This window comes from Hesperophylax consimilis, unplaced genomic scaffold, assembly GCF_061612785.1.
Source record: "Hesperophylax consimilis isolate HC1 unplaced genomic scaffold, BYU_Hcon_1.0 scaffold_45, whole genome shotgun sequence".
Classification (NCBI taxonomy): domain Eukaryota; kingdom Metazoa; phylum Arthropoda; class Insecta; order Trichoptera; family Limnephilidae; genus Hesperophylax; species Hesperophylax consimilis.
Genome location: NW_028301275.1, coordinates 151,343 through 223,431, shown reverse-complemented (window position 1 = coordinate 223,431; position 72,089 = coordinate 151,343). Strand labels below are relative to the sequence as shown.

General features: G+C 35.4%; 3 protein-coding genes across 7 annotated transcripts; all 3 read right to left on the bottom strand.

The window, feature by feature from the left end:
• Positions 1 to 10,881: 10,881 nt before the first annotated feature.
• LOC149408896 (secretory phospholipase A2 receptor-like) lies at positions 10,882 to 23,985 on the bottom strand. 4 transcript variants are annotated; one of them, XM_089650320.1, is made up of 9 exons: positions 23,872 to 23,985; positions 23,251 to 23,514; positions 22,426 to 22,611; positions 17,314 to 17,571; positions 15,965 to 16,174; positions 15,293 to 15,550; positions 13,640 to 13,861; positions 12,387 to 12,641; positions 10,882 to 11,086 (listed from the first exon to the last, which is right to left on the bottom strand). In XM_089650320.1, exons 1-7 carry the CDS (start codon positions 23,924 to 23,926, stop codon positions 13,686 to 13,688), a joined length of 1,407 nt encoding a protein of 468 aa, XP_089506446.1. In that variant the 5' UTR covers positions 23,927 to 23,985; the 3' UTR covers positions 10,882 to 11,086; positions 12,387 to 12,641; positions 13,640 to 13,685. The 4 variants fall into 4 exon arrangements, with proteins under 4 accessions (XP_089506446.1, XP_089506448.1, XP_089506450.1 ...); XM_089650322.1 differs by having other exon boundaries at positions 15,293 to 15,496; XM_089650324.1 differs by having other exon boundaries at positions 23,251 to 23,497; positions 23,872 to 23,984.
• Positions 23,986 to 51,680: 27,695 nt separating this feature from the next.
• On the bottom strand, positions 51,681 to 53,587 carry LOC149408895 (hemolymph lipopolysaccharide-binding protein-like). Its single transcript, XM_089650327.1, has 3 exons — positions 53,527 to 53,587; positions 53,176 to 53,430; positions 51,681 to 51,868 (listed from the first exon to the last, which is right to left on the bottom strand). Exons 1-3 carry the CDS (start codon positions 53,585 to 53,587, stop codon positions 51,681 to 51,683), a joined length of 504 nt encoding a protein of 167 aa, XP_089506453.1.
• LOC149408894 (macrophage mannose receptor 1-like) lies at positions 51,701 to 60,505 on the bottom strand. 2 transcript variants are annotated; one of them, XR_016305351.1, is made up of 9 exons: positions 60,387 to 60,505; positions 59,758 to 60,021; positions 59,442 to 59,627; positions 56,647 to 56,904; positions 55,597 to 55,806; positions 54,955 to 55,212; positions 54,404 to 54,625; positions 53,176 to 53,430; positions 51,701 to 51,868 (listed from the first exon to the last, which is right to left on the bottom strand). XR_016305351.1 is itself a non-coding variant. In XM_089650325.1 (8 exons), exons 1-7 carry the CDS (start codon positions 60,439 to 60,441, stop codon positions 54,450 to 54,452), a joined length of 1,407 nt encoding a protein of 468 aa, XP_089506451.1. In that variant the 5' UTR covers positions 60,442 to 60,505; the 3' UTR covers positions 52,514 to 53,430; positions 54,404 to 54,449. The 2 variants fall into 2 exon arrangements, 1 of the variants encoding a protein (XP_089506451.1); XM_089650325.1 differs by lacking the exon at positions 51,701 to 51,868 and having other exon boundaries at positions 52,514 to 53,430.
• Between the last annotated feature and the right edge of the window lie 11,584 nt (positions 60,506 to 72,089).

Genomic DNA, 72,089 nt, shown 5'->3' with positions numbered 1-72,089 from the left:
AACAAAAAGAAATTCATTTTTTAAATATTTGTTCATTTTAGTTGTAGGTATATATGTCACAGCCAAAGTAATAAATCCGGATATTATATATACTATCCAGCCATTATTAATAATGTCTACCCAATTTAGACAAAGTGATAATTTTATATAATATCTTCGAAGACTTGGATAAAGTAATAAAACAAGTAGGAATAGGTAAAGATTATAAAATTGTATTTGAATTTGCCTTTAATTTATAAGGTTGGGTTATTATAGGTTAGGTTATGTTGGGTTGGGTTATTATAGGTTAGGTTGGGTTTTTATAGGTTAGGTTTTATAGGTTAGATTAGGTTGGATTAGGTAAGGATGGGTTGGTTTTTTTTAGATTAGGTTAATTTAGGTTGGGTTATTATAGGTTAGGTTAGGTTGGGTTATTATAAGTTAGGTTGGGTTGGGTTCGGATGGGTTGGGTTATTTTTGATTAGGATAGCTTAGGTTGGGTTATTATAGGTTAGGTTATGTTAGGTTGGGTTTTTAAAGGTAAGGTACTTTGGCTAACTTTGACCCGATATTATGAATAATACCCGGATAAAGCGATTAATTTATCACATTGACTAAACAATTTTGTTATTATATATAATGAGCAGTCATTATGTATAATATCTATTTAATCACTATGACTGTAACATATACATATATTAAAGCCCAGCTACACTACTCGCGAAGTTGATCGAAGTTGACCGAATACGATAGTGTGGGCACGAACTTCACTTCGCTTCGGGCAACTTCGCTTCGCTTCGCCCGACTTCCGAATGTTGTCGGTAAATGCGCCCGAGTCAAAGGACTCGAAGCGTCCCGAAGTTCGAACACATAAATAAACCAATCACGACTGAGTTGGACTGAGTTACTCGCGAAGTTGTACGAGTGTGTGGGCACGCACTTCGAACTTCGGCTAACTTCGTCGAGGACTTCGTCGAAGCGTCGAAGCGAGTAGTGTAGCGGCCGCTTTAGAGATTCTCGGTGTTGTCAGTGACGATAAAATGGATATATTGGCCAGTGTTGCCAACGGGTCTTGGTAGGCCAAGACCAAGAAAAATGTCGCCGTTTTTCAAACATTTAGTAACCTAATATAGCCGAATTTCTATAAAATAAAATCTTCCCACATATTCCCCACAAATATTGTACGTGAGCTTGATTCCCCCTTTTATTATTCGAAATCCATGTGGGGGGGGGGGGGGGGGATTGAAAGGTAGCCTAATCGGCGACCAGTCGCCTTTTAGATTTTTTCGTCGCCGATCCTCGTTCTGAGTAGCCTAAATGGCGATAAATCGCCTTCGTTGGCAACACTAATTTTGGCATTTATGTTATTTTTATTTTATTTAATATTTACAATTTTGTATTTTTTGCCTACGGGTACTGAACCCTTAGTTTGTTGTTATAATTTTTTGTTTCAAGTGAAAACCTGTCATTAGATTTTATTTGTATTGCTTAAAAAATTCTTATTTATAGCTATAAATAATCTGTTGGTTTTCCTAAATAAATAAATGCGATTTCGATTTGCAAAAAAAACAATAAAAACCGAAATATCGAAATTTGGTGAAAATGTGACAGCATTATCATTGATAAAATGTGACAGCATTATCATTGATAAAATGTGACAGCATTATCATTGATAAAATTTGTAAAACGCATAGCCACCTCCTTATTAGGGCCCGTTCCCACTTCCGTTTTCAAATCGGAGGCGGGTCCCGTTTTAAAAACGGATGGCCAATGGCCCTGTTCACACTTCCGTTTTAAAAACGGACCATACTCTACGAAAAAAAATAATTGTCGATTCAACAAAAACATGTTATTTACTCATTCTTCAGTAATGGTACGCAATGGACGACGATGAAGCTCTTATTGTCATGTGGTACTTATTAAAAAGAAGGAAAAAAGTAAAAAGACAATTTTGGGTACACCCAATCATAGCCGAATGATTTTCTGTAGGAATGTTCCAAGTGTTAATTGGTGAGTTGAGAAGTGATGAACTAAATTTCTTTAATTATTTTATAATAATAATGATTGGATTATTTATATAGCGCCGTTTTCACCGTGAGAAAATCACCTCAAGGGCGCTTAATGGCTTAAGAGAATGTCTATCACTTCCTTTAACCATCTACTGGAATGAGTTTCAGAGAGCTTAACATATCAAAATACAAAAATGAGAGAGTGCATTTGTCCTGAAGAAAGGCTATCGATATTTTAAAGTAAGAAAACAATAACAACTCAAATATTTTTTATTATGTGTTTATTAAACTAATACGCTCTTCCGTGCATCGTGCACCTCATTAAAGCTTTAAAATTTAAAAAAAAGTAAACTTTAAAAAATTAAAATATGAATTTTGATATACAAAAGTTGTGTACACCAAGTGTTTTGTTTTTATTTAGTTAAAAATAAAATATTACCATACTCTTTCTTCGACCAGTGGTATTAAATTTTCGGGATTTATTTCCTTACCCATTATTGTAGTTTTGATTTATTTACTTAACAAAATAACCAAATACAAGCACGCAGCGTGCCTGCTTCCTTGCAACTGGGAGCGGGCGAGGAGGGGTCGGGGTGTGGCGGGGACTCTGCCGGAACGACTAGGCGACATGTGTGAACAGCTCCATACATCCACTACAGCCACTAGGGCATCCGTTTTTAAAACGGGACCCGCCTCCGTTTTTAAAACGGAAGTGGGAACGGGCCCTTAGGGTGATGCTTCTCAATGTACGATGCAACAGTTTTTCATCTTATCAGTTTTCTCTTATTGCGCCAGAAGATTGTTGCTCTGCTACTTCCTCCTCCTCCACTAACAAACTCTACATAACTTCTTACTGTGAAACACAATGAAACTCCAGAAGCTCTTCGGTGGTCAGATCTTGACTGTGCTCTTCCACAAGTAACGATGTGAAAGTGATCTTTCCAAAACTTTCTGAGAGTGAAACTTGTCCATCCAGTTACCTCAAAACAACGCCCGAAGAGTGTTTTAGTCGAGAGTTTCTCAAAGTTAGAAATAACCTGCTGGTCCATGTGCTGGAGTTAAAGAGTGGTGTTGCATCTTTCATAGCATCTATCTTCTTAATTTTGTCGTTGTTCTTAAGAATATTGCCTACACCCATTGCATGTGCTCGCTAGATCAGTCACGCTCACACCTCCTTTTCGCTTTTCAATGATTTTACGTTTTATTTCTACAGTTACTTTCATTCTCTTTTGGCTGTCTTTTTTGATATTTTCTTCAGGGATATTTTTGCAAGGGTTATTAAACTTTACACAAAAAAATTACAAATAATGTCTGAACACCAGTTTAGAAAAATGTGTGATCACATGCGACACAAACGTGCTAGCGGAACGAGTGCTAACCAGAGACCATACATAAACCACTCACCCAGAGACTGACGCACTGGCGCGAAAGTCCCTACTCACAAGTGAGTGATGTGAAGATGAGACTTGCCCTTTCTGCGTCACTCGTTATACGAAATGTCGCCCATTAAGGGAGCATTTTTTTCATCATCTGTTTTTCTCGTTATAGGAGGTGCTCGTTATGAGAGGTTTCACTGTAATCTAGAAATTTAATTAAAATGAAATACATTTTGACAAAAGCAGATAATTTAGATAATCGAAATATTTTCTTAAGTGCTCGAAACATAAGAAGAATAATGGGGAGTGGGGGGGGGGTTCAAATCCCCCCCCCCCCATCGGCCACTGTATTACCAAATACCCTATAATTATAATTAGTATTAGATAGAAACAAAATATTTCGTGATTTACATGTTTATATAAACATGGACTTATGAAGTATTACTTGCTAGCATTCTGACCAGCTTCGGCAGTGTTGTGATGAGGAAATTACCCTAGATCTAGGTGAGAAAAATTGTTTTTAGGGAAAAAGGTAAAAGCACAAAAATCAAGGGAAAATTACACTAATTTGCGTCGACGAAATTATGCTAAATTTTTAATATTCTATGGAAATTTTGAGAATTTTTTGATCCGAAACGCATCAGAGGACACGTAAAAAATAATAGGAATTATTTCTTTCGAAATTCCCTAGCTACCCCCCTCCACCCCCCTCACAATGGATTTTAAAATATTGTGGGAAATTCCTGAAATTCTTAATCCACTCACTCCACTAATCAATCCCATTCAGAAAAAATCGGAATTCCATTTAGAAAATTTTGGGGGGAAATATTCTCTAGCACCCCCCCCCCCCCATGGATTTGAAAACATAATGTGGGGAATCCAGTATTGTGTGAGCAAAACCCCGCACAAATCTAGGCAAATTTTGGAGTGAAATTTAGTGAAACAAAAATTTTGGGCATACCATCACTGAGCTTCAGCTAGTTTTTGTATTTATTTGTGGCAATTGCACGTACCTATTAAATTGTGTCCCAAAATTAGAGCTGATAAAATCTATCGACACCACAGCAATGGAACACGGTACAGCAGGTGATTGGTGTCTCGGTTTTTTAATAAATTAGCAATATTGTCAGTAAGTTTTCTCCGTGTCGATATACCAGTATTGTCGCGTTCACCATCTCCAGAAAGCACCCAGGAATCAACATCCAACAGCCAATTTGGGAGGCGGTTTGACCCAGGATCCATTTATAGGATAACCAACACCTCTGCCATAGGTCACTCCAAGTGGTTCTCTAAGTTTGGTGATTTAGCAGGGGTGCCCAGGTTCATCGGGTAAGGTGTGATCAGGATGCGCCTGCCCACCAGATGCGAGGCGTGCCAGATTTGGGGAGACCGTTTGACCTCTCCAACTGGTCTCTCTGGGCCCATCGCCTTGCGCCACAGCGGAAGGGGTAGATCCATACGTCCGTCAATCCTGTTTCTATAATGAAATTAGTGGGATTCGATCCGTGCGTCCGGTAGATAGCAATAATAGTGGGATTCGATCCGTGCGTCCGGTAGATAGCAATAATATGGTACATAATTTCGTTCACTTTTACGCCCAGTTTTAAACAGTTTGCTAATTGCATTTTAATTTCTGGGACAGTGACATTGTTATATTTATTTAGAATGAACACCGCGATACCACTGGTTTTATTATTCTTAAAAGTACTCCTAATTTTGTATCGTCTTTCTGAAAGACTGTATTCCAAACGATATGTAATTTATTAATAAATGATATTTTGACAAAATAAACCTAATACAATTGTGATAAAAGTGGATATTACAATACGCCAAATCGACAGAAAAGTGTATTTATATAAGGCTAGTATAGCTAGTACATTTGCATTTAAGATTTTTTGTAATGTAATAGGTATACTCGTACGATTAAATCTTAAAATAAAACCGATTTTTGTTTCACCCCTAGAATTAAGCAAAACTATTTTTATTTTTCTTAAAATAGTTTCAATTCATGTGGTCTAATATAAACATACATTTTTATGACAGCCGACTGATCTTATATCATATCTGCAAATCTAAATACTATATCTACCCAAGATCTACATCTAAACCAGAGATTCCCAAAGTGGTCTATATAGACCCCCAAGGGTCGATATCGGCTTGCTGGGGGTCTATGAGAGCGAGAAAAAAAATTGGGGGTCCACGAGATTCAAATGGGTGTAGATACGAGCGGACCCCCATTTACCTTAAGTCAACATTTAGGAGTTCCGCGAATTTTCCTAGATTCCCAACTTGTTTTTGAAAAACGTCCAGGGTAATAATGACGTTCAAAATTTAAATGTACTTCACACAGACTTCAAAACTAAGTTTGAGGACATTTTGACTGTGGAAGTGGAGATATCATATGACAAGAAGAACCAACCGGAATAAGCCCTAACAAAGAACTTAAGGGGCAGTTCTGTTGTAGGGCCAGCTACAGAAAGAAATTCCCGTTGCTTATCCTGCTCTATTTTCATTTGGTATAATACCTCACAAGGGCGCCCCTGTCTGTATGACGTAAAGACATAGGAACTATACCGCCACCCGGTTGTTGGACAGGCAAGGGAAGGGAATCTTATTACGAAAAAGAGAAATGATTATCATATGGGACGTTAATAGTTTTAGGAAAATTCAATATTCGGCAGGCAGGGGGTCTACGGAAAAAAATATATTTGGCAAGTGGTCTACGGGGCAAAAAAGTTTGGGAACCTCTGATCTAAACGTAGGTAGGTACGTAGAAAACGATAATAATAATTATAATCATCTTATTGTTTTTAATGCATATTTTTCGCTTCGCACTTCTCGTTGTAGTTCAGGTTTGAAGTCTGTACCAAGCACCAAATGAAATCGCGGGGGAGCGAAGGGACTGCCGATCGGATTCGCGGCGGGCATTGAGAAATGAATTACTAACTTTTGACTAGTGTTTAGTGTTTTGCCATGCAGTGACTTGACTAACTCTTATTAGGTGTTGAGAATTCACTATATTCAGAGTCACTAACATACTTCTTCTAACACAGCAAACTTATTTTGTGGCACCATTTTAATTGAAATTAATAAAATACTTAGTTTGTACCACTTTTATTGTTTATAAATACCAACATGTTTCATGAGCAACGCTCACTTCTTCAGGGTTTTAATAATACCACAGACATAGGAATTAATAGACGAGAAGATAATGGCGAGGGGTAAAATCAACTGTTGAAGAACGAAGGGGGTGAAGCTGACTGTGATTCGTCAATAAATCAATCTGACAGTAAATAGGCATCTCGCATTATAATATCACCATTTACTTCTTAAAAGTAAAATCTGCTTTTGAATGAATAGACATTTTTACATGGGAGCGCAAATTACTCGCCACGTTATGAACAAATTTGCGAAGTCCAAATTCCGCAATAAAATTCGGTTCTATTTTCAGAGTCGAATATTTCGTTTAAGTATTTAGTTAAGACACTTTTATAAATGTTCATAATTTACTTCCCAGCAACCAACCAGCTTTGTGTTTCGCGTCCAGGACATGTTTCTACAACTGATCCATATTATACGATGTGAATATGCTTAAAATAAAGTAAAATAATGCTTATATATGGAATGTAATACGACAATTGGGTTTATTCTCTTTTTCACATCTATTTTTACAAGTTTTCATAGCACCAGTCAACATTTTGCCGTATTATTTCGTAAAATGAACCGACGATGCCTCGACCATAGTTCGCACAAGAATGATGACGTCACGTTTTCAAATTTCACTTGAGGCCATACGCGAGCACAGCCGGCTCCAATGGAACCGGTATGGGGAGTGGGGATAATACGCTTTTAATCACTTAGGGCAGGTCTACTAATATTCATATGTCTATGAATAATACTGACTTAAATTTAAATCAATTAATATAACTTCTCGGGTTGTTTTTATTGAGGTAACTAATTATCCATGCTAAGACTTTTCCATTTATTCCACTGGATTTTAATTTACATATATTAGTTTTTTATGTGATATACTGTCGAACACCTTTATCAAATCTGTAAATATTCCTAGACATTTTTCGTTAGAATCTAGTGCGGTAAATACGTAATTCGTTAATTTAGCAATAGCGTCTTGAGTGCTTGTATTTTTTTAAGTCAAATTGATTAGAATTTATCATGTTATTTTTTTTCTAAAAATGCCCAGATCTGTTTTTTTAACTCTTAGTACCTACTTACTTAAATACCTACTCTTTAATATTTCTTCCCATTTTTCAGTTGTTGGTGAAATGAATAGCTTAATTTAGGTATTAGTTTTTCATTTGTCTCATGTAATATTGACACGCATGGTGTTCAGTTAAATTTGTTTTCCACACAGAAGATTTTATGTATTTTTATGACGTTTAGATGTAGATGTACTAGTACATTGCAGCAGATCCAAATGATGGTGTTTGGTTGTGTATTTCTCGAGTATATTAATACAGGATTTAAGCGTGTGTCATCATGTTAACAAAATAGTTTTTTTCTATTGAATTGTGATTTGTTGAGATATTGATGTTAAAATTACCACAGACAATTAATATTTTTTTCTCATTCATATCTTATGTTTCCGTAAGTGACAATTTCTTCTTCAAATATAACATAATAAAATGTCATTATTAGGTACTATTTACACTATATTAGATACGTTTTAGCTACCTACATTTAATATATTTACATAGCTATCACATCTAACAAACATGCAATAAATTTACATAGCTATCAAATTCAAGAAACACGCAATATTTTTTTTTTACTTTCTCACCGCAATGCACTTAATACATCTCAAAATACATGTAGCTTCCATATTATTAATAACTCAAAAATAACTGCAATAATGTACTGTACACTTCTCTTCCACAACACAATGTAAATACTATTTTATATGTACTTATCTAATTTCTATATATTTAAAAAAATAACTCACTTTTGATAACTTTGTATATACAGGTTGTAACAGCACGTACCCAATGGATTTTAATCAATATTTTCTGAGCATATTTGAAGTAAATATGTAAATGTCATTTTGATATCTGCTGATATTTTTTTCAATTAAATACAAAAAAAAACATTTTTCCATCACACGTCGCAACAACATAGTAGGTTGGTACAGCCTAGCGGGTCATAGATAAAATACGTGCTGTTACACCCTGCATAAAATATTATTTCCACATCTATCTACATCAATAAAAATGTAAGTGTTCGTTTTTATATACCTATATTATATAGATGTCACCCATGATGTGATAAAAATGTTTTTTGTTTGTTTTTTAACAGCGCCATCTCTTGGATATAAAAGCAACACACACTATTGTTTTTCTATCTAATAAATATTATTTATTAATAGCAGTTAACAGCAATACGACGGGTTGTTTCGGAAAATTTGAACAATTCTTCAAATTTCAAAGTTAATTTTCAGGTTCTGTGATAGATTTCAAGTTCTGTTTTCATTTCAGTTCTGTCAAGCAACTACCCTATGCTGATATAATAACAGAACTTGAATAGGACTTTCACAGAACCCGGAAAACAACATTGAAATTTGGTGAATTGTTCAAATCCTCCGAAACAACCCGTCCTTACTGTTAGTTATTATTATGCTTTCTATTTTTTTAAAATTTATATTGTCCTGATGATGAAAATGAAAACTAGCCACGAAACTAGGCGGTAAAATACAATTTTAATATTCGATAGTATGTATTTATTATTGTTGAAAATTGCTCCGAGTTTCAAACCAATTATAATTTAAAAGAGTTACTGATTTAGAATATAGATGTCGCTAGTTTGCACCTTCTTTAACTCTTAAACCCTACCTGGGGTACTGGAGTACCCCTCTGGTGTTTAAAATATCAACAATTTTAACAATATCGCACTGTTGCAAAAATCGCTCTAGCTAATCTACTCTCGATAATTGGCGCGTAAGTGCGTCTGAAAGCCGTGACCGCCCGGCAAGTGCAGTCGCGTCCACAGGTGTTCCGGGGTACCCCAGTACCCCGTGGTAGGAATAGTGTTACTTCTTCCTTCCAGTTATACTTGAATTACTGAAGTTGTTTTTTGACATCTCTCTGGTAAGTTTACACATTATTTATGATTTACTTTATTTTCTGATAATGGTTAGAGTACAGTGTTGATAGGGAGGGCCTGCGCCCAATAACGAGACATTCATGGACTAATAATGTGTTATGAATGTAATGACAGTGTATGCAGTGTAATGAGATATGACAATTAACAATTGGTTCACGTCTATACCCACAGCCAAGAAATTACTGGAAAAAGGGATAACATTAGTTGGAACTGTAATGAAAAATAAACCAGAAATTCCTCCGGTTTTCATGGACACTAAAAATCGAGAGAGATGCACATAAATGTTTGCCTACGACGGACCTCTCACACTTTTGTCGTATTGTCCTCTGAAGTCAACTAATAAGAAAGTTGTAATCATGCTGTCCACCATGCATGACAGCCCTGACAAGGATAATGAAGTGTACCTTCCAGAAATAATACATTTCTATAATTCAACCAAATTCGGAGTGGATGTGTTCAACCAACTTTGTAAGAAGTACTCGACGTCCAGGAAGACCAAAAGGTGGCCCATGTGTCTCTTCTACGGGTTGCTAAATGCTGTTGATGTCAACTCTTGGGTCTTATTCAAGCTGTCAACTAACATTGATAAAAAGAAAATCAATAAGCGGCGTGAATTTCTAAGAGTTTGACAATGGCACTCATAATGCCTCATATGAGAGCAAAATTACAAAGGCCAAGTTTACCCCGGGATTTCAGAGAAACTATACGTGCAGTCTTGAATATTTATATTGAAGATGATAGGCCGGTCCCTGATAATCCCAAACCTGGTCGCTGCTGCTTTTGTTGGCGCACAAAGGACATAAAATCTTGATCTGTCTGTAACACTTGTCGCCGCCATATTTGTGCTGACCATCTTTACAAAATCAGTCCTTCATGTAAAGGCAAATATGTCTATTAGTTTTTATTAATAAATTTTATTGTCTTTTCATATTACTTTGCCATAATAAAAATAATATTTAAAGAAATATCAAAAACTTCTATTTTATTAATTTTTTTTGCGCGGGGTACTTCAGTACCCCGTGGTAGGAATTATTACATTCCCAGAGTGGTAGGGTTTAAGAGTTAAAGGCAGCGAAACTAGGGTATTAAAGTTCCAATTTTGATTATGGAACTCACTTCTCTTCGATAGTTTCTAGCTAAAGGAACCCAAAGTGACAATGATATTTCGCTCTCCGTTGGTGGAGTGATCTCCACAGAGTGTCGGTAGCAATATAAACTTTGGAAAAAACAACAATAAATTCGGTGTAATTTCAACTTCCACAAAGTGTTTTATAAGAGGAATCTACCCTTTTGTTCTTAAGCCTAATTTAAACAATTATTATATATACTAAGCGAGGAAAATTGGTCAAATGTGAAATTGCAAGCTGGTATCGAAATAAGAAAATAGTATTATAGTTGATTTATTTATTTGCTTGCAACATTATCGATAACTTTGGGTAGAATTTTTCTCGCAGATGAATAAAATTACGTATTCACATGTAAAACTATATAGCTGGAAGAGTCCGCGCTTGGCGCCAGATTTTTGTCGGAGGGCCCCGCAGGGATAACCCGTAGGGGAGGGTTCATTGGGGAGCCAGTCGCTGTAGCCCGCCTCAGAGAGAGTTTTACCTGCAAAAAACAATCATAAAAATCTTACAGAAAATACTACGAGATGCGAATAAGGCATGTCCTTTAAAAAAGTGCTTTCATGGTAATCCAACTTTAACAATAATATAACTCTATACGCATCATGAATTGGTCTATTTCAACATATCGCACGCCATACACTGCCATTAGTAATGTATGGCGAGCGATACGCTGAAACAGGCCAAGCCTGGTCTGTCACATGCTTAATCCTGTTGCGAGATATGTAGGTTTTAGGCTAAATACGGAGGCAGCGCAACATGGCATAGTACCCCCAAAATAAATCATGATTATGTTTATGTGGTTATTATTATTTGTAAGTTTTGTAACCAGTGTTGCCAACTCGATTTTTAAACTAGATGTCACCCGAGCTACTACGATTCTTTAAAAAGAAAATGTTATTATTTCAGAGCAATGGAACCGGTAGGTACATATTTTTAATGGTTATTATTTATTTGAACAATTTAAAAAAAAACCTAAAATCCTCAAAAGGGAGCTAAGAATCTAAAATATATATTACAAAGCTAGATTTGGAGCTGAGTTGGCAACACTGGTGGTAATTGACTATTAATTTACCGATACATTGCATAAAACCATTCAACATAACCTCTACTCTATAACATTTATTTATTGATGCGTTATTTGTAACTGTTAAAGATTTGTATTTGTAAAAGAAATAAACCTATGTTAATTGGCTCCTTTGAAACACTCCCCGGTTACCAAAGCAGGCCCATTACTTCATCTATATTCGTCTAATGTCCACGTTTACTACAAGTTTTCTAGAATCATTAACAATAATGATGAACGTTTGTTCCGGAATCTATCAATAGGTGTTTTTCTCCAGCATTATTGACAATAATTATGAACGTTTGTTTGGCATAATACAGGGTGTTCGGGAGTATACGGGGATGTACTTTGGGATGTGATTCTGCATGATAGTAGAAGTAAAAAAGACACTTAACTTTTTTCGAAATTACAACGTTTTAAGGTTGGAAAGGTGAAAAATTTGAATTTTTTTACGGAAAAATAAGTGTTCTTCTACGGAAAAAAACATTAGAATTTTAAAAAAGTTATTTATCTTTTTTACTTACATCATCATCTAGAATCATCTCATGAAGTTAGCGCACTTTACCCCCGGACACCCTGTACATCTGGAGATATTTATTTTTTCCAAAAACCATCAAACGAATATAATTAAAGTACCTATTGTAAGGTATTAAAACACATAAGAAAGTAAATACTTTCACAATGAGTACATATAGAGATATTACACTGTTGTTATTACCATCGATTGTTCTAAATTCTCCTTTAGTCACTAAGTTAGTAACGCCCACATGGAAATAGTTCTTATTAATGCTGTCTGTCGTTGTATTAGCATGCTCTAGGAATATATCCGCGGAGAGTTGGACTTCTTCAACACTGTTCAGAACAATGAGGTGAGCTTGTTCAGCTTCACACACTTTCAACGCGTTGTTCCAGTTGGAGCTGTTGGTGTGCAGTTTATAACAACTCTCTGGCATCGATGAATAGTGTTTATATCCTGTAACAGATAATAGACATCTGCAAATTAAACTTCAAATTTTGAACTGACCGATGGTGATGGGAAATTAGGAGTTAGTTGGACTTAACAAGGAACCTGCCTCCGTTGGAGATACTTGCAGCTGTTGGGAGCAAATGGCTTCTTGGAGGACCTCCATGGCCGAGGGGTAAGGCACTTGAATAGCAATTCGAAAGTCGCGGGTTCCAATCCCTGCGTGCGCAAGTAAGTTTTGTCTTATTTGATGAATTTGTGTTATTTGATGAATTTGTGTTATTTCACAATTTATTCATTAAAAATAATATACAGTATACGTGCGGCACGTTCCAGAGTGAAAGGTACTCTCAGTATCGCCCTGGTGTAAGAACACCATTCAGAATTGAAACGTTACTTGAAATGGCTTTAGCCGCGTTAGGTGACCATATCTGAATAGCCAGGTACTCCCCCACCTTCCTCTTCCCCATCTCCTTCCCATCCGTACTTCCTTCAACCTCACAACATACCCCAGTCGGGGATGTCATAGTCTCACTGGGAGCATAGCAGGAGCGTCACCACTTTCCCAACGACGGTATAAGGTAACTGAGTGTTTACCTCCTACGTCTTCGTTTAATAAGATTTTTTCTAATGGAACGAAGTTACATTAAATTATAATGAGTGACTCTAGACCCTACAGTGTCCCTGGAAACAGTACACATATATTTACACTTAGTAACAAATATACAGTTTGGACCATTTAAAATTAAAAAGTGGATAGCTGTTTGGATGTGAAGAGTGCGAAGAAATGCCGAATGGTCTTTGGTGTGAATATTCCGATTAGTCTGTATCTGAGGTACCACGTTGTGGAACCAGGAGACGTCAACAAACACCCTATTACAACGTAGTTTAAGTTCGGTAAAGCGACAGAGCTAGAGTATAAAGAACAAGGTGAAACATGGGAGGTTACGTAATGGGACATGATAAATGATGTGCTTTGATAATATCAAATGGAAGTTTATTCATACCATTGCCTGAACATGATTTGATAGCGCAGAAGTCCTCCTTCGGATTTCATATGTACTGCTCGCAAATGAAAAATAGTTCCAATGACACACATGGTACAACGTTCAACTGGAAGGACCCGCGCGAGGTGTCATTGTGCTGCAAGAGCGCCCCGCATTGATGCGATCCGTTGGAGGGACTCCCGGGGGCCCAGTGGTTGTAGCCTGCATCCAGGAGAGTCCTTCCTGAAAAATACAGATGTCAACACTTTTAAAATCTAAAAAAAACAATGGTTTGGCCGATGATTAAACCTTCCTCCCCGGGGACTGGAGTCAAAAACGCTCACTCCAAATTTTAATTTTAATAATAATAATAATAATATTAATAATCCTGAAAGTACCCATAAGGACTCCATCAAAATAAATTTAAAAAAAAATAAGTGGTCAGCATTATAAAACTGTACTCAAAAATGCACTACTCAATTTTAAAGAAAAATATGAATACCTTGCTGAACAACACACCTACAAGGACGAAATCCTCAAATCTACTAAACATTCCAAAATTAAATACATCTTTCGGCCAGAAAAACCACTATTTCCATGCTATTAAATTATATAATGTCCTTCCTATTGAAATTAAAAACACCATGGATATAGAAAATTTTAAAAAAGACAAATTATGGCTAACTAAACATGAAGATGAGGAAATCATTAAATTTATGAAGTAACCCCAACGCAACCTACAAACAACAAACATAACTACTTTTTGCTTAATTTATTTTATATTTTGTGGGAATCAACAAATTAGAAGATGAGGAAATCATGATCAACACAAATACAACAACATACAGTCCGCCTCGGAACAGGAATACCTAGTGAGGAGGACTGAGAACAAACTACATCACTTTATATCTTTATTTTACTTAATATTGTTTCTTTTTTACTTTACTTTATATTGCCGTTAAATAAAAAAAAAATAGTACCTACATTTATTTCATATAATAACTGCAGTTAATTTCATTTATTACTTATTCAATAATTGCGTCATTACTTTGTAACATCATTTTAATTTAAATTAAATAAATAACTTTGTATACACCATTTAATCATAAAGTATTGACGTCTTTCGAAAGCGAGTTTCTCTGTCAGAATTTTTTTAAAATATAATGTCATAAATTTTAGAGAAATAAAAGATTGAAACGCTTAGGGGGGTGATTACTAGTAGGTAAGGTAAAAATTCCAGAGTAACCGATTATTAAAGACAAAACAGTTCAATTATAATTATTGAATGGGTTATATTCGATTTAATCACAGTGTAGTGGTTGCAGGTGGGTAGTGTAAACAACGAGATTTATGGTCTGAACAAATTCTGAATACACTATCTAACGAAATTAGTTTTCACTGTGGAGAATACCAAGTAAACCTTTATGTGTCTAAAATATATATCTGCTTTCCATTTTGGATATTGTGTAGTATCAAGTCTATTTTTAATGAAGTAAAATATCAAGTATCAAAGATGTGTCTAAAATTAAAAAAAAAATATATGATTTTTTTTAAATATTATTTTTATTCAGGGGGGGGGGGGGGGGGGTTCATCACTACACAAGCAAGGGTTTCTTTAAAATGGTTTACCTGTACATTCACTTATAAAATACCAAAGAATAGTGTTGCCCTCACCATCGATTGTCCTGTATTCCTTTGTTAACCAATTATTGACGGCCACCATAAAACCGTTTGTATAAAAGACACACATCTGTGCTTTAGCACGGGTATATTTCATAAATATGTCTACGCCAAGTTTGGCTTTCTCAGCGCTGTCCAGTATTATAAGGTGGGCTTGTTCAGCTGCACACACTCTAAATGCGTTGATCCAGGATTTAGCTGTGGAATGAAGTTTAAAGCAGATGTTTGGCATCGCTGGATAATTTTTATATCCTGCAAAGAAAAGTAAAAATAAACGGAAGTGTAACAACGCAGACAACTGTTGCAATAAGTAAATTTTATCAATTATCGTTAAAAAAACTTAATAATAAAATATTTAATTGGTCTAAATTACACAATGAACACAATGTGAGAATAAAAGCAATCATTTTCACACTCAACCATATTGTCTTCTTTGGAGAGGAAGGAAAATCCTTGAAATCATTAAATAAAACATTGTTGTATTCACTATGTCTATGGTTGTATTATATTTTAAATGAATAGATTGCTTGAGTTTTAGTGACATGTTATAAAGTAAGTATTACTTAGGATACAAGTTTGCTTCTTTAGAAAGTTGTATTTAAAATGTAACTGCATTTTTTTGCAATTAATCTTGAAATTGAGTTGGTTCTATAATGTTATGCTTACCTGAAGGACAACTATAAACTGGATTGATGAGACCTTTCTTATCGTGTGAAATGTTCCTCTCGCACATGAACAGGAGCCGTGTCTCACAGGATTTTTCGTTCAGCTTTCTACCCAAGCCTACCATCAGAGTGCCACAGTGTTCTTCGTTATTGATGTTGTCGGGCTGCCCGTCCTGCCATTCGCTGTAGCCCGCTTTCTCTAGCTTCTGTCCTACAATATGAACAAGATACTTGAAACACAAACAGAGGTTAAATAACTGTCATTTCAATTCATAGTTGCTTCCCTGTGGATTTCAATTGCATGGAGTTCTGAATGGATTCCAAGAATCCGTAGTCCGGAATCAATTAAATGGGTACAGCCAATCTTCGGAAGGGGCAAAAACTGCCGCAATTTAGTTCCAATTCCTCAATAATCTTGAAGCCTGTCGATCTATGAAATCCCCAACTGAAGTAAGTGACGAGTGGGAATGGAGTGGAAAGCTAGTTATAACTGCCAGAAAGACACACAAAAGCGTCGCAGGTACAAATGTTTCTTGAAGGGATGGAATATTAATTAACACGTTCACAAAGACGGTTCGGAAAGTCAGTTTTCCAACAATATATAGACGGAAACCCTTTATCATTTTCTTAAATGGAAATTTTTTAAATATTTTGTAAAACGGAAACCTTTAAAACATGTCGGCTTAGCCCGGTAGTGGCCGAGTGGGCAGATTCGTTGGGCTCCCACACAGGCGTCGCGTGTTCAATCAAATGCTAGCTAACTTCTTCATTATGTCGCAAGCAATATTTTCTATTTACATAAAAACTTGATTTTTTTTTAATTCCCGTGTCCTCAATGTGTATCATTTTTGGCACCTAGCCGGGGCCCCCTCCAAGGTTGGGGCCCCTCCAAGGTTGGGGCCCTACAGAACCATTGATACATTATTTCCCGAGTACCGTGTCTTCATAGCATCCCCAAAGATATTACACCTATTTGCTGTACGGGCCTCCTACATTGAGTATTTATTTATATCTTAAGGGCTATATATTGGGTAAATACTGCGATTGCTCGGGCCCTGGACGGCTTGTACCGGGCTGATTTTCCGGAAAGAACTGGCGCCTTCGAATGGATGAGCATCATAGACATTCAAATTATTTATATCTACGGGGAGCTTGTAAAAATGTAATTTAACGTGATTTAATGCTGAATTAGCAACACTGTAAATAAAATAAAAACGCCCACAACCAGAAGGCTCAAGAAATAATGAGGATTAATCACGACAGATAATAACCGATAATAATAAACGAAATAATGTAAGCAAGGGCTGGAAAAAAAATAATAAGGTTTAATAAGTAAACCTCGAAACATACCGTGGATGGTTTCATATTGTCCTGGAAGAATCAAGTCATGAAACCCGAGCCAAATATGACTCCTGTCAAAGTTGGTATCCAGTGAGCTTCCGGCATATTCATTAAACGCGTCCAAGCAGTGTTGAGCCTCCTCCGCACTGTTGAGGACCACGAGATGACCTTGTTCGGCCGAACAGACTTCAAAGGCATCGTACCACGACTTTGGCGTACGATGGAATTTGAAACAACGATCGTCCATTGCAGGAAATTTTTTATATTCTGGAAAAAAATTTAAACATCGTGTTAGTTATATTGAATAGATTATGTTATTCATGAAAAGTTCTTACATAATATTAAATTCCCGTGGAATACAAGGAAAACAAATTGTTCTGTTGAGTCGATGGTTCTAATCGGGGCAAATTTTACATCTCTCTATCGTTGTGCTTTAGTCACTGAAGAGATAAACCAAAAGTTGTAGTGATTGTGTCCGTGTATCCAATTAAGGCGAAGCTTAATGCTAAATCACTATTTTGATTAATCTTTAAAACGAATTGGTGAATATTATAAATACCAAAAAATATGCTTTAGATAAATTGAAGGTTTTCCTATCGTTTCGCTTGAGTAGAATACAAATAAAATAGTAAATTACCCAATAAAAAATATAAATGTAAACTACTAAAAGTTTTTTTTTCAATAGAAATGTATGAACGCGTAAAGGAAATAACTTTTAAAAAATACAGTATTATAGCTAAGAGTATCTGTGACAGTTTCACTTTGTGATGAATCAGGGTCTCTCCCGAGGTAAATGATATAAACCATCATAGTAGAGCCACCTATCGGCACAGTCGCATATGAATTACAGGGAACTGCATACAAAGGTGGGGGAGTTTCCTTTAGGGTTGCGACGGAATGATTGGATCGGCCAATCATGGTCAGATAGAGAAGGAGGGGGCGCGACTTTCTGACAGAACAAAGGGAATTACGTGAAAAGGGGTGTGTTTAGGCTTTGATTTATATAGCATCGACCTTGGAAATATTCCCACAAAATGAATAGGTGAACGAACGGGGCTAGAGTCAAGGTTGAATCACTTGACATCTTAGGGGTTCAAAACCTTTTTTTTTGGCATAACATCACTCGGACGAAGCGAGATTTGGTGGCAACAGTTCTGTTACTCGAGCTTAAAAGAACTAAAGGGGTTGTCGATTTCAGACACTTGAAAAGTGTTGATTTTGGGAAAAATTCGAACATGGTTTTGCGTCATCTAGTCGGTAATAACCGTTATCGAAAGTACTTAATTTTATACGTGGCTTATGGAAGACGAAAATACATTAAAATTAATGTATAAACGTTTGGCAGAGGAATTACGACCGAGTACATACGAGTTTGTTATGACGGGTACTTGAAACCTCTGATTAATGTGAGGTGAGAGGAGAGACAAAGACAAAAGATAGGCGTGTGACAGGATCATTAGGGCCAACACCCATAATTGCAGAGAGGAATCGTGAAAATCCAGTAATAATTCTTGGAATAAAAATGGCCGGAGAGATAAGCAGGCTATCAAACCGATGCGGTCTCGGACAGAAGGCAAGGGGTAAGCGACATGATGTGTACTGGGACATTTCAACTAGAACAAGTACCGAAAAGACCTTAGGAGGTTGGAATAATCAGTGAAAAGTGTGATTGTTATACTAAACTACGAAAAGGGAAGGTGAATAAATGTGCAATGTAAGAGACGACCTTACGCAAGGGATTTATCATACGGAGGAATGGGAATGTTTATCAGAAGTGATCGATTCGGGAGGTAAAGGGAGGGACGGATGTGTACACCATTTAATTCGACAAAAGGCGAATTGCGAGTTCTATTTTCACACGGAAGAAAGAAGACTGAAAGTAGGCTGTAAAAAAATATCCACGAAAACGGAAAGTTAAGAGGAAAATTTTGACTAGTTACGCGTAAGAGGATGTCTTAGCGCACTAAAGGAAAGGTCATCAGAACACACATCACGGACCAAATAGGAACGCGAAAAAATTTAAATTAGAAAAACAGGTCAATTTTGACGGATTCGAAGACACCTGCCAGATGAGGCAAACTTCAGAATTTCACCAGTACGGGCCTGTGTTGTGAGACAGCAAATGCCCATTTTTTTTTGAGAAACGCAGAAGTATAGACCCGGTAAGTTTTAAGTGACACAGGGGATATTGGGCAAAGAAGATAGGGCCGTAACGCTTCGATAAAGGCTGGATTGAAATGACAAGCGTAGTTAATTACTATTATAAAACATCGAGCGCGGGGACAAATCGGGGAGTTCGTCACAAGTCGCCGAGGACCTTTAAGGAAGTATACGCGCCGCGTTACGAGGAATTATCACTTTGGTAAATAATTCTGGACTTCAGAGATTTTCTGGTCAAAAACATACAGTTCAATTCAGTGTTTAAAGAAATTAGACTCAGTGTCCTTGACGTAATAATAAATTCAGGTTGAAAAGTTTGATTGGTCTAAATGAATCGTAACTAAAACTAATAAACGCTAAAATTTCCTTCTCGAGTAAAGAAGAGCGCGAGTTTTATGTTTCAAATAAAGTCACGGATTATAAACGAGTTTTAATTAAAATTAATAAACGCTAAAAATTCCTTCTCGAATAAAGTTGAACGCGATTTTATGTTTTAAATAAAGTCACGGATTATAAACGAGTTTTAATTAAAATTAATAAACGCTAAAAATTCCTTCTCGAATAAAGTTGAACGCGATTTTATGTTTTAAATAAAGTCACGGATTATAAATGAGTTGTAATTAAAATTAATAAACGCTAAATTTCTTCTCGAATAAAATAGAACGCCAGAGTTAAAATCTCTCGATTCACTTTGATGAAGCCTCGGACTAAAAGTTAAATTTATAATTGGAAATCTATATACCTAAGTATCTTGCTATTCGCGCGATGGTCTCGATCAAAGCCGTGTTACAACGAAATTTTTCAATAACTACTAGGTTAGGGAGGGGATATCGAAGCACATTCATTACGGCCGGTAGAGAGGGTAACACAAGCAAAATTAGGAAGATAAGGTTGAGGATGTATCAGGTAGAGGTAAAAATATTATGTACAAGCTCAGGGAAAATCTAGTGATATTCGCGAACACCCCCCCCAAAATGGCAACGGTTGTGTAAAACCCGACCTGGATGTTGTTATTTAGCGGACAGGGGCTGGGTAAGTGTTTTTATTTCCAATTCAATTCAACCAAATTCCCAGATGGACTTGGAACGCGTGATGCTGATATTTGCCGACTGACAGTTACTACTAATCCACTTTAATATGTACATAAAACCAACATGTCAATTTTCAGGATTCCCCGACAATATCAATATAATTACCCTCAAGCCTTACCCCATCCCCAAATTTACCCCTCGACTAAACTTCATAGTTGGGTAATGTCTGATAGTGTCGCTGCAAATCCGTATCACACAAATACGGACTAGACAGAAGGATTTTTTTTCTCACGCTATCACGTGAGAGGGGTTGCCAGCGTGGGCGGATCGGGCCAACGGAGCGCTGGGGGACTACACCCTCTGACGGAGCCGTGTGGAGTTATTGGGCACGAAAGTGGAATGGAAATAGTGATGCCAATTGGTAATGAACGGGAACATGGCCTGCAGTTGGGGCGTGTAGTCTGAAGGCACTTTGGACGTCTGTGAAAATCCACGTGGGAGGGCGACGTCGTGAGATACGTGGGGATAAGTCCGCAGCGCTATCACATTATCCAATGGTGTCGACCGAGAGGCTGATGTAAGCCAACTGGAACGCTCCCTTGGCGGAATTAAAGCAGCTTCTTTGAGGTGAACTGTAGGTCTGACGGCACGTGGGAGATTGAGCTTCATCAGGCAAAACCTACACGACACACTTTTCGCGTTAGTATCATGATATGGGATGCAATTACCTTCCCCATCTAGACTCAGTAAAGTAGTTCGTCCGGAGGAATGGGCGTTGGAGCGATTTCGGAAGTGGCGTGATGACTTAATTCGCTTTCTCTTGGACGTGAATGGATCCGATAGGTCAGGGTACCTTTATGAAGTGGGTCGCCAGCTATGGGGTATAGTCTAGCCACGTCGGAGTCAGCGTTTGATTTCTGATCACCATCCACCGTTCTCGTATTTGGTCAGCGGAGGAGCCAACGTAATTTGCAAAAAAAAACATTTCGATCATATAGTTTACCCTTCCTCTCCCCCCCCCCCTCTCGTCCCTTCCCTATAAAAGATTAAGTGTCGAAAAACAAAATTAATATATGTAAAACAGAATGAAGGCGACCCCGGAGCTGAGATGACGAAAACCGTCGCACTATGCATGTCAATACCATACTATACTAATTTATGCAATAACGAAACTATTTCATGTCCTCGGATTTATTAAAAGGTAGGAAAGAGCTTAAAAGGAAAGGTTTACAAGCGATTACCACTGTATAAGAGTTAGGCGTACTGCAGGTGACAGGAGTAGGCTAAACACGCGGTCTTATAAGAAAGTTTAAAAAAATTTCAATGATAACGGGATCATTCACTCTAATTTAAACGAACCAGGATTACCACAAATATATGCATTAATAGCCCGTTCATATCTCATATGAATTTCAAAACCAAAAAAGAAACACAACGCTGAAAAAGGGGCATTATTGCGAATTAAATCTTAAGATCTTCTGCCGTATGTTCCATACGGGGGTCGAAAGACTTAGCTAGGGCTTCTTCTTAAGGTAGTCCTTTAAGGGCGCCACCAACAGCTTAGGAAAATCGAAGGGCAATGACCAGGATGTTACAACATTTTGCAGATCAGACAGGAGAAATAACCATTATTTCAATATAGGTATAAATGTAGAAGGATGGAACCATTACAACTTCATTAATTTTTTTGCTTTCTTATAAAATTATTTACAAAATAAATAAAAACCAGATTTATGCTTGAAATCGAACGTTTCTAGACTCCGTTTGTCAAGCGATTTTAATGCCTATTACCTACAAAATAAGGTATACCAAGAATATACACAGTTTTGGCTTGTAGCTTCTTCTTAAAACTAGAAGTTGTGTTCTCGTACCGGAATTAATCATTTAAGTGTTCACTAACAAATTACATTAATGGAGTTGTTTTCCATACCCGTATCGTAGGTTCCACAATCCACATTAGCTGTCAGAGTGCTGAGGGATTTCTTACAGATAAAGAGGCTGGCCGCCTCACAGGGCCCGTCGGCGTATTGTCCGTTTCGCAGCATTCGCACACAGTCGCGTCCATCGCCCGGGTTGGGCTCTGGATGGTTCAAGTATAACTCTGATGTTGGAATGCCTACAAAGAGTTGAGAACGAAAATAGTCAGTAATTAAATGTCTTCTACTATTTTATTTGGATGGGTGAAATCAATTATTTTTACAAAAAAAAATATATTTTACATTTTTCCGATATTTAAAAACCTTTTTAAAAGTTAGAATTTGCGTGCTCTGGGAAATATTTTTTTCAGAATTTCTATGTTTTACATTCACCCGCTTTTGTTTAAATACGTACGCATTTTATAATTATTTTCAATTCTTTAAGTTTTAAAGTCTAAATACTTATAGAAAAAAAAATTACGATGGAATGATAAAAAAAATAATTGAAAAATATTTACTTTTCATGGTTTTATTTAAAAAAAAAAGCAAATATTCTTAACGTAATACGCCAAATACTTTCTACACTACCCGTGTGTGTCATCATCAAGACAGGCAATATAAATAAATAATAATAAAAAACAGTATTTTGAAACATTTCTAAAAGAATAAAATGAACTGGCGTGTTTAGTACTGATGAAAATAACAATATTAGACGTGTGCCAACCTCCATGTTGCTGATCTAAGATATCCAACTTGAGAAGAAGATATTTTAGAGGAACTCAATATAAGTGGCTACATGTATATGCTAAACTTTACACATTTAAAACATGGTTACATACCATTGATTGCCACGTAGTTCTGTTGTTGGAATAAGTCATGTACCCCAATCCACACATTGGTGGTGGTGCTGGCCATGTAGATTAGCAGGGCGCCAATCTCGTCCTCAGATGTTGGCACCACGAGCTCAGCGCTTTCCAAGGAACACATGGACACCGCCTCTCTCCAGCCCAGCGCCGCTTTGTGTTCTTTGTAGAACGATTTAAATTCGGTGGAGTAGAAATAGTCATCTCTGAAAAATGGTTCAGCCTGCTCCGCTGATGCGACTTTAATAAAACACGATGTTGAAAATATCTTTTGGATACAGTGAAATTGTATGAGGTTTGTTTTAAACTGTCAATTTTGCACTTGGAATTAATGGCAGATGGCAGAAGTGGGTGCTCCGGTTGAAGTGATTAGCGGCAAATGGTATAAAAGGTAGGAAAACTGCGTGGAAGTCGATTGAAGCAAGAGTAGAAGGTTTTTGAATTGAAAAATAATGATTAGAGACCCCTGGTCAGTTAAGAATATTTGCGGAGGAGGCAAAACGCTATCCTGAAAAGTAGCGCTGTGATGAAGTGTAAAATTATTTAATTATGCTTCTCGTATGACAAGATTCTAGAAATCCTTATGTGGCTACTTACCATCTATACAAGATATGCATAGAAATCCCAGTACGAACAATGCACTGCGACACATTTTATAGTTCGCTTGTATTTCACTGACAAGGAGAAGTCAGTGACACGACGAGTTGATGGTGCAAATGAAAGTGAATTACTGGAAAGTCAACCAATTATTTATACAGCGATTTTTTTTACATTATGTGATAAACTTTAACCCGGCATTAGAGATGTGGGGTGTTATAAACCCAGACCATATGTTATTGCAAAAATCTTCCGCGATGGCGATGGTTTGAATATAATGACAAATTTTTCGATAGTGGTAATGTGATAGAAACATCTAACTTGTTTCATTGTTGAACTGTAATTAGCTGCAGTTGTGACATGTCAAAGTTAGTTCAATGGGGAAACATGTAACTTGTTTTTCTGTAGAACTTTAAATAGCTGCAGTTGTACAGAAAAATATTAAGTTCACACAGGAGATGCTGTGTGGAGGGTCTTTTGAGGAGCGGAAAGAGTGAACATAGATCTTGAAATGACACATGTTGTAGGAGGGAGTAAACACAGAGACCGGAAAATTGTTCCACATCCGAGCTATTCAACTCAAGAATGAGTCGTAGAAGAGACCCGTTCTCATGAGACAAATGTCAATCGTGTATGTTAGGCGCGCGTTTTGCGTATTTCCCGACTATGCACCGGTACCGAAGGTTTGTTATACGAGTAGTTAAGCGCACTTGAAGTGAAATGACACTAAATTGCGCTATATAAATGCCACGTCAACTCACCAGAGATCAAATGGGAAAATAATTCACCGACTCCAGATATTTTCATATCAGAGGGTTCGGCTCGGTAGAACTTCTAACAGGGCCTATAAATTCTACTGATCCCTCAACATAAATATTTAAAAAATCTTTTGTTATCCTACATGTATTCAAAATGACCGACTTTTGCATCTTTATATATAATTTTTTTGATAGATCTAATACGACTAAATTTTTAATTAGAGAGCTAGGTATAATGCCAGTAGCCGAAATAACGAATGGTAATATTTTTATAGTCTGAGAATGCCAAATTCTTTTTATTTCATTTCCTAAGTCTGTGTATTTTCTTATTTTTTCACTAACAGATTTTTCAATATTACAGGAATTTGGAATAGCGACATCAATGATAAAAGTTATTTTTTTAATTTTGTCATGTAAAACTATATCGGGTCTATTATGACTAATCGTTCGGTCTGTTAGTATAGTTTTATCATAATATATTTTATAAAATTCGTTTTCTAAAAATGAATTTGGTTCGTATTCATAATATGGTACTACATTACGGCAGTCAATCAAGTTATGTTTAATTACCAAATTTTGGTGAATTATTTTTAAAACTTGATTGTGCCTAAATGTATACTCGGACGGTGCTAATATAGAACATCCCGATATAATATGTTCTATAGTTTCCGGAAAAGCCAAACATTTTCTACACAAATCATCAATTTGATTTGTATCTTTGATTATATGCTTTCTATAATTTTTAGTATTAATGACTCTATCCTGAATTGCAAGCATAAATCCTTCTATTTCTGCGCTCAACTCTCCAATACTCAACCATTTGTTTGACGAAATTTTGTCAACATACGTTTGGTTGAGATAATTGAAGTGTTTTGCGTGTAAAATTTTATTTGACCAGGAATCTAATAATTCCTGGTTGGGATTTATAAAAATGTTGGCATTCTCATCGTATAAATTTAAAGGTGTAATATTTCTATCTGCCTTGCAAATTATTTTGTGCATTTCTGAGCTATGAGCTTTCCTATGGAAAAAAATTCTTAGCATTTCTACCTGATTATGTTTCAAAGAAGTTATTTTGACTATACCTCTACCTCCTAAATTTCTAGGTAAATTAACTCGTTCTATAGCTGAATTTGGATGATGGCAATTAAACTTTGTTAGCGTAGTTCTAATTAATCTTTCTAAGTTATCTAAATCTGTATTAGACCATTTAATTATGCCAAATGAGTACGTTAATAGAGGTATTGCCCAAGTATTTATTGCTTTTACTAAATTTTTAGCAGATAGATTGCATTTTAAAATTTTCCTGATCCTAGTTTGAAATTTAATCCTAATATCATTTTTAATACTAGTATGGTCTAATCTATTTGATTGTGGGTATCCTAAATACTTATAAACCTCATCCCTTTTCATACTAGTAATTTGGAAATTTCTAAATATACTCTCGTCCCCATCTACAATTTTGCCTTTCTCTATATGGATCGTTCTACATTTATCTAAACCAAAAGTCATTTTGATATCATCTGAAAAGTTTTTAACTACCTCGATCATTTTCTCTAAATTTTGTTCAGAATTCGAAAATAATTTTATGTCATCCATATATAATAAATGTGAAATTGTACTACTCTCCCTTGTATTACCCTTAACTTTTATTCCAAACTTGCTTTTAATTAACATTTTAGATAGAGGATTCAATGCTAAACAAAACCAAAGAGGACTCAATGAGTCTCCTTGAAAAATTCCTCTTTTAATTGAAATGCCCGGTATTACTATTTTCTTACCTTTTAAATTAATAAGTAAATTGGTATTCCAAAAGGACATAATATTTTCCAAAAAGCTAATAATAATGGGGTTAATTTTATATATATTTAATACTTTGATCAGCCACGAGTGCGGGACACTATCGAAAGCCTTTTGGTAGTCTATATAGCAAGTATGTAAATTACGTTTTCGAGTTTGAATCTGTTTTAGAATTACAGAATCAATAACTAATTGTTCTTTACATCCCATATGTTTTCTGCGACAACCTTTTTGTTGTTCAGATAAAATATTTTTTTCATCTAAATGAGTATATATTAAATCTGTCAAGCAAGAGGTTAATATTTTGTATATTGTCGGTAAACATGTAATGGGTCTGTATTGAGAGGGATTATTAATATTTTCGCTTTTGGGCAACATATAAGTAATGCCCTTAGTTAGAAAATTTGGAAAATTTTGTGGTTGACTGACGAATTTTGAAAGATTTTTTGCCAAAAGAGGATGTAAAGTAGTTAGACGTTTGTACCAAAAATTATGTATCCAATCGCAACCCGTGGCTTTCCAATTATGAGTATTTTTAATAATTTTGGTTAAAAATTCAACCGGTATATTAGAAAAACTCATTTGTTCAATGCCTGAAAAATTGAGTTCTTCATTTTCTATCCAGGGACTTGACTCGTTATGTTTTATATCTTTACTCCAAATTTTAGTCCAAAAATCGCGCATATCTGATTCAGATGGCAACGGAATATTACTATTCGAAATAATATTTTGTTTATCGTCAAGTTTGGAATAAAATATTTTTTCATTTTTATGGAATAATCTGTTATTATTTTTTTTATTATACGTATAATTATATCTTTTTAATCTACTAGCTTTTACGCCTAATTTTTGTTTTAATAAATCCAATAAATCATTGATTATATTTTCATTATTATGACTATCTATATTATAACCAAATTTTCTCCCAATTTCATCTACATGTCTCAAAATTTTCCTACTTCTATTCCCATTTTTATATTCTATTACTCTAGCTATGTTACTTCTTAAAAATACTACATCATTTTCTAATCTGATCTGCCATTCTGGTTTACTATGACTATATGATCTATCATCAGAGGATGATAATTTGATTCTTAACTTATTACAAACAGTAATAGCAGTAGCATATACTATTGTATGAAGATCTAAAAAACTAATTTCGTCAAATATGATTTTTGGTAAAATCATGTTATTTAATTCAAAAATTAATTTAGATAATTTCTTTGACGTATTTAATTTTGGTAATTTTGGTCTAACTGTTGGCTCTACATCTATATATCTGTTTATATTATTATGAAGTAAGTTAGCTAATTCTACTACATTATCATCAACAAAGTTTAAATTTGCAGTGTTGATTTCCCTAAGATTATAAATAACGTCTAAGTTATTTGAATCTACTGTAATATCATTGGACATTTCGACTAGAATATTATCCAAACTATCTACATTCAATGCATCTGATATGACATTACTTGTGTTAATTTGTTCTAAATTATTTACCATTTGCAATCTATCTGCTACTTCTCTTTTAATCTGTTCTAATGTGACTACAGGAATTAAATTATTTTTGAAAATTGCTCGCTTTTGGTCTGCTAATCTTTGTTCGTTTACCTGGGCAATCGGATAATTTTGTAAGAAAAGTGAATGTAATTTTTTCCTATATAACAACATATCTGTTTCTAGTTTGGTTACATAAAAATATGAACGAACAATGAACATATTGACATCGTTCGTCCATTTCATACGTTGTCTAGGAATACCTGCTTTTGTTTTTTGGGGTCTTAGACTATCCATGTTCATCTGTACAGATGACATAATAATCCCCTGTTCATCTACGTTGGTTGCAAATGACATTGTTGTCATTTTGCAAAACAACTGATTGTATCGTTACTGCTACATTCCAGTAACCAAATCAACAAATAATTTTCAATGTGACCAAATTAAATATTCTAATTAAACTACCTTTCGACATAACAAATCTACAATTTCCAATTCAACTACCTTTCAACATTACAAATCTATGAAATATTATGTTCCAGAAAAAACGATAACATAAAAATATACCTTTAAAATTTTTTTTTTTCAAATGAATGTCAAATATTGTTGTTTACCTTGGTTACTGGGGTCCTCAAATAATATATTTTTTTTAAATCCTATTTATTTACCTAAATATCCTATGGCTTACTGGCAGTTTATTTATTGCGCTATCTGATATACTCTTTTTTAAATATTTATATGTTTTGGGATCAAAGCTAATTCTTTTCTATATGATATTACAAAAAATAATCAGAGAGCAAATGCAAAGCATATGCCTTAACTAGCGTTGCTAAGCAACTATTATTATTATTATTATTATTATTATCAATGACGCTAGTTTCTCGGAGCATCTTCCATTGTAATACCGGTAGAACAGGGACAGCATACTTATATGACTAAGGATTGCAATCCGTTTGTTAAGAGAGGGGAATCTATTAAACAGACCGCCCGTTTCTGCACAGAAAGGGAAATTATTTAATCGTGTTTTATGATAGATACATAGTCCATTAAAGTTTTCAATTTTGCATGATTTTAGAAGCAACTTTGGCATTTGTTGTGAGTTAATAGTAATTATTAAAAATAATAATCTAACCTACCTACTGAGTTAATATAATGAAAAATAAAAAAATATATAAAACATCGTAAAGCAGGCAAAAACGGCTGAAAAAGAGGTAGATTTTTTTTAAAGAAACACAAACGTTCCCGGGAAAAATATCGTGACAATATTTGGAAATCTCCTACTACCACCACAGTAAGCGGAAAATGTTGCTTGTACTGTGATGGAGGACTTAGCCAGCCGAGGAATTGAACACACTACGCCTGGATGGGACCCAAACGCGATGTCAACTCAGCCACCGTCCGGTCAAATATATGTACGACTAATTTGTGTTCCAACGAAAATCGGTCGTTTGAAATTTAAATTTTGGTCCTTTCAAATACTTTTAATTTGTTTATTTTTTTACCTTAGGCCCCCAACCTTTCCTCTTAATAATTGTTTATTGTTTATTGTTGTTGTTATACGCCCATAGGGGCTTTTACATAGATTATAAATAAGTTTTACATAAGTTATCGAGTTAGAATTTATACTAAGAGTTATAAAAGTGAAGAATTTTAAAAAAATATACAAGTAGTTTTTGAAGAATATGGCGTAAAGAAACATTTTAAACAACATAATATTTAACAATAACAAAGAACAAAATATAATATAAAACATTACAATAACATATCTAATCGTTAAATCTATTACAATAATTTGTATGATTCCACAAAGTGTTGGTTTAATTTGAATTTAAGATTATAAAGGGAATCATGGAATATATCTATAATACCACCAAACTTGTTGCCCAAATCATGCATCCTATTGGTAAGTGAGTTTGACTGATAGTTGGTTTTATATGTGTCGCAAAAGAATGTTGTATTTTGTCTAGTATTTCTTGTCGGTACATAGAGTTTAATAGCAGCAACGATGGCAGGGCTGTCAATAAGGTTGTTCATGACTCTGTATAATAAAATTAGGTCTGAAATGGTTCTTCTGTCAGACAGCGTAATTAAATTAAGTCCATTCATCAAATTTACATAATTAATGTTTTCTATTGGAATTTTAAGCTTGAAATTTAAGTACCTAAGAAATTTGTGTTGAACCCGTTCTAATTTGTTAGAGTGTACTTTATAGAAAGGAGACCAAATAGGTGAATTATATTCCACTTGGCTTCTAACTAGTGAAATGAAGAGTGTTTTCATGCAATCCAAGGACTTAAAATCAGTTAGGGTTCTACAAAGGAAGCCAAGAATCTTTAAAGCCTTATTAGTTATATCATCTATATGCGCTGTGAATGTTAAGTTTGATTCGAATATAACTCCCAAGTCACGAATTTGTGATACTGGTGTTAATTTAACATTATTTAAATTATATTCATGTAAGATATGAGAATGAGTTCTGGAAAATCGTATTACTTGACATTTCTCAATGTTCAAAAATAACATATTTTGTTCGCACCATTTAAAAAATTTATCTAAATTAGCTTGTAAAATTAGGCAATCATATATATTTCGTATTCTTTTAAACAATTTTAGATCATCTGCAAAAAGTAGGACTTGTACATCTTTAAATATGTTTACAATGTCATTAATGAATATTAAGAATAATATTGGGCCAAGGTGGGACCCTTGCGGGACACCACTTGTGGCCTCGAATACATAGGATTCTATAAAATTAATCCTGACACAAAGAACTCTATTACTGAGGTAACTAATAATCCATGTCAATAAACTACCTTTGATGCCTAACAGTCGGAGTTTGGATATAAGAATATGATGTCGAACCTTATCAAATGCTTTACTGAAATCGGTGTATATAGAATCCACTTGTTGTTTCAGACTGAGCGATTCAGATATGTAATTATTGTAGATAGTTAAATTACTTAAGGTAGATCGACCTCTGATAAAGCCATGTTGGTTAGGAACAATAATATTGTTGATAGGTTTTACAATGGTATCTAATACTAATGACTCGAAAAGTTTGGGTAAAGCAGACATAATACAAATAGGTCTGTAGTTAGATATATCGCTTTTGTCGCCTTTTTTATGAATGGGCGTTAAATAACTCTTTTTCCACAGAGCCGGAAAACAGCCAGACGCTAAGGATTTGTTAAAAAGTTTATGTAAGGGATATATCAAACTATCAATGCAAGTTATTAAAAATATGGGAGGAATACCATCCGGTCCAGCAGATTTATTACTATCTAGTGCTTTTATGCTTCTTTCTATGGAATCTAATTTTATGAAACATTGACTTAGGTTTAATGACTCTTCCACTGACGTACTGGAGACTGCTTTGATGGGAATATCTTTGTCGTAGACACTTTTAAATGAGTCAGCAAAAAGATTAACTATACCCTCAATACTGTCGGCACATTTTTCTTTAAAGAACATGCTATTAGGATATCCACAGTTGTCTTTTCGTTGAGATTTAGTAAAATTCCAGAATTTTTTCACATTGTGATGATGTACCTCATTTTCAATTACGTTAACATAGTCACTATAGCACTTTATTGATAATTCTTTACATTGTTTTCGTAGTTTAGTAAATGCTATATAATCGTTAGAATTTCTGGTATGTTTATATTTTCTGTGGATACATTTTTTTTTATTAATTAAATTAGTTAGTTCCCTTGTAAACCATTTCGGATAATTAGATGATGTAAAGCTAACCTTGGGAACAAATTGTTCTATAGAGGTATTTAAAATCGAGTAAAAGTATTCTAATTGATCATTTATATTATTTTCCTCATCTAAAAAGGACCAATCTGTTTGGGCAAGGTACTCCGTAATATGATGGTATTCAGCTTTGGAAAAGTTATACGATGGGACACTTGTTTTTTTTGAAGATGTTAAAGGCCTATTTGTTATGATAATGTCCAACGGTGGGTGGTGTTGATCTAATGGTAATAATAATTCGTCGGATAGCTCAACCACTATTTTCGAATCACTTGAAAACACTAAATCCAACATTCGATTGTTAAAGTTGAAAATCTTGTTTGATTGAGTTAGTCCCAAAAATAAAGACATATCACGAATTTCACTACATTTAGCACACTGTAAATCGGCTTGGTTTGTAGCAGGTCCGTTGTCATCTTGGCTGGTCCAGTTAGGAAGGTTATAATCACCAGCAATAATGAATTTTGCTTTAGGATATTTGAATTTGAGTACTTCTATGTCCTCATTGTGATTTTTATACGTTTGCAAATCCGATGCAGGTGGGATATAGACACAGCCAATAATAATTTTTCCATTAGGTATATTGAGCAATACAAAAATTTGTTCAACACTTTTGTGTTTTACCGGTAATTTAGTAGATGATATATTCTTGGATACGCACAGCATCACACCTCCTCCGTTAGACTTTTTGCTCGTAATAGAATTTCGATCAGAACGATATGTGGTATATTGATGTAGGCCTAATTCTGACGAGCTGATATCAGCATTTAACCATGTTTCAGTTAAAAACAGAATATCGTGTGAGAAGATTGGGGAGTTAGTTTTAAGTTGGTGCAATTTTGTACGCATTCCCCGTACATTTTGATAATATCCTGTAAGTCTAGAAAATCTGTTCTGTTTGTTTTTTAGTTTTTTGCTTGGGTTTTGATGATTTTGGGAATTCCGTTGAAATGTTTGATTCGTAAATCGACTTCGCCCTTTTCTTTCCTCTCTTCTAATTCCTTCCAGAGGTCAGTTAAGTGATTTCTTTGTTGTAGTGTCCTGTCAGGTTTGATTATAATTCCATTGGACAGAGTAGTTTTGTTAAAGAGTATTAGTTTCGCCTGTTTGACTTCATCAAATTCTAATTTAATTGGCCTGGTTTTGTTTGGAATTTTACTTCCGAGCCTGTAAATTTTCACATCTTCTAGATTGAACTCGCTATTCATTTCACTAATAGCTGCTAATACCTTTTTTCCATCCTCCAAGACGCTCACTGTAGTTGAGTTCGAATTACACTCGGGGACGTTGAGTAAAATTATGTTCTTCGAGCGGGTCTTGCGTTCCTCTATCTCAGCGAGCACCTCACAAATTGGCGTTGTTTCCTGTGGTAATACTTTCTTTTCAATGATTTTTTCGAATGTCATAACTTTTCCTTCAAGAACTCCAACAGTTACTCCTAGGTCTTGCATAGTTCCAGATAGATTAGAAAGTTTACTGAGTATTTTTGCCATTTGGTCTTTTGTTATTTTTAAGACAGGATCGGTAATGGCATTGTGGATGCTATTAATCTCCTCCTTAGCTTTGTTTAGGAAAGCAATTGCTTCATTATTATTCATTTCGAAAGTTAAATTTAAATTTTTTTTTTTTATAAGAAAATAATATGAGTGACAACCCTGCTCGCAATGTACAGGTAATTAACTCAAGTAGGTAGCGGGAGCGTCCACAAGTGTTATCCAGTAAGTGCGAGGGAGAGAATACCTTATCCTGTTACTTGTTAGAGCGAGACGTAGGGAACACTGTGCACAATTGATTATTAAACAAATTGATTTATACGCAGCAATTTAATAGATATGTATATAATTAGTATATAAATAGTAAGTGTTACAACAAAACTCTAAATTATCTTAGATTTTTTTAAAATTTAACTTTCATAAATATTGAAATAATAATAATAATATTTGGATGATTTGTACAGCGCCGTTTTTGTGCCAAGTCACCTCAAGGGCGCTGATTAGAACTCATTGTGTGAAGGATTCAGTCAAGCGATAAAGTGGGTACTGAATTTTTTTAAAATTATCTTTAAAAAAATGGAATTATAATATCCTGTGATTTTTCACGGGTCTGCGCTAGTAAATAATATTTCCTTCTAAAAAAAATTATCACAATTCCAAGTAGAAATAAGGTATGGGGTTTCTCAAACCCCATCTCACTAACGGCATCAGGTTTTTTAATTTCGCTAATGCCGGGTTAGTCTGGTATGTACCCCGGTGTCCCGTGGGAATCTAGGAGACACCAGTTAGTCAGAGATAAAAATATACATTATCACATAAACCGCGACAAAAAATGTCGCATGAGTTTTTTGAGATTAATGCAAATACTGGGCCATACCCGTTGTGTGATTACATAACAAAATGTCATAAAAATATTATAATTGGACCGTTTAATTTTTTTAATTATTCTCCTCGTCGAGTACAATATTTCCGGCAGATAATATAACACTATACAGAGTGTTAAAAGACGTACCCGACATACTTCCACACCGGAGGGGGTAATACTCATACGTCTCATATCCCAAACGAGAGATTTATTTATTCACATGGAAATTATTGACAGTCATAGTAATAATACGTAAGGAAAAATTTCAAGATTATATAAGTAAAAAAAATACATATTACTACAAAGATAATAATAAAAGAGATTTTAAAGATATTAACAAGAAACAAGATGGTCACTATTATCTGAGGTATACTGGAAAGGATAAAAGTTTATTAACAGCAGAACATTCCAGAGTGGAAGATACTCTCAGTATCGCCCTGGTGTTAGACCACCATTCAGAATTGAAACGTTTCTTGAAATGGCATTGGCCGTTTATCGTGACCAGAACTGAATAGCCAGGTACTTCCTCACCTTCCTCTTCCCCACATACTTCCCTTCTCCATTATGGTCGGGGTGAGAGGTAAAGCGGTTACTCGGCTGAGTGACCAGTGACGACACGCTAAAGATCAGTAGGTATTGGAGAGTTATGGTCGGGGTGAGAGGTAAAGCGGTTAATCGGCTGAGTGACTAGTGACGACACGCTAAAGATCAGTAGGTATTGGAGAGTTATGGTCGGGGTGAGAGGTAAAGCGGTTACTCGGCTGAGTGACTAGTGACGACACGCTAAAGATCAGTAGGTATTGGAGAGTTATGGTCGGGGTGAGAGGTAAAGCGGTTTCTCGGCTGAGTGACCTGTGACGACATGCTAAAGATTTCTTGTTGTTTGGTGATGAAAAAAAAGAATAATGTCCAAGACCAACTTTTAGATAATTTTTACTCTAAATACTCAGGAACCGCTGGTTAAAGCGTCCCATAACACCCTGTATATTATGATATTTCATTGTTTGAGGAAGTTTATATAAAAAAATTATCTCAATTTAAGTACCGTCGAACGTGATAAAAAACACTCCCAATTAAAATGTTTTTTTAGAGATAACGGAGCTCAATCTGTTTTGTTGACCAACTATTTATACATTAAATTGTTATTATTATCCGAAAAGATGAAATATTTTGTACAAATCGGAGAGGCCGGTTTGGGGAGACCATTTGACCTCCCCAACTGGTCTCATTACCTCGAGAGGAATAGATCATTCTTCCTGAATAAACTGTTCCCTATATTTCTACCCACCAGAATTTCCTCTCCTTCCTTTCTTTAAAAAGTCCCTCTACACTGATGAGATGACACATAGCCCATGAGAGAAATTATTTTACTCTAGGCTAACTGTGTTAATATAAATTACTTAATTATATAAATTCCAAATATCCGCAAAATGATCATTCAACAGCATCAATGGCTGTTCGTGTTTTATAGGTATTTACACTATACCTAATGTACCTACTTCTAAATTGGAAAGAAGATGAGATGACAAACTACTTTTAAAGTAAATTGACCACTTTGCTTTTTTAAGATACCATTCCATAGTACATTATTTTGATGTATCTCATAAGGTTTAGCCAGCGTTAGCAATGTAAGCGCCCAAAAATATTTTTTTACGACTTGATTTCAAAACAACGAATTGTCTCTTCTTTTTAAAAACGTAAAATGCGTGTATTATGAACTTAAATCTTCCGAAAGAAATTCTCTAAATGATAGCGAAAACTCCATCAAAATCCGTTGAGTAGTTTGGAAGAACTAAGCGCACAAACAGACGGTCGCGGAAAGCGACTTTATTTTATACCATTTAGAGATTATAAAAACATTATAAAATTATTCATTTTAATTCGTTTTTGAATACATTTGTTGTGAGTTAATATTCGAACGGCATTCTAGAAGTTTCGGCTTTTTCCAAACAAGCTTTTTGGATGTTCTTTTATTTTATAATTTTAGTTTGGCAATATCTACATAGCAACCAAAATGTTTTTCGAGAATCTTCTTTACCTTATAAGTGAAGGAACTCGACAGTCAGTCAGCCATCAGTCGTTCAACAATTAGCAAGACTTCGCGAGTGACAACCCGCGCCCCTCCACTGCGCGCGGGGCGATAACACCCGGCTTTGCACGGTTCAATCATGGACTCCATCGGGATCAACACAGAGCCCTGGCCCCGGCCATCATCCCTGGCCAGCGCTACACCAGATCACAGCGCTCTGGTTCCAGCACATTTGACCAGCGCTACATCCACGCATCTAGACCACGCGGCATCCTCGCCGGTCTGTGCCATATCAGCTGTTCAGCACCCGGAAGACCCACGCTCTTCACCAGTTCCTGACAGTCAACGAGTCCGGTCACCAGCAGCGGCGTTGACTCACTGACCCGCGCTTGACCAGCACTTCACCGCCTGCATCCGGAGTCTTCATTATCAGTCCTCAAGTCATCTCACATACGGCAACCTGACTCAAATAAAACACTGTGACCTTCACAACTTTCATTTCGTGCCTCCTCACCAGATCCCCAAAAAGTCATTAAAAGCGAAGAAAAAAATAACATTGTATAGAGATTGGAGAAATGGTTCTGACGAAATTATTATTCTCGGTTCTAACATTTTTATTACTAGAGATCTTAGAAATTTCACGTAGACAGTGACCACCCTCTTGTTTGGAAGGTCAAGTGTGCAAAATTTGATCAATATCGGAATAAATCTGTAGATGTATGTTTAAATGTATATGCAAATGTCTAAACTAGGGCAAACACACTCCTTCTATTTTTATAATTTTATAAAAAAATTACATTACCATACCTGTATCATGGTAGTCGTATATATGTTATATTTAAATCAGAATCGGTTCTGTGCAGGCGTAATTGCCGACTGCCAAGGCGCCAAGGACCCGAGGAGCCAAGGCACCGATAATACCTAACACCTAATATGTGCTCGATGGCCCTTGGGTGTTTACTAACGCCAGGTTTAGCCGTTTAGCTCAGGACACGGCCTGATTATAATGTAATAATTTTAATTAAAAATTAATAAAATACTTCGTTTTAACCACTTTTATTGTTTATTACCAACATGTTTCATGAGCAACGCTCACTTCTTCAGGGTTTTTAATAAAACTCAAAGTCGTAATTTTAATTTATTTATACTGGGTTTTACAGATGATCACACTTACGTGAGAACAATCCACTTATAAAAACTCAGTTATTGTACAATTACAAAAATCTACAATTAAATAAAGATACAAAAAATTAAATACAGATACATGCATACAATTAGAAAACAAAAACATCAAAAAATAAAAATAAAATACACAATCATATACAAGCTCGCTCAAGTAACACATTACATCATACATTATTACAAGTGGTAAGAGGCATAAGAAATACGAGAGGTATGCATAGAGAGAAAATTGACACAATGAATTAGCTAATATTTTTTAATAGCGCCAGAACTTTTTTTCTGAATCCGTACAAATTATCGACGAAAATATCTATTTCAGCACACTCTATCTTGTTATATAGTCGACACATCTGGGTCAGAGGGCTAAAGTAGGCGATATTATTTATAAATGTATTCAGGTGAAAAATATTATGGCGTCTTAAACAATGCGAATTGGGGACATTTATTTTAATATTGCTAAGACATAATGTAGTATCAAGTTGACCGTGAATAATTTTATGTAAACATATGAGATCAGTCAATTGCCTTCTAGTTTTAAGTGTATCAATCTTGAAGTAATCACGACGTACGTCATATGATCTAAGATGGTCATGTAATCCACATTTGAAGGATAACATTCTTAGCATTTTTTTTTTAATGGATTCTACAATATTTTCATATTTGCAGTAATGTGGATTCCAAATAGAGCTTCCATATTCAAGTTTACTTCTAATTAAGGCATTGTAAAGAGTTAGAATTGATTGAGGATCTTGGAAAGGTTTACATATTCTATGAATAAATCCCATCATTTTTAATGATTTGCACTTAATGTCGTTAATGTGTACATCAAATATGAATTTAAAATCAAGAGTGATTCCTAGATCTCTTATTGAAGATACTTTTTTGAGAATAATATTATTAATAACATAAGAAAAATAGTTTATAATTCTATTTCTAGTGAAGTTTAAAATGTAACATTTTTCAACATTTAAGTGCATATCATTGACAGTACACCAGTTATTAAGTGTGTCGAGGTCGTTTTGAAGCAGTTGATGATCGGAAACAGACTTTATTTTACGAAAAATTTTAAGATCATCGGTGAAAAAAGCATAATCACAATTTAATTTCGAGCCAAGGTCATTTATGAATATAAGAAAAAGCAGGGGGCCAAGATTTGAACCCTGTGGTTCACCGGAAGTTACAATTATAGGGGATGATTTGTATCCATTAATAAGAACTAATTGAGTTCTGTTATAAAAATATGATTTCATGTATTCCTATTTGTTCAAGTTTTTTTAATAAGATGGAGTGATTAACTTTATCAAAAGCTTTTTAGAAATCAGTATAAATTGCATCTACTTGTAATCTTTCATTAAAAGAATTACATACATAATTACAAAATTCCAAAAGATTTGAGTTAATAGATCTTTGAGGAACAAACCCATGTTGCCTAGAGCAGATAAGGGGCTTAAAATGCGAAAAAATATTTTTATATATCAAAGATTCAAAAACCTTAGCAAAACAGGATAATATACTGATTGGTCTATAATTTTTTACTAAAGATGGTCTCCCGATTTTAATACTGGTACCACATGTGCTTTTTTCCACAGATCAGGAAAAGTACCCGTGGTTAGGGATGCATTAAAAATTATAAAAAGCGGTAAACATAAAGAGTCTGCAAAGCAACTGACAAAGAAAGGAGGAATATTATCTGGGCCTGGACCCTTGTTGGAATCTATTTTACTCAAAAAACATTTTATTTCATCTGCACCAATATGTATTTTACCCAAATTGCTTTGATTGTGTTCAGTTATGTTTGGCATTGAACCATTAGTGGATGATTCCGAATTGGTATAAACAGATGAAAAATATTTAGAAAATATGTTTGCTATTGTGTTGACTCGACCTCCTAATTGTACTAACTCGCTTGAATGAGGTTTTTATACCCCTTTCTCTCCAGCGTTCAGTTTCGCTTTTGCAAAATGATATCGTGCTGAGCCTAGCTATCTCTGAATATCCCCCGCCCCTGTGATATTGCACACAGTAAAATAAGGCCTTCGCTTTGGGGTTGATCTACAATAAATTCCTTAACTTCAAGTTGTGTGGTTTGTTAATTCGAAGCCCACCGTTATGAGGTGGTAGGTATTTAATGTCTCCTTTCCATGGTAACTCCCGGTTCTTTTTAGCCAAAGTGTGGGGAAAACGTCCAACGACCCTCAGCGAGTTCTACAAGAAACGAGTACGTGTCTCACCTAACTTTCGAATACTGGACCCTATTACTAATTGACCTAATAGTTTCTATCATATCCCTACAATTTCCTTGTATCCCCGTCCTTATCTAATGTCCCCGTGTTTATAAATTCTAGATTGTGACATAGAACCGTACCCCCCCCCCTTTGTGTACGCGCTATTAAACCCTTCGTTGAATAGGGTGTTGTTTCCGCATAAGTACTGGGACTCCCTCGTCGACCTCTGTAATGATGTACTGAAACTAGATAGATGGATTTAGCTGTGGTTAGTAAACTTTGGGTGTTGCGGATGGAAGTGGAAACGAGAGAGAAAGGAGATGGGAACGGATTGAATGACGAGAAAAGGTTTTTTTGCAAACTGGGTCGGCACCTCACTGCCCCAAATGAAATGGTCGCTATTCTTCCAAATGCAAAACCCCAAGAACCAATACGTGTCTGGCTTTCCCCGAGGTCTGGTCTAACTTCTTCTTATAGTCGCCCTGACACCTCCGGACCGCTCACGTCAGAGGAAGAGGTAATACACCTGTTGGAATATCCCAAATCACCCCGCTCCGCTTCCTCTGACGGACTACGTTACTGACTGTAAAAGGGGAATTTCATTGCGTCCCTTGTCATGATGCTAAACGCGTGCATGTTTCAAGTAGGTTTGTTCTGGTGGGGCTTTCAACGTCCACTAGCCGCCAGGCCTACTATCCACCTCACGAAGGCTGCTGCAAAGGATCTCGAGGGATTTCCAGTCGAGTTGCATCAACCTCCGGGTAAACCCCGCTTTAGTATGTGTTCGTCCTCCGATTTTGAACCCTCGTTCATCACGCCGACGTCCCCTCTACGCGATTTTGAAAGACTTGGAGCCCGTTCAATTAAACGCCTTCGCAGCAAACCAAGGCCCAAACATTCCAACTTGACATTAATTTTCATACTGCCTCTCGTGTCCTCTCACCCGACCCGGCTCCGCGAAAAGGGATGACCTTCCGAACTCTTCGTGATTCTCCATACAACGTTGACGCCCCGAAATCGCGTGATGAGGAAAGTAGAAAATCTTCTGAGCCGAGGAAGTTGTGTGCTTTCCCAAGACAGCTTACGGACAACATACTCCAACGGCGAGTCCTAAGCCGAGGCCAAAGGTATTTGGGAATTTGTTAGTGAACATATAAGGTCATACAAATATTATTAATTTTATTTTTTATTTGTTTTGAGCATGAGTTGGTTGCAGCTAGTCGCTTCCATGTTGATTGGAGGTGCCTCTGCGCGGCTGCCAACTCGGTAGAATGTACGACTTTTGTCGTCAGACACGGACGTCAAGTGATTTATGGGGGTCCCTTTTCTTCCTTTTGGGTCGTGCGTCGACACTAACTGCTTACAAATAAGTAGGTTATTGGCCTCGTGCTAAACACAGCTGTTAGAAGCAAGCAAACAGTTCTAAATGTGATACTATCTTATCAGTATCGCAGCCCTGTCCGAGCTGCTGGTTGCAGCCCCACTTCGTCGCAATTTTAACGTTCTGGAAATATATATTCATGCAAGGTCACTTACCCAAAATCGTAATATTACCAGTCCAGTCGGGATATCGACGACATGTACATTAATCCACGTCCAGTAACTGTAGGTATGAGTAGAAGCCCCAAGTGGTACTCCTCGTAGCGCGACGCGTATACTTCCTTAAAGGTCCCCGGCGATTTTGTGACGAACTATCTCAAAATTCACGAAAAGACTCCAACGCGTGAATTTAGTATTGTCTAATTGTGAGTCTACCTTTTTTTTTTGGTTGAATCTAATTAAATTTTAAAACACTTCAATTATTCCAATTAATATTAAAACCACTCTTACTTCGTGAAAATACCTTGATTTTCTAAATACCCAACTTCACTACATTTAAAACTCTATCAGTTTAGTTTAAAATAGCACACAAAAAAAAGCTGTCGCGACGTAAGGATCTCGAAGACCGACTCCAACTAAGTTAAAACGAAAAAGCCCTGATTTCCTCCAAACAACGCTATTTGATAATGTTTTTTTCGAATAAATCGACTTAAAAGTTGTGCGAATTTCGTCTTTATGAATTCGAGGTTTCACTCCCCGTTAAGTTTAGAATTGCATTACCCCGTTTCAGGTTTTTAGGTTCCCGCCTTCCGATTTGAGGTAAACACCTACCAACCTGCCGAGGCGGGTACAGACGCGTACTCGGCGGCCTGACCTTCGGGCGCCCTCCCGTATATGATTTTCGGCGAGGTAGACTATTGGGCAAAATTATTTGATTATTTTTCCTCGTACACGTGTTGTGTCCGTAATATTGGTTGATTTCCGGCCTTTAGACTAGGTGTAGCTCATTTCTACATCGTTGTTTTTGAAATCTTTCCGAGAAATTCGCTATTGATATCGATAATATAATCGATAAATTATCCCAACTAACGGAAGCTTTTCACCTATTATGTCCAGCGCTTGCGCAATACAGTATCCTTCCTTGTGTGCTGCCTTCTAGCATTTGATTGGTGTCTACACGATCCGTGGGTGATCCCAGGACACATATACCTTCCCCTCGGTGATGACATACGTAGGCATTCGTTCCAAAATTTGATCCGACACGTTTTTGTAATTTCGCCTACCTGTTTTGACTCTTTTCGTGATATCCGCCGCATATTTTCTGGTAATCTTTCGTAACCCATCGCTGTCCACTACCCGAGTCGTTGAAACCCCTTCCATCATGAGCTAAACTACCTTTCGGGTTTATTTTCGATTCCCGGTCCTTTCTTTTCGGTGATCTACGCCCAGTACATCCCTGTTTTTACAGTTTTTTGCGTCTAGTTTTAGCCCAACCCATATACTCTTTTCTCGCTTCATCTAGGAATTTCAATATATTATCTTCGTAACTTTGTTAAAGCGCAAAAAAGGTCGTAAAATTTTGATCGTTAATCAAAGACTTCGTGACCCATTAACTTTTATGTCTTTTCTTAATTACCCAACTTGCATCTCCCCCGTGTTAACATAATTAGTAAATTTCGGCCAAACGTCCTATCTTAAGTTAAAATTTGTGTTCACTATCGCCACTTGAAACAGCACTCAGAATTCCAGCGAACGTAAACAATTCTCTCTATGAGGATCGCCTGGTAATATATCTTCTGGACCAAAACATTTTAAAACACCCTCTTCTTTCACCAAACCGTCACCCCCTTTTTTCGTTATCGATGGTTGGGTATCGCTTCGTTTCTGCCTTAGAATGCAAATTTATCGTCGATTCCCAAGTGCCTTTGCACGCGTCGTGAGACCGGATCCTAAGGTTAACTCAACAGTAAATCAACCTCGAGTGTATCGTGTCTTAGACCGCCCTTAGTCTCCGTGATTGGCGAAAAATTATTTAATTGATTTTGGGAATGGTCTGATTCGTTGAAACCCAACGCGCCCCTTTTCAATTATTACGTGGTTAACACCTATTACCGACGTAGGTTTCTATAATAAAGCTTCTAGTATGTCCCAAAGATGTCCATAGTCTGTTCGTTTCTCCCTATTCTCTGAACGTATTTTAATTTATGAAAAAAAAAATCTTTGCGTTCTTTTACCCCAAACAGGTCCATTACACTATGTGTTCACCGTCATTTGCGGAAATATCGTCAAGATGCATTACTTTAGGAATACAATTGGTTTTTCGTAATGATTTTGAGTATGACCAGAATACCTTTATGTTACCTTGCAGACCACTTTCGACAGAGTTGATGTATGATTTATAACATTCGCTTTGTATTTTTTTCGTAACTTTCCTTAAATAAGAAAATTCTCTATAATCTGACTCGTTACCATGTTTTTTTACCTTAAGTCTAATGTTGTTTTTTTTCTTAAGAAGAGCAATCAATTGCTGATTAAACCAAACGGGATATTGATTTTTTGTTTTAGTAATATATTTTTTAAAGTGTTTTTCAATTATTTCCCATAATTTTTCATAGAACAAGATCACCATACTATTCACATTTTCATTTTTAAAAAGAGTTATCCAATTAACAGATAATAGATCCTGTCGACATCCATGAAAGTTTCCCTTCCTGAAGTTATATTTTGAGTCACTTCTATTGATTTCTAAAAATTGATCTTTATTTTGTTTCACCATTATTTCAAATGAAGGGTGATATTGATCCAATTTGGTTAGGCCTGGTGCTATATGTATATCTATGTTAACTATATCAGAGAAAACAAGATCCAATAAATTTTCATTTGTATTTAGTACATTATTGAATTGATACAAGTTGCAAATTGATGAAACGTTGACAAGACTGTGTGCTTTCATGCTTTTATAATTAGAAGGTGAAAGTACATTATTTTTAAATGAATTGTCAGGTAACCATTTTATTTCGGGCAAATTGAAATCACCAATAATAATAAACTGTGAATTGGAAATTGAATACTTTAAATACAGATCTTGTAATTTTTCAATCTGATTACAATAATTGTCTACAGTTACACTAGGAGGAATATAGAGGATGCAAATAAAGATGAGCGAGTTGGAACGAGACTTAATTACAAGCCACAAATCTTCATTGTCACTCTCCCATTCCGTTTTTCTGGACACATGAAGTTTTTTAGAAACGGCGGCTAGAACTCCGCCACCTTCTTTAGACGCAGATTTGGTTGACTCACGATCTCTCCTAAATACTATATATCTGTCATCAAACAGTTCTTCACTAAACACTGTTGAGTTCAGCCATGTTTCAGAAAAACAAATAATAAGAGTAATAAATGTAGAAACCAAAATTAAAATAAAATTTTAAAAACATAAATTAAACTGAATGATGACAATGAATACCAACCACAAATACATATGGCGTTATTTACCAACAATAAATAATGAGCTGTGTACATTATACATACCTCAATCAACTTAGATTTTGTTTCATTAAAATCACACACTAAAAAGTAAAGTTTTTTGACAAAAGTCAAATAAATAGGACTGTAAGCACCGGTTTTTTTCACCTAAGACAACTCAAGTCTGTCCGAAGAAACCTTCCTACAGAAGCAACAAAACTTCTTATCAACTCTTACGTAGTCTGACGTCTCGATTACAGCAACGGCATTTATGCCAGCCTTCCAAAATATCAAATTGACAAACTTCAATCAGTGTTTAATGCAGCAGCACGGCTCATAACCGGGGTTTCAAAATATTCGCACATTTCAGAACACCTTCGTAACCTTCACTGGCAGTGCCCTGAAAGAATCCAGCACAAACTGTGCTGAATGGTGTTTAAATCCATCAATGAAATGGCCCCACCCTACATCTCTGAACTATGTCCCGGAAAACACTGGTCTGAGGCAGTCAACTCTTAGATCAGCAACATCAGCAGCTGTAGGCAGACTGATGGAACCTAAGCGCAAGCCAAATACTAAGTTTGGTGATCGCGCTTTCGGAGTATCTGGGCTGAAGTCTTGGAATAAACTCCCTCCGGAACTAAGATCCATAACAAGTCCAACAGAATTCAGGTCTAAACTAAAAACTTACCTTTTTAAGCTGTCGTACCCTTAAATTAAATATACCATTCCTAAGAAAAAGTCCAGTTATATTCTATTTTCCAATTAAGTACTAAATCCTGAATCTAAATTTCGCTAATAAACAATTAGATAATGTTAATTAAGTGTTAATCTCAAGTGAATATATTAAATTGAAATTTCATTTGGGAACTGTAATAACATTTATAAAATTTTCACTAGGCCTATGTAAATACTATATATAACTTTGATTTAAGGTTTTGAAGCCAAGATGAAAGGACGAATACTTAAACAAGTCAGTAAATTTGCAGTAGAACAAGAAAACTGCCACTCATGTCGTATGGAAAGTAATCAGCAACATTTTGTACTTAGTTTTTATACTACATTTTATGACATGTTATAACCTTTTATACTTTTGTAAAAAACAACAGTAATAGCAAATAACATTAGTTTCTTTCAACACCTTTCTCATACAATTTACACCGTCCAACTATCTTTTTTCAGGTATAAAACATATTATATATATACACGGTGTCCGGAAACTCGTAGTACAAGCGGGAAACTGGAGAATCTACACCACATGGGGAACCCAAAAAAACATAAAAATTTTTTTTTTGAGCATTTTCACAAAAAAAAAAAAAAAACCAAAAAAAAATATTTTTCGGCTATTTTAGGGTTAAAGTTTTTTCTGGTGTTTAGGGTTGAACAACAGATGTTTTAACCCTGCAGAGCAGAAATATTTTATGATTACACCGGGTTAAATGAAGGGTGATTTCAAAATAATGCTTCAAATCCGAGTTTCTTCATTTGTTTTACTTTCAAATAGTTTTAATTAGTTGGGTACTTTGATCTTCAGTAATAATTTATAAGAATTTGATTAAAAAAAAAAAAAAAAAAAAAAAAATCAACTTCTAACTCGATTTACTCGATAACGAAAGCTCAAATCAAAAAAAAATATACAACAAAATCGACTCCAAATGTGATGTAGATTCACCAGTTTCCCGCTTGTACTACGAGTTTCCGGACACCCTGTATATAGTATATATGTGGTATATATTTTTACTGTATGTATATAAGAATTATGTATATATATATTGTCTCATTTTATGCCTTCTGTAAGAAAAGTACAATTAATTCCGGTGGCTTAAACTTAAAAAAAACATGGTTCATATATGTACACAAAATTACAAAATTTCATCAAAATTAACAAACTTTAGGGCTTGTGCGGGAGACCAAAATACCATATTTTATTAAAAAAAACCGTTTCGTACTTATTTTTATGCCCTAATATTACTGTTTTTTAACTTGGAATAAACAAAAAAGTTATGAATTTATTTTTTTAAATTAAAAAAAAAAAAGATATTTTTTGAAAAAAATTAAAACTTTAGGCCTTGTGCGGGAGACCTAAACATTTTTTTAAAAATCCAAAAAAAATTGTGGTAAGTTGTGGTACCTAGTAGCAACTTTATTTCAACTTGGAATTTGAAAACAAAAAAAAAGTTAAAAATCGATACACCCTACTGCACACAGCCGCAGTATAGTTTCACTTCTTGTTCAAAACCACACATTACGAAAGTTGGAAAAGAAATAAATAAATGAAAGGGCATGGAAGGGAGTGGACACCTTGGGAATTCCTGCATTCTCTCATCATACTTACTATGGAAAATCCCGATATATATATGATTCAACGCTGACTAGTTTTATCGTCATGAGTTACTAAATGTTTTGTTTCAGTCTATAAAACATAAAATTATCTTATAATAACTTGGAATTAAAAAATTAAATATATTTCGGAAATAAACCGCGTTTTGCGCCTTAAGATAGGCAATCCCACAGTATTTTGCGTTTTGGGGAAAAACCTTACGTGATGGATTTTTTTTGATAATTTTCCCGAATTTGGCAACTAAAAATACATAGGAATTACCTCTTATCTCAATGAAAAAAGTCTCAGACCTGGGTTATACTTCAATTGGGATGCGTCACAGACATAGGAATTAATAGACGAGAAGATAATGGCGAGGGGGTAAAATCAACTGTTGAAGAACGAAGGGGGTAAAGCTGACTGTGATTCGTCAATAAATCAATCTGACAGTAAATAGGCATCTCGCATTATAATATCACCATTTAGTTCTTAAAAGTAAAATCTGCTTTCGAATGAATAGACATTTTTACATGGGAGCGCAAATTACTCGCCACGTTATGAACTAATTTGCGAAGTCCAAATTCGGCAAAGTAAATTTCTTCTATTTTCAGAGTCGTAGTTAGTTTCAGAGTATTTAGTTAAGACACTTTTACAAATGTTTTATAATTTACTTACCCCAGTAAACAACGATGAGCACACTTGAGAATCGTAAAATGTTATTTCGTAAAATGAACCGATGATGCCTCGACCATAGTTCGCACAAGAATGATGACGTCACGTTTTCAAATTTCACTTGAGGCCATACGCGAGCACAGCCGGCTCCAATGGAACCGGTATGGGGAGTGGGGATAATACGCTTTTAATCACTTAGGGCAGGTCTACTAATATTCATATGTCTATGGGATGCATCAATTCGCAGAATAAATAAATGCCTTCTTTACAAATTTCAAAGGAAACAAATCTGCCACTGACTTACTACCTTTTGGTCCTAGATTATTTGTCTGCCTTTCTTACACAAGATTATACATCGCCAACCATCGTGATGTAACCATAACTATGAGTATATATAATTTTGGAAAAAATCCTTAATTCGAACTGAATTTTTAACAAAATGAATACTATGTATTTCAGAAAATTATTCTTTCACCGTAATATTATTAATACGATATTTTTTTCCAAATCAGCCCTTTTCCATCCAGAAGCAAGTGCTTTTTGGAAGAGCAGTATAAATCGTAATATATGTAAGAAACCATCCCATTAGAATTTATTAATCATGGCTAAGCATAGTATTATATAGAAATATAGGCCGACATCAGGCCAATAATTGTTTCACCAAACATGCCCACAAGATTCTTGTGTTATTCTTTATTCCATGCCATAATCCCACTGGCTTCGGAAAGTTGAAAGTGAATCTATAATACAATATTACAGAATACATTGAAGTGAACACAGATATCAGGCCTATACTTGGTTCACGAAACATGCCCACAACGAGCTGAGTGAACAAATATATCATGTCTTTAAAATTTAATACCAGCAAACCTTTTTTAAAATTCAATTCAGGGCATTTTCACCGCGTTGGTATTATTTTAATACAGTGCAGGTACTTAACCTACACTTAATTTTTCGTGTCGCATGTCGGAAAGTGCATAAAATATTATTTTGTAAAATCCACATCTGAAAAAATTAACCAGAATTTAAATTTTAACTTTATCGCACAAATTTTTTTATTGAATATATGATATTTTCCTTTATACTTTTTTACCGTTAGAGTGTTTTGTTGTATTATCAACACCACCAGTCAAGGATAAATTTTGCAACCATACTGGATCAAAATCAAGATGGTGTCTTCATTTTTTGTTATTGAAAACATATTTTTTTCTTTCAAGTTCCGAATTTATTTAAGAATCTTAGCACAAGATAGCCAACGTACCTCCATATTGATTCACAAAAAAATAATGTTACATAATTTGTAGGGGATGTCTCATTTTGTATGTTTTTTTTTAACTTTGAGTGCTTGTATTTTTATTTAAGCCAAATTGATCACAATTTATTAATTTTTTTTTTCTATAAATGTTCAGACCTGTTTTTTACTTTTTTTTCATATATATATTTGCAATATTTGAAAATAGTGATTTCGGGCGATAATTTAATTTATTTTGTATTTTAATTTAATTTATTGAGATTAATGATGTGTTATGGGAAGGACTAGGTCACACTAGGTGTTGTTTCATTATGTCTACTGTCTTAACCTCTATACTGTCAAATCCGGGGGCAGAGCCTCCTTTCAGTACAGCAATAGAATGTCAAATTCTGATACCGGGTAGAAGTTATTGTATTGATGTTGTGTGTTTGTATTATCCGAATTAGACGTAGGTATTAATGGAGTTTGCAAGGTTTCTGCCGACATTTACAATAAAGTTATTTAATATATTACGACATCTTTTTGTACCATTATATATGTTTTTACCATCTGTGATTTCAGATATTTGCTCTGGTTTCTTATTTTCATTTATCATCTCATTTATTTTTGACCAGATTTTTTTAATCATCTTTAGTTTCTATTATATTTTTAGTCTTTCTGATTAGTTGTTAGCTTTTTTAATATGTGAAGATAGATTTATTTCAAAAATTATGGCACATTGGTTAACGCAATTACTTTTTGATATGTCTTCCCATTTTTCAGTTGTTGGTCACATGAATAGCTTAATTTAGGTTTTCGGTTTAGTTTTTCATTTGTCTCATGTAGTATAAGACATGCATGGTGGTCAGTTATATTTGTTTGCCAAACAGTAGATTTTATATTTTTCATGTCGTTTAGATGTACATTTCACCAGATGTGGTCTAAGCATGATGGTGTTTGGTTGTGTATTTCCGCAGTATAATTATTAATACTGGGTTTAAAGTTGAGGAGTGTCATCATGTTAATAAAGTTGATTTTTTTATATTGAATTGTGATTTGTTGATATATTGATGATAAAATTACCACAGACAATCAACATATTTTTCTCATTCATTTGCCATGTTTCCGTAAGCGACAGTTTCTTCTCTCTCTCTATATATATATATATACATATATTCTTCTCTCTCTCTCTTAGAGAGAAGATACATTATTACTATTTACAGTATATTAGATATGATTCAGCTACCTACATTTATATCACTTTTAACAAACATGTAAATTTTTTAAAACTTTCTCTCCGCAATACATCTCAATATACAAGTACCTACCAAATTATTAATTACTTATAAATAACTACAATAATGTACTGTACATTCCTATTCCAGCCATAAGCTAATGCTTCCATGGAAGAGTAGTAGTCAAATCTCACAATATGTACAAACATAATGTAAATATTATTTCATATGCACTTATCTTATTTCTATATATTTAAAAAAATAGCTCACTTTTGATAACTTTGTATATACAGGGTGTAACAGCAAGTACCCGATGGATTTTGATCAATATTTTCTGAGCATATTTGAAGTAAATAAGTAAATGTCATTTTGATGTCTGCTGATATTTCATTTAAATAAAAAAAAATAAAAAAAAACATTTTACCATCTCACGTCGCATGTGATCCATCGCGATGTGATGTAGAGATGTGATGGGCGGGGAAGTGCGACAAATATATATAATTTCTGTTTTCAGCCTCATTTATCTCATCTCTTCTATGTCTGAATTCGACTCCAGTCATTCATATAATTTTGAAATTTGTCAATTTAAACCAAATGTATACTTAAATTCACCTTCCCTCTCTCAATAATTAAAAACAATGTTATAGAACAACAGCCAGAAAAAATTGGAAAAAATACACTTCAGGATAATTTGATCGAATTTTGGGAACAACTCATATGTCTTACAGAAATCGTTATATCTCATTACCATTACCCGTGGTGAGAAACATGATTTTAACGGTGTTAGAAACAAAACAAAAACACGCTTTATATTTATATCAAGAAATATACAACAGAAAAATTAAAATGTGCACCTGAAAAGGTGGCTAAGAAACCAAAAGTTTCGACCGCAACAATCAGTAATTGTAGTTTATAAAAACGTGAGGTCAGCCATTTTTTCGGCTGGCGTTCAAAATATAGATATGTATTTTTATTTCTAATAATAATAACATTTGAAAGCGTATTTCATCACCTTTCAACAACAGTTTTTAGTTTTCGGATACGTTCAGAAATATTCCATTGGTTTGGATTTTATTGCAAAGAGGAAATACTCCGACCTTTTGACAGAATATTCCTGAGGTCTGAGGACTTAATTGAATATAAATATTATCGGGCAGCAAAATGACATGTACGTTAATTTCGGTTAGCGCTGGTTAAAATCCTTCTGGTACGTGTTGTTACACCCTGTATAAAATATTATTTTCATATTATACCTATATCTGTATATAAATAAAAAAGTAAATGTTCGTTTTTTATACATACCTATGTATATTATATAGATGTCACATCGTAATCCGTTGGAAAAACATATTTTTTGTTTGTTCTTTAGCAGCGCCATCTGTTGGATGTAAAAGCAACATATACCAAATTTTTTTCTATCTGCACAGTCCGACTGAGCCACGGCAACGTGTGGCTGGGAACAGACAGTATTTAGTAATAACAGTTAATAGCAACACATAATTTATATATATTTAAAAAATATATATATTGTCCTGATGATGTAAATGAAAACTAGTGACGAAACTAGGCGGTAAAATACTATGTCAATGTTCAATAATTTGTATTAATATGCAAGGAAAATTGGTCAAATGTGAAATCTTTGATGGGCGGACATAACAGTATAACTGCATTTTTGACCATTTAACGATTTATATGAGAAAATGTGTCTTGTGTATGCCGGCATCAATGGTATTAACAGTATAGTTACACCAGTACTCAAAACATAAATAAACAACTTTGTGCCTATTAAACTAACTTAAAATACTTGAGATAATTGGGTTCATAATAATGTTTTTTTGCTCTCCTGAAAAGTTACACTTTTGCAGTTATACTCTTATGTCCGCCCATCAAAGAAATAGCAAGCTGGTATAGAAATAAGAAAATAGTTTTATTGTTGATTTATTTATTTGCTTGCAACATTATCCATAACTTTGGGTAGTATTTTTCTCACACATAAATAAAAATCCGGATTCACACGTAATACTATATAGCTGGAAGAGTCCGCGCTTGGCGCCCGATTTTTGACCGAGGACCCCGCAGGGACAACACGTAGCGAAGGGTTCCCCGGGGAACCAGTCGCTGTAGCCCGCCTCCGGGAGAGTTTTACCTGCAAAAAACAATCATAAAAATCTTACACAAAATACTACGAGATGCGAATAATAAATGCGAATGTCCTTTAAAAGAGTGCTTTCATGGTAATCCAACTTATAACTCTATACGCATCATGACTTGGTCTATTTCAACACATCGCTCGCCATACACTGCCATTGGTAATGTATGGCGAGCGATACGCTGAAATAGGCCAAGACACGAAAATATAGCGCGCTTATAGCGTTGTCTCGAGATATGTAGGTTTTAGGCTAAATACGGAGACAGCGCAACATGGCATAATACCCCCAAAATAAATCATGATTATGTTTATTTTGTTTTTATTATTTGTAAGTTGTGTAACCAGTGTTGCCAACTCGATTTTTAAACAACATGTCACCCGAGCTACTACGATTCTTCAAAAAGAAAATATTTGTATTTCAGAGCAATGGAACCGGTAGGTACATATTTTTAATAGTTTTCATTTAAAGTGAACAAGTTTAAAAAAAATCTAAATTCTTTAAAAGGGAGCTAAGAATCTAAAATGTATATTTTAAAGCTAGATTAAGAGTTGAGTTGGCAACACTGGTGGTAATTGACTATTTACCGATACATTGCATAAAACCAGTCAACGTAACCTCTACTCTATAACATTTAATTATTGATGCGTTATTTGTAACTGTTAAAGATTTGTATTTGTAAAAGAAATAAACCCATGTTAATTGGCTCCATTGAAACACTCCCCGGTTACCAAAGCAGACCCATTACTTCATTTATATTCGTCTAATGTCCACGTTTACTTAAAGTTTTCTAGCATCATTAACAATAAAAGTGATGAACGTTTGTTCCGGAATTTATCAATCGAAAATAGTTGTTTTTCTCCAGCATTATTGACAATAATTATGAACGTTGGTTTGGCATAATACAGGGTGTTCGTGTTATTATAATGCGCTATCTTTGGGATGTGATTCTGCATGATAGTAGAAGTAAAAAATACCGTAAACTTTTTTCGAAATTACAACGTTTTAAGGTTCGAATGGTAAAAAACCTGAATTTTTGTACGGAAAAATAAATATTCTTCTACGGAAGAAAACATTGGAATTTCCATAAAGTTATTTATCTTTTTTACTTACATCATAATCTAGAATCACCTCCTGAAGTTAGCGCACTTTACCCTCGGACACCCTGTACATCTGGAGATATTTTTTTTTCCAAAAACCATCAAACGAATATAATTAAAGTACCTACTGTAATGTATTAAAACGCATAAGAAAGTAAATACTTTCACAATGAGTACATATAGAGATATTACACTGTTGTTATTACCATCGATTGTTCTAAATTCTCCTTTAGTCACTAAGTTAGTAACGCCCACATGGAAATAGTTCTTATTAATGCTGTCTGTCGTTGTATTAGCATGCTCTAGGAATATATCCGTGGAGAGTTGAGCTTCCTCAGCACTGTTCAGAACAATGAGGTGAGCTTGTTCAGCTTCACACACTTTGAACGCGTCTCTCCAACTGGAGCTGTTGGTGTGCAATTTGTAACAACTCTCTGGCATCGATGGATAGTGTTTATATCCTGTAACAGATAATAGACATCTGCAATTTAAACTTTACATTTTTAACTGACCGATAGTGATGGGAAATTAGGAGTTAGTTGGACTTAACAAGGAACCTGCCTCCGTTGGAGGTACTTGCAGCTGTTGGGAGTAAATGGCTTCTTGGACGACCTCCATGGCCGAGGGCTAAGGCACTTGAATAGCAATTCCAAAGTCGCGGGTTCAAATCCCTGCGTGCGCAAGTAAGTTTTGCATAATTTGATGAATTTGTGTTATTTGATGAATTTGTGTTATTTCACAATTTATTCATTAAAAATAATATACAGTATACGTGCGGCACGTTCCAGAGTGAAAGGTACTCTCAGTATCGCCCTGGTGTAATAACACCATTATGAATTGAAACGTTACTTGAAATGGCTTTAGCCGTGTTTGGTGACCATATCTGAATAGTCAGACCCTCCCCCGCCTTCCTCTTCCCCATCTCCTTCCGTACTTACTTCAACCTCACAACATACCCCAGTCGGGGATGTCATAGTCTCACTGGGAACATAGCAGGAGCGTCACCACTTTCCCAACGACGGTATAAGGTAACTGAGTGTTTACCTCCTACGTCTTCGTTTAATAAGATTTTTTCTAATGGAACGAAGTTACATTAAATTATTATGAGTGACTCTAGACCCTCCAGTGTCCCTGGAAACAGTACACATATATTTACACTCAGTAACAAATATACAGTTCGGAGCATTTAAAATTAAAAAGTGTATAGCTGTTTGGATGTGAAGAGTGCGAAGAAATGCCGAATGGTCTTTGGTGTGAATATTCCGATTAGTCTGTATCTGAGGTACCACGTTGTGGAACCAGGAGACGTCGACAAACACCCTCGGTAAAGCGACAGAGCTAGAGTATAAAGAACAAGGTGAAACATGGGAGGTTACGTAATGGGACATGATAAATGATGTGCTTTGATAATATCAAATGGAAGTTTATTCATACCATTGCCTGAACATGATTTGATAGCGCAGAAGTCCTCCTTCGGATTTCATATGTACTGCTCGCAAATGAAAAATAGTTCCAATGACACACATGGTACAACGTTCAACTGGAAGGACCCGCGCGAGGTGTCATTGTGCTGCAAGAGCGCCCCGCATTGATGCGATCCGTTGGAGGGACTCCCGGGGGCCCAGTGGTTGTAGCCTGCATCCAGGAGAGTCCTTCCTGAAAAATACAGATGTCAACACTTTGAAAAACGATGGTTTGACCGAGGATTGAACCTTCCTCGCCGGGGACTGGAGTCAAAAACGCTCACGCCAAATACTGTTTGGTTAGTTCCTGCATTTATTTCATATATTAACTGCTGTAAATTTAATTTATTACTTATTCAATAATTGCGTCATTACTATTACTTAAACGCTTAGGAGGGTGATTACTAGTAGGTACGTTGCAGAATGAAACATTCCAGAGTCACATTAGGGTTCATCACTACACAAGCATGGGTTTCTCATTCAAATTCACTTACGAAATACCAAAAATAGTGTTGCCCTCACCATCGATTGTCCTGTATTCATTTGTTAAAAAATTGTTGACGCCCACCATAAAACCGTTTGTATTAAAGACACACATCTGTGATTTAGTACGGGTATATTTCATAAATATGTCTACGCTAAGTTTGGCTTTCTCAGCGCTGTCCAGTATTATAAGGTGGGCTTGTTCAGCTTCACACACTCTAAATGCGTTGATCCAGGATTTAGCTGTGGTATGAAGTTTAAAGCAGATGTTTGGCATCGCTGGATAATTTTTATATCCTGCAAAGAAAAGTAAAAATAAACGGAAGTGTAACAACTCTGACAACTGTTGCAATAAGTAAATTTTCTCAATTATCATTAAAAAAAACTTATTGATAAAGTATTAAATTGGTCTAAATTACACAATGTGAGAATAAAAGCATTCAGTTTCACACTCAACCATATTGTCTTCTTCAGAGAGGAAGGAAAATCCTTGAATATCATTATAAAACATTGTTGTATTATATATTAAATGATTAGATTGCTTGAGTTTTAGTGACATATTATAAAGTGAGTATTGCTTAGGATACAAGTTTACTTCTTTAAAAAGTTGTATTTAAAATGTAACTGCATTTTTTAGCAATTTATCCTGAAATTGAGTTGGTTCTATAATGTTATGCTTACCTGCAGGACAAATATAAACTGGATTGATGAGACCTTTCTTATCGTGTGAAATGTTCCTCTCGCACATGAACAGGAGCCGTGTCTCACAGGATTTTTCGTTCAGCTTTCTACCTAAGCCTACCATCAGAGTGCCACAGTGTTCTTCGTTATTGATGTTGTCGGGCTGCCCGTCCTGCCATTCGCTGTAGCCCGCTTTCTCTAGCTTCTGTCCTACAATATGAACAAGATACTTGAAACACAAACAAATGGAAGGGGCGAAAACTGCCGCAATTTAGTTCCAATTCCTCAATAATCTCGAAGCCTGTGGATCTATGAAATCCCCAACTGAAGTAAGTGACGAGTGCAAATGGAGTGGAAAGCTAGTTATAACTGCCAGAAAGAAACACAAAAGCGTCGCAGGTAGAAATTTTTATAAATCAGTTAAAATGACTCATGTTCAAATCAATTAACTCGCGTGACCAATAATATTCGAGTATTTGTATTTTTGTGAACCTTTTTATGAAAAAAAATTCCAAGGGCAATGTAGAACTGTTGCTGTTAGGTATTATCAGCTCCTTGGCAATGAAGTGGACTGCTCCAATTGCACCTGCATTAATCCTGGCTTGCCTTCGACCCAACTCTTTTTAAGATTCACACATTTGTTTTTTTTTTAATAAAAATCCTCTATTCAGTTTTCCCACAAATGACAAATAATAGATAATTAATTATGGTGCTGATTTTAGCAAACCTAGTCATATTCTCAACAGAGGACCGTTGGAATGAAAAAAACATCGATGGATGTTTTGGTTTCTAAGAAACGTGCACAGACAAGACTGGCTAATTGTTTCGGAAAGGAATTCCGGCTTCTAATGTGTGAGCATGTAAAAAGCTTATTTAACTTGAATACTGAACCGGAAACACTGTGATAAAATTGAAGGAGGCGTATGTCCACATCTAGAAGGCTCAATAAATAATGAGGATGAACCATTTCCGATAATAACTACCAAGGCGCAGGCTTTACAAATATAATATAAATTTAATGAGGTTTGATAAATGAACCTTGAAGCATACCGTCTATTGTTTCATATTGTCCTGGAAGAATCAAGTCATGAAACCCAAGCCAAATATGACTCCTGTCAAAGTTGGTATCCAGTGAGCTTCCGGCATATTCATTAAACGCGTCCAAGCAGTGTTGTGCCTCCTCCGCACTGTTGAGGACCACGAGATGACCTTGTTCGGCCGAACAGACTTCAAAGGCATCGTACCACGACTTTGGCTTACGATGAACTTTGAAACAACGATCGTCCATTGCATTGATCTTTTTGTATTCTGGAAAAAAATATAAAGAGATATAAATATACCGAATCCATTCAAAGTAAATTAACCTTCTGAAGGTTTATCTGATGGAACATGTGGTGATCGGATTTCGCAATATAAACTACATACACTCTCTCTCAGTCAGACGTAAGCTTTCTGATGTATTGCTTTTACACAAAATTATCATGCATTAGTTGATACACCAAACGTTTTCCCCCAAATGTACGTAAACACACTATCAAGAAAATCAATAAGAAGTATAAAAGAACTTTTCGCATAAGCTTACTACACACAGAGGCGGATTTGCAGTTTTGGCCGCCCTAATCCCCAGACCATGTAGCCGCCCCTTTCTCAGTACCCATCATATTGACCAGGAGTATCCAAACTTTTCAGTAAGTTCCTAGGGTCACAACCGTTTTAATTTTCCTAAACATCAGTTGACATAACACCGCTACCACTTGGAATGTCGCATGTTGGATCAATGACATATGGTTTTCCAAAGAAGTAGTCAAATTTTCGCGTTTTTTTAAAATTACATCCTGTTGTTTATTATCTTTTTCTTTAGCTCGCTTGCGATACTCAGCCCCACTTAACCTTTTCTTTCCATCCATATCTAATTATGCAAAACAACACTTTTTACGTGAGGTATCGTCCACGTCCTGTAAAATATTTTGATTTTTGTTAATATTGCAGTACATACACGTCGCGTCGCGAATACCTTTAAGAAATTAGAAAAACGCTCCTCAACTCGCTGCAATTGCTGTACGCACACTGGCAATACTGGCATACTGACCACTGCCGGCACTGACTGCGCTGACTGCTGTCGCCTGTCGCGAGCGGGTGCGTATTTCCAATCCCTACGCGGGTTTGTTCCTCTGGAACGATTTCGGTCGAAAAATGGACAACGGACCACTTTTATTTTTCTGCGATTGATTTAGGTCCAAAAATGGACCACATCTCCTACCATTCGTAAAACATTTATTGTAATTATTTAAAACATTTTCTTGGCCAGTCGTTTATTTTAACACGGAGCTATAGCAAATTGCAATGCTTTATCTATTTTGATCATAGATGTCACAAATCCGAACTCCGTAGGCTACTTTAGAACAATGCTAAAAAGAAATAAAAATCCTTTGCCTCTTAATCCTATTCCTACGGGGCGCGCTGTGTGCTATGTGTGAACACGCTCTTGCATATCGCTATTTCGTACGTACAATATTTAGGTACTTAGGAAGTAATTTCTTGTTATCATCTGTGACTTTTTTGTCACGATTGGCCGCCCCTAATATCTGGCCGCCCTAGGCCCGGGCCTACATAGGCCTAAGGGCAAATCCGCCTCTGACTACACAAATATCGGACATGTCTCTCCTAAACCGCCTGCATTGGGAAATTGTAACACTATGCACTGCTGTAATAATGAAGGCATTTTTATTGACCAAATAAAACATAAATAAGTTCTGCCAACAAGCTGATAAGGTGATGACGCGCTTTATAAATCAGTGTTATTGTATAATTAGACTTATAGCGCAGGTGCCAACATTAAATTGTTATGTAAATATTTTGTATCATTTTTTTTACTTTTCTTTTATATATTCAATAATATTATTATTCATTTTGAAAAAAAATATACCGTTTATTTGTGAACAAGTTCAGCTGTATAATTATTATTATGCGTGACAGCTGTTTTGACTTCTCAATACATTATCAACTGCAAATTGATTTGTATTCTATCTTTTCATAGTGTTTATCGTTGAATTTTTGGTTATTGTTTAATTTAATATAATTAATTACAAAATATTCATGTTTATAAGTTTTGGGCATCTGAGTATCTGTTTTATATACTGAAATAAAAATCGTCAAAATGCTTCGTAGGTTACTAAAAGACAAAATAATAACAAATAAGTAAATTAATTTCGATGAAGTTGTACGACAAGTCAACTTTCAAAAGGGTAAAACATAAAGGTAAATGACGCAGTGTTAAATGGGTGAATGACGCAGATATTGAAACGCTTTTTATATAAATTTATTGATCCTTTCTACAACTCACTTGCTGAAACTTTATAAACTATTGTACATAATGTTTTCTCTTTACTTTTATAATAACTATAAACAAAAAAAAAACTTTTTCTACTTATATATATTATACTTAGGTACTTGAAATATAGTAATGGTTTTATATTACCCACACTCAGGCAGTGCCTTAGTGGGTTTTCATTTCTTGTGTATACAATTTTGGTAATATATATTATGTTATTATTTACTGTCTATTATTATGTATAATATATGTAAAGAAATGAAAAAAAAAAAAAAAAAAAAATGATCAAGTTTTTACTGAATTACATTAAAAACTAAGCATAACATTATTCATTAATATGTTTGATTCGATATTTTTTATGTTATTTCTTCAGTTAAGTTCTTACAAAATATTAAATTCTTTTAGAATAGAGGGAAAACCTATTACTCCAACTTATTATTTACATCACATTGATGGTATAAATAATATTACGGGTAAGTTTTCATTGTCAAATAACATTAGTGGGTTTTCGTACCTGTGTCGTATGTTCCACAATCCACATTAACTGTCAGAGTGCTGAGGCCTTTCTTACAGATAAACCGGCTGGCCGCCTCACAGGGTCTGTCGGAGTAATACCCATCACGCAGCATCCGCACGCAATCTTTTCCCTCTCCAGGGTTGGGGTCTGGGTGGTTCAAGTATAACTCTGACGCTGGAATGCCTACAAAGAATTGAAAACGAAAATGATTAGATTAGTTATCAAGAGGCGACAACAATTTCATCAGAATAACTCAGGATCTCCAAAAAGAAGCCAAAAATATAAATATATAAAAAAAAAAATGATTAAATACCATTGATTGCTACGTAGTTCTGCTGTTTGAATAAGTCATGTAGTCCGATCCACACATTGCTGGTGGTGCTGGTCATGTAGGTTAGCAGGGACTTCATCTCCTCCTCAGAGGTTGGCACCACAAGCTCAGCGCTTTCCAAGGAACACATGGACACCGCCTCTCTCCAGCTCCGCTCTACCTTATGCTCTTTATAAAAAGCACTGTAGGCAGCAGAGAAAAAATAATCATTTCTGAAAAATGGTTCCGGTTCCTTTGCTGATACGACTAGAATAAAACTAAATGTTGAAAATATTTGTTGGAAACAGTGAAATTATACGAGGCTTGTTTAAAAATAATCAATGGGCACTTAGTGCTGCCAGATGGCAATGAAAATCGTAACCAAGTAGTTGCTCAGTGGAAACGACCAGCCGCAAACTGTAGAAAAGGGAGTAACTGACTGCGTGATAGTCGATTGGAGTAGGACGGATTGCTGGAGGACCGGAAAAAATGACAGCGGACCACAAATCAATGAATAATATTTACGAAGGAGTTAAAACTCCATCCTTAAATGTAGCGCACTGATGATGGTTAAAAAATATTTTTTAAGCTTCTCGCATGACAAGATGAAGAAATGTTTAATGGTTACTTACCATCTATACAAGATATGCGTAGAATTCCCAGCAGGAACAATGCACTTCGAAACATGCTGCAATATACTTGTGCGGTTGTGTTTTGCCAACTAGGACAAGTCAGCGACAGGGTCAGATAACGGTGCAAATGAGAATGATTTATTTCTGGAAAGATCACCATTATTTATACAAAATTTTGTGATAAACTTTAACCCGTGACGTACTGTACACAATTTGTGTTATATTTTTATAATTAATTGAAATATAACAATGTTTGAAAACCACTTTTTGGGTAAGTTTATTAAAATATTATGAAATATAAACCGGTTACGGTTGAACCTGAACCTTCCTTGAGGCTATATACATTTTATATACTTAATGGAGTTATTTTCAAAACAGGTATTTTCTAAATAAATTGTAATTACAATTATAATTACAAATTATAATTGTAACATACATACTTTGTTTACATCACTTTTGATTTATATATATAACCTCTACATGTTTCATGAACAATGTTCACCTCATCAGCAGCAATATATACTTTACAAACATAAGTATATTAATTAAGTTATTTGGGTTTTAATATAATAAATAAAGACATATCAAAGTAATAAGCTTTCAAAATAAATTTTCGTAAAATTAATATTATAAATTGATCCCTGCTTTTGATATTTCAAAACTTACTAATGTGGTGGGCCCCGGGGTCTCACGTTTAAAAAAATCACTTAATCTGTTACTTATATATATTTATATATACAGCGTCCGAAAAAAGTGAATTTAAATCAAATTTATAGTCGATTAAGAAAGAAAACAAACATTCTGTTATTTATTCATACGAATTTTATCTGAATTATTTTTTTTTGTCTGAACGGTATTTCGTCGAAGAGTAAGAAGAAGATCGCGGCTTCTCACTTTAAATTTTATGTAATTAATTAGTGTTTTTTCAAAATTAATTAATTCAATTATATTTGTAGCATAGAGTCGAAGAAAGTAATCCCGGTGTTACTTGAAATGGCTGTATCCTTCACACTTGACGTTCAAAATAAGAGGAAAAGATTTGCTCTCCATTTCTAATTTATAAAAATCTGTGTAAAAACCGGGCAACGCCGGGGAGTTTGAAATAAAGCGAATAGTCACGGAATAAAGTTTATATTTATGAGTCTAATTTAAATATGAAAGAAAATAACGTTATAATCGCTGTGATTATAATTATGACCGTATCAGCTAATTCCCAGAACAGAAGGAAGTACAAGGAAAAATTAAAATAATATATTATAAATGATATCTTTCATTGACATCCGTCACCCGCCCACACACATTGGTCCAAATCGTAACTTCGGCCAGATAAGATCGTGGAAAAGAAAACATAACATATTTATTTACGCGGTGAGTTCAAGTACTTATCTTGAAAAACATCCTGCCACACTTTTTCCAGTGTATTCGAGGATGTAAATTATTATCATTTCCATTCTAAACAATTACATTCTAGCTACTCGTGAACAATAATGGATTTTCTGAATTCTCGACAATCATTTTCATTTAAAACAAACACTTCATAATTTGAAAAGTACTTTACGGGTTGTCTGAATTCTCCAAACAAACACTTCCAGTGTTTGTAGGTTGTTAGGTAGGTTTTTAATTACCAGACTAAGCACTACGCAGACTAAGCAGACTAAGCACTACTAAGCGCACTTGAAGTGAAACAACACAAAACTGCGCTATATAAATGCTATGTTATTATTATTATTATTAAGGATTGCAATCCGTTTGTTAAGAGAGGGGAATCTATTAAACAGACCGCCTGTTTCTGCCCAGAAAGGGAAATTATTTATTCGTGTTTTATGATACATAGTCCATTAAAGTTTTCAATTTTGCATGATTTTAGAGCAACTTTGGCATTTGTCGTGAGTTAAAGTAGTTAATAAAAATAATATTCTAACCTACCTACTGAGTTAATATAATGAAAAATAAAAAAATATATAAAACATCGTAAAGCAGGCAAAAACGGCTGAAAAAGAAGTAGATTTTTTTTAAAGAAACACAAACATTCCCGGGAAAAATATCGTGACAATATTTGGAAATCTCCTACTACCACCACAGTAAGCGGAAAATGTTGCTTGTGCTGAGATGGAGGACTTAGAGAGCCGAGGAATTGAACACACTACGCCTGGATGGGACCCAAACGCGATGTCAACTCAGCCACCGACCGGTCAAATGTATGTACGACTAATTTGTGTTCCAACGTAAATCAGTCGTTTGAAATTTAAATTTTGGTCCTTCAAAATACTTTTAATTTGTTTATTTTTTTTACCTTAGGCCCCCAACCATTCTTCTTAATAATAACGCAGAAATTTAATAGATACGTATATAATTAGTAAATATTAGTATATATATAGTAAGTGTTACAACAAAACTCTAAATTAACTCATAAATATTGAAATAATAATAATAATATTTGGATGATTTGTATAGCGCCGTTTTTGTGCCAAGTCACCTCAAGGGCGCTGATTAGAACTCATTGTTTGAAGGATTCAGTCAAGGAATTTTTTTTAAATTATCTTAAAAAAAATGGAATTATAATATCCTGTGATTTTTCACGGGTCTGCGCTAGTAAATAATATTTCCGGTAAAAAAATTATCAAAATTCCAAGTAGAAATAAGGTATGGGGTTTCTCAAACCCCATCTCACTAACGGCATCAGGTTTATTTAATTTCGCTAATGACGGGTTAGTCTGGTATGTACCCCGGTGTCCCGTGGGAATCTAGGAGACACTGGTTAGTCAGAGATAAAAATATACATTATCACATAAACCGCGACAAAAAATGTCGCATGAGTTTTTTGAGATTAATGCAAATACTGGGCCATACCCGTTGTGTGATTACATAACAATATGTCATAAAAATATTATAATTGGACCGTTTAATTTTTTAAATTATTTTCCTCGTCTAGTACAATATTTCCGGCAGATAATATAACACTATACAGAGTGTTAAAAGACGTACCCGACATACTTCCACACCGGAGGGGGTAATACTCATACGTCTCATATCCCAAACGAGAGATTTATTTATTTACATGGACATTATTGATTGAGTGGAAGATACTCTCAGTATCGCCCTGGTGTAAGACCACCATTCAGAATTGAAACGTTTCTTGAAATGGCTTTGGCCGTTTATGGTGACCAGTACTGAATAGCCAGGTACTTCCTCACCTTCCTCTTCCCCACATACTTTCCTTCTCCATTATGGTCGGGGTGAGAGGTAAAGCGGTTACTCGGCGGAGTGACTAGTGACGACACGCTAAAGATCAGTAGGTATTGGAGAGTTATGGTCGGGGTGAGAGGTAAAGCGGTTACTCGGCTGATTGACTAGTGACGACACGCTAAAGATCAGTAGGTATTGGAGAGTTATGGTCGGGGTGAGAGGTAAAGCGGTTACTCGGCTGATTGACTAGTGACGACACGCTAAAGATCAGTAGGTATTGGAGAGTTATGGTCGGGGTGAGAGGTAAAGCGGTTACTCGGCTGAGTGACTAGTGACGACACGCTAAAGATCAGTAGGTATTGGAGAGTTATGGTCGGGGTGAGAGGTAAAGCGGTTACTCGTGACTAGTGACGACACGCTAAAGATCACTAGGTATTGGAGAGTTATGGTCGGGGTGAGAGGTAAAGCGGTTACTCGGCTGAGTGACTAGTGACGACACGCTAAAGATCAGTAGGTATTGGAGAGTTATGGTCGGGGTGAGAGGTAAAGCGGTTACTCGGCTGAGTGATCAGTGACGGCATGCTAAAGATTTCTTGTTGTTTGGTGATGAAAAAAAAGAATAATGTCCAAGACCAACTTTTATTTTAATTTTTACTCTAAATACTCAGGAACCACTGGTTAAAGCGTCCCATAACACCCTGTATATTATTTTATTTCATTGTTTGAGGAAGTTTATATAAAACATTTATCTCAATTTAAGTTCCGTCGAAAGTGATAAAAAACACTCCCAATTAAAATGTTTTTTTAGAGATAACGGGGCTCAATCTGTTTTGTGGACCAACTATTTATACATTAAATAATGAACATTAAATTTTTATTATTATCCAAAAAGATGAAATATTTTTTACAAATCGGAGAGGCTGGTTTGGGGAGACCATTTGACCTCTCCAACTGGTCTCATCACCTCGAGAGGAATATATCATTCGTCCTGAATATACTGATCCCTATATTTCTACCCACCAGAATTTCCTCTCCTTCCTTTCTTTAAAAAGTCCCTCTACACTGATCAGATGACACATAGTACATGAGAGAAATTATTTTCCTCTAGGCCAACTGTGTTAATATAAATTACTTAATTATATAAATTCCAAATATCCACAAAATGATCATTCAAAAGCATCAATGGCTGTTCGCGATTTATAGGTATAAGAAAGGTTTTAGGTGGTACGCCTGCTTTTTGAATGTGTAAGAGCGAGATGACAGATCGAGGTATAAAAGATGACGGATGCATCTGCTCGCTCTCTTTTCCCAACCGACAGCTCAGAAGATAGAAGTAGTCAATCCGTACTAAATTGTTAATAAACATTATATCCGAACACGCGTTCTATTATTGCGATCCTACAGTACCACCAAGTCTGTACATAACAGTGGCGCAGCCTTACGGAAATCGTAAAAACATCGATTAAAAGAATCGACGCGCGAGATTTCGCACAGAAAAAAAATACGCGATATTTTCGGAAACATCGGATTGCAACATATTTTTCGGGTCGGTAAAAAAAGGCCGGACCGAAATTATTGTTTCTTCACTGGAAGGAGTGAAGAAGAAGAAGAAGCCTCTGGAGCCAGCCAGCTTCTCGGAAGGGGAAGCACGGGAGGGTCCAGGGCGTCAAGCGGCAGCATCTCCGAGGGTCAAAGGATCGGAGGGGTCCGGGCCACAAGAGTGGTCTGGGGCAGCCATCAGCAGCACCGAGGGTCAAGGATCAGTGTTACCAGGTCTAAGGAGCGGTCTGGGAAGAGCCATCCAGCCAACAAGGGTCAAGGAGCGGTTTCCTGAGAGGGTCCAGGGAGCAGATTGGAGAGCGGAGGAATCTCATTGGGAAGTTTTTCTGTTTTTCTTTTCTTGTCTTGTGGGTACCTTCTGGGCAGAGGAAGCATGGAGTCAGGATTGGGGTCCTTCAATTTGCGTGACGGTAACTGGGAGAACTTCAAGGTCCGTCTCGAGCAGTACCTCCTTGTGAATTATGAAAAGTACGCATCGGATGTTAAAAAAGGGCTATTTTCCTAAATGCTTTGCAGGATGATTGTTTTTCTCTACTGATAAATTTGTGCATTCCTAAAAAAGTAACAGAGGTTGATTTAAAAGATTTGATATCTATGCTCAATGAATATTGTTGTACGACAAAATGTTTTTTTGAAGAAAGATCGCAGTTCTATTCAGCTAAACAAAGGAATGACGAATCAGTTCGCGATTTCGCTGTTCGTTTAAAATCTCTTTCTAGCAATTGCAAATTCGGGAATAGTTTATCAGAGAAATTAAGGGATTTCTTTGTATTAGGTTGTAAACCCGGTAAGATTAGAGAAAAATTATTTCTTGATAGTGAGTCATATACTTTCGAAAAATGTGTGCAAGTAGCAGAATGTATTGAACTTGTAGCTTCAACTCAATTTCAATCAGCTGATAACAGAGTTTTAGCTAATGTAAAAGTCGGCGGAGGTCGTGTCTCACCTAATATGCATGTGAAAAACAGAGATGGATATAGTTTTAAGCGAAGCAGTAGCAATAATTGGGCAAGATCGCCGGTTCATCAAGTAACAAAGCGTAACTGTCCGGTGTGTGGATATGATAATCACACGGCGGTAGAATGTAGATTCAAAATTATGTATGTAAAATTTGTGGTACTAAGGGTCATTTAGCAAAACAATGTAAGCGAGTAACAACACGTAAAAACGTGAATATTTTGTTATCGGATGGAATGGTTGGTGATGTACTAAGTATTGAGCCATATTATAAAGAAGTTTCACTCGATGGAATAAATAATAAATTCATGTTAGATTCTGGAGCGTAATTCCCGAAGAGTGTTATTTCAATAAATTCAGCAATATTGAGTTAATGCACGAAAACGTGAGCTTACGGAGTTTTGACAATACGCTCATTGGTGTGGTAGGTACTTTCACACCAATACAAGAGTTTAACGGCTCAAGCCACCGACTCAAAATTATTGTCGTCAGTAGCTCGTCTCTTTCTATTTTAGGACGTGATTTCATGAATCTCTTTAACGTGGGAATAACTGGGATCGTTAATTGTGTAAAACAAAATACATTAAAGGAGCGATTAGTAAAAAAATTTCCAGAAGTTTTTTCGGATAAATTAGGCAAGTTTAACAAGTACGAAGTGAATTTAACGTTAAAAGATTCTGCCGCTCCGATATTTCGTAATCACAGAATAATGCCGTTCGCTTTGAAGGAAAAAGTTGAAAGCGAATTAAATAATTTACTTTCAAACGGTATTATAGAGCAAGTTCAATATAGTGATTTTGCGAGTCCGATCGTGCCGGTGATCAAGAAAAATGGTAGCATTAGGTTATGTGGTGATTATAAATCGACAGTAAATAATCAGTTATTAGTTGACAAGTATCCGTTACCTAGAATTGAGGAATTATTGACCAAAGTGAATGGAGGGAAGGTTTTTGGTAAAATTGATCTAAAATCCGCATATAACCAGTTTGTTTTGAAAAAGGAGTGTAGACGTTTCACAACAATCAATACCCACTTGGGGTTATTTTAGTATAAACGTTTAGTGTTTGGGTATAATTTTTGGGATTAAGAAGTTTTATCAATATTTGTACGGCAGAGAATTTATTTTAGCTGTAGATAACCAGCCTTTGGTCAGAATTTTCGGTCAGAATAGAGAAATTCCTAAGATTGCGGCGTCAAGATTACAGCGATGTGCAGTTATGTTAGGATCGTTCAATTTTACGATTGAATACGTAAAGTCGAAAAATAATTGTTCAGACTTTCTGAGCAGGTGTCCAATTGAAAAGGTTAGCTGTGAAGATAATATTGAGTCTGGTTACATTAATTATTTTGAAAATAACGGGTTTAATTTGTCTTTAGACGTGATAAGAAGTGAGACCCAAAAGGACAAAATTTTAAGTCAAGTAAAACAATTTCTTATCGAGGGTTGGCCAGCATCAGTAAAAAAGGCACAAAATGGTAATTTTTTCTTTGAGTTTTCTGGGAAAAAAGGTTAGAATTATCATTGATAAATGGGTGTATTTTATATCAACATAGAGTTGTTATTTCTGAGTCTTTAAGACAAGAAGTTTTAAAGATGTTACACAGATCTCATTTAGGGGTTTTTAAGACCAAAGGCATTGCAAAAAGCTTTGTCTGGTGGCCAAAAATTAATCAAGATTTGGAGAAAATAACAGAAAATTGTAGATATTGTTTAGAAATTAAACCAGAATCACAAAAGAGTTCATTAGCAGTATGGCCTTATGAACCTGAAGTATGGTTCAGGGTGCATATTGATCATGGTAGCTTACATAATAAAAACTTTTTAGTTGTGGTAGACTCTTCTTCGAAGTGGATCGAGTGTCTGGAAGTAAACAGTCTGTCTTCAAAAGAAAATATTGAAGTACTTCATAGGTTATTTTCATAATTTGGTTTTCCAGCAACTTTAGTTAGTCATAATGGTACGTGTTTTTGTTCTGAGGATTTTGAAAATTTTTGTAAGAAAAATGGGATAGAACATATCACTAGTCCAGTTAACCACCCGAGTAACAATGGGCAAGCTGTGAATGCTGTTAAAACCTGTAAAAATTTTCTTAAAAAAATTTGTAAAAATAATAGATTTCCTTCAGATTATAAAGAAAAGTTAGGTAATTTTTTAACAGACTATAGAAATACCGTTCATGCAACAACAGGGTGTGAACCATCTGTATTATTAATGGGAAGGAAAATTAGAACAGTATTTGACTCTCTGATTCCTAGGAAGGTTGATGAAAGAACGAATAGTTCAGGTTCTACTCGACAACACGAAGTAATACAAAAGGTTATTCAGAGTCAAGTCAATCAGAAAAGACAATATAAGGGTAGAAATATGTCAGATTTTAATGTAGGTCAGAAGGTGATGACTAGAGATTTCAGAGCTCAGGGTAATAGGTTATGGGTCCCTGGGGTTATTGTTGAAAAAAAGGCAGCAAAATATATTTCATAAAAATTAACAAGTCTAATATGGCGTGGAAAAGACATTTAGACCAGATTAAAAAATTACATGTTTCATGGCAGGAGGGAGATAAGCCGGAATTCGGTACGTCTGACACAATGGAACTGTCGACGGATGAAGTAAATCTCTCAGGTATGTTACGTAATAGAAGTGTCTCTAATACTGTTCCTCCATGTTTCAGGTCTAACCCGTGGCAGGGAAGACTTCGTCCAAGATGTGGGTACTTCGCAGTCCAGGAGGAGGAGTGGATGGACGACGAGACAAAGAGAAGGGAAGCAGAAAGAAACGCGGCATATGATAGTTAATTTAAAAAAAAATGTTGTGTTAATTTTTTAGAAAATGAAATATATGAAAAAAAATTGTAATATGAAATATGTAGAAATAGGGTATACTATATGTAGCTAGGGACATTCAATTTTAGTAAAGGAGGATGTAAGAAAGGTTTTAGGTGGTACGCCTGCTTTTTGAATGTGTAAGAGCGAGATGACAGATCGAGGTATAAAAGATGACGGATGCATCTGCTCACTCTCTTTTCCCAACCGACAGCTCAGAAGATAGAAGTAGTCAATCCGTACTAAATTGTTAATAAACATTATATCCGAACACGCGTTCTATTATTGCGATCCTACAGTACCACCAAGTCTGTACATAACAATAGGTATTTACACTATACTTAATGTACTTCTAAATTGGAAAGAAGATGAGATGAGACAAACTACTTTTAAAGTAAATTAACCACTTTGCTTTTTTAAGATATACAATTCCGTAGTACATTATTTTGATGTATCTCATAAGGTTTAGCCAGCGTTAGCAATGTAAGCGTCCAAAAATATTTTTTTTACGACTTGATTTCAAAACATCGAATTGTCTCTTCTTTTTAAAAATGTAAAATGCGTGTATTTTAAACTTTTATTTATTTATTTATTAAGTTAAAAGATATTTATATTTCACTTTCTTAACTTAAATATATAACATTAAATAAATAGTATTCTAATATTGTTCTAATAACTTAAGATTAAAATGTTTTTTTAAAATTCATTTATACTCTCCGTTTTAAGTTTATCTGGAAGGAGATTGTATATTTGATATATATATGATATATATATATAACTAAACCTTCCGAAAGAAATTCTCTAAATGATAGTGAAAATTTCATCAAAATCCGTTGTGTAGTTTAGAAGAACTAAGCGCACAAACAGACGGACGCGGAAAGCGACTTTATTTTATACCATTTAGAGATTATAAAAACATTACAAAATTGTTGATTTTAATTCGTTTTTTAATAGATTTGTTGTGAGTTAATATTCGAACGGCATTCTAGAAGTTTTGGCTTTTTCCAAACAAGCTTCTTGGATGTTCTTTTATTTTATAATTTTAGTTTGGCAATAATAATAATATTTATAGATCTGAAAAAAGCCTTTGATACGGTAGATCATGAAATACTTGTACAAAAAATGGAACATTTGGGAATAGTCGGGAAATCTTTAAATTTGCTCCGAAGTTACCTAGCTGATAGATTTTGCCTTGTCGATAACGGAGGGAACCTAAGCGACGTTGGAAAAATCACATGTGGAGTGCCACAGGGCTCGATTCTTGGACCTCTACTTTTTTTACTATACATCAATGATATAACTAAATGTGGCATCTCGGGAAAACTTCAACTTTACGCTGATGATACTGTGATTTACTACCATTGTAAAAATCTGAAGGAACTTGAAGCTTTAATGAATTAAGATCACCGCAAAGCTGGCTAAATGGCTTCGATTAAACAAATTAAGCCTCAATGTTAAAAAAACCCATTACCTTACTTTCGGAAAAAAAGATAACATGGGTATGAATATCATTCTTGGAAATGAAAAGCTACAACATATTCAAGTAACGAAATATTTGGGGTTACTCATAGACTCAAACCTCTCGTGGAACTCCCATGTTGAGAATGTAAAATCCAAAATTTCCCCGATAACCGGTGTACTTTATCGACTCCAAGGTGTGTTCCCCACATCTTTACTGCGTGCAACATATTATGCAATGATCCACTCCCACCTGAGTTATCTAGTTAGTATCTGGGGAAACATTACCAAAAAAAAAAGTTCCGAAATACAAGTAATTCAAAATAGAGCCATACGTAATATATACAATCTGCCATGGGATACACATGTCAAAGATATATACTCACAGACACAAATACTTCCTTTTACAGTCCTGCCAAAGTATAACATCACAACTGCCATTCTACAAATAATTCAACACTCCTCACACACCAACACTAAGCCAGTCTTTAATTCTGACATACACCAGCACAAAACACGGTCACAAAATCAAATACATTTATCATCATCTACTTACACGACCAAATTTGGAATAAACTCCTTACAATACATTGCACACAAACAATATAACGCATTACCTAGTAATTTAAAACTTCCGGCAACTACCAAAAAAACATTGACAAAAGCTCTTGAAAGATATTTCCTTAGCAGTTTCATTAATGACTAACACGATCTTTCTCTGGTACTCCATAATAATAACACCTGCGTTTATTTATTTTAATGTATTTATTTTAATGTATTTTATTTATTTGCCTTGTCCTTTCTAATGTTGTCTTTCCCGATATGAGTTTTATAAACTCATTGGGAATAATACATTATTACTTTGTTATCATTTTGTAATGTATTATCTTGTAATAAAATAAAAAAAAAAAAAATATCTACATAGCAACCAAATTTTTTTTTGAGAAGCTTCTTCACCTTATAAGTGAAGGAACTCGACAGTCAGTCAGCCATCAGTCGTTCAACAATTGGCAAGACTTCACGAGTGACAACCCGCGCCCCTCCACTGCGCGCGTGGCGATAACACCCGGCTTTGCATGGTTCGATCATGGACTCCATCGGGATCAACACAGCGCCCTGGCCCCGGCCATCGTCCCCGGCCAGCGCTACACCAGATCACAGCGCTTTGGTTCCAGCACATCTGACCAGCGCTACATCCACGCATCTAGACCACGCGGCATCCTCGCCGGTCTGTGACATATCAGCTCTGCAGCACTGGAGCACCCGGAAGACCCACGCTCTTCACCAGTTCCTGACAGTCAACGAGTCTGGTCACCAGCAGCGGCGTCGACTCACTGACCCGCGCTTGACCAGCACTTCACCGCCTGCATCCGGAGTCTTCATCATCAGTCCTAAAGTCATCTCACATACGGCAACCTGACTCAAATAAAGCACTGTGACCTTCACACCATCTTTCATTTCGTGCCTCCTCACCAGATCCCCAAAAAGTCATTAAAAGCGAAGAAAAAAATAAAATTGTATAGAGATTGGAGAAATGGTTGTGATGAAATTATTATTCTCGGTTCTAACATTTTTATTACTAGAGATCTTAGAAATTTCACGTAGACAGTGACCACCCTCTTGTTTGAAAGGTCAAGTGTGCAAAATTTTATCAATATCAGAATAAATCTGTAGATGTATGTGTAAATGTATATGTAAATGTCTAAACTAGGGCAAACA

Bases quoted from the DNA above. Each gene is read 5' to 3' on its own strand.
- LOC149408896 (XM_089650320.1), bottom strand. From the start codon at position 23,926: ATGTGTCGCAGTGCATTGTTCGTACTGGGATTTCTATGCATATCTTGT. The intron at 23,515-23,871 runs GTAAGTAGCCAC...GTTTTATTAAAG, and splicing joins ATGCATATCTTGTATAGATG to TCGCATCAGCGGAGCAGGCT. The intron at 17,572-22,425 runs GTATGGAAAACA...ATTTTTTTCCAG, and splicing joins TTGTGGAACCTACGATACGG to AATATAAAAAATTTCCTGCA.
- LOC149408895 (XM_089650327.1), bottom strand. From the start codon at position 53,587: ATGGAGGTCGTCCAAGAAGCCATTTACTCCCAACAGCTGCAAGTACCT. The intron at 53,431-53,526 runs GTTCCTTGTTAA...TATCTGTTACAG, and splicing joins AGTACCTCCAACGGAGGCAG to GATATAAACACTATCCATCG. The intron at 51,869-53,175 runs GTAATAACAACA...TGTTTTTTGCAG, and splicing joins AGAATTTAGAACAATCGATG to GTAAAACTCTCCCGGAGGCG.
- LOC149408894 (XM_089650325.1), bottom strand. From the start codon at position 60,441: ATGTTTCGAAGTGCATTGTTCCTGCTGGGAATTCTACGCATATCTTGT. The intron at 56,905-59,441 runs GTACGAAAACCC...ATTTTTTTCCAG, and splicing joins TTGTGGAACATACGACACAG to AATACAAAAAGATCAATGCA. The intron at 54,626-54,954 runs GTGAGGGCAACA...TGTATTTTTCAG, and splicing joins TGAATACAGGACAATCGATG to GAAGGACTCTCCTGGATGCA.